Source organism: Cnephaeus nilssonii (assembly GCF_951640355.1).
Source record: "Cnephaeus nilssonii genome assembly, chromosome: 14".
NCBI classification, from domain to species: Eukaryota; Metazoa; Chordata; class Mammalia; order Chiroptera; family Vespertilionidae; genus Cnephaeus; species Cnephaeus nilssonii.
The window spans coordinates 50,832,486-50,904,574 of record NC_137085.1 but is presented as its reverse complement, the minus strand read 5'-3'; the positions used below and the strand labels follow the sequence as shown (position 1 = coordinate 50,904,574).

At 39.2% G+C, this 72,089-nt stretch overlaps 1 protein-coding gene across 1 annotated transcript; it reads left to right on the top strand.

Annotated features, from left to right (window-relative positions):
* The first annotated feature begins 37,324 nt into the window (after window positions 1–37,324).
* DMAC1 (distal membrane arm assembly component 1) lies at window positions 37,325–38,914 on the top strand. Its single transcript, XM_079790985.1, has 2 exons — window positions 37,325–37,636; window positions 38,464–38,914. Exons 1-2 carry the CDS (start codon window positions 37,363–37,365, stop codon window positions 38,520–38,522), a joined length of 333 nt encoding a protein of 110 aa, XP_079647111.1. The 5' UTR covers window positions 37,325–37,362; the 3' UTR covers window positions 38,523–38,914.
* The last annotated feature ends 33,175 nt before the right edge of the window (window positions 38,915–72,089 follow it).

Below are 72,089 nucleotides of genomic sequence, written 5' to 3'. Positions count from 1 at the left end.
ACCAGGCCAGCGGGGGGGGGGGGGCAGTTAGGGGCGATCAGGCAGGCAGGCAGGTGAGCAGTTAGTAGCAAGTGGTCCCAGATTGTGAGAGGGATGTCCGAGTGCCGGTTTAGGCCCTATCCTGGGGATTGGGCCTAAACCGGCAGTCAGATATCCCCCGAGTGGTCCCGGATTGGAGAGGGTGCAGGCTGGGCTGAGGGGAACCCCCCCCTCTGTGCACAAATTTCGTGTACCGGGCCTCTAGTATGAATAATAATTAAATCGCAACATATCAAGTGAGTTTCCGATATCCCAATAAAATTGGCCAAAATGTCAAACTAATTTCCTCTTAAACACTTTCCTTGTTCCCTCTTCTGTTACATACATGTACAATTTCAAGTACTATATTTCTCCAGTTTTCTTCTTTATGCTCTTATGACTCTTTATGTGCTTACAGTCTACATGTACACACATTGTTTTGTAAATATTTATTTCTCTGTTTGCCTCTCCCACAGGAGTGTGTGCATTTTGATGAAAGTCACTATGTCGTGTTTATCTTTATATCTCTACCACCTAGCAAAAAATATGACACTAGAAATGGCTAACTAAATGTTAATTGAATGAGGGATAGATGGATGAATGAACATGACCAACAGTGACCCCTTAGAGCTCCATTTTGAGTCCTCCACTAACATTCTTCATTTCTCTTGCCCAGCTCACTAAGGCCATGAACACACATCTGTTTGTCTTTCTGTTTCAGAAATATTATACCTTTTCTTCATGCTATTATGTTGACATTGCTTCCCAGATGATGGACAGGTTTTTTTTTCCTACTGGTTTACCAGATGGAATTCTCTGTGGTCTTTTAAATAAGCAACTGACCTTCTTTTCTTTCCTTTTATTTGCTTTCTGATTTGCATTTAGCAAGTGAATGAAGGCAAGGAATTGGTTCAAAGGAGTTCAGACTCTAACACATTACTCACAGGACTGCCAGAAATTACAGGCTGTGACACAATGCAGTTCTCTGCAAATAAGCATCTAAATACAACAAAAGTCCATGCTTATGTAAGTTTAAGCCTTTAAGTCAGAACAACATGAAACCAACATTTTTTTCTTTTTTAATCTATTCAGCTCCCAACAAAAAAGTTCCAGGTTGGATTGCAGTTGGTTGATCATTTTGGCTCAATATCCAAGTCCTGACTTTGGGGCCTGGGTGGATAGATAGAGGGCATCCAGAAAGCAATCCTACCTGCTGTACCTTCAACCTAACAATATATTTTTGTGATTAAGTGCTTTTTTGGTTTGCTTTGAAAGCAGCCTGTGTGTGTGTGTGTGTGTGTGTGTGTGTGTGTGTGTGTGTGTGTGTGTATTTGCATGCTTAGTTAAAATACGGATTTTTCTTTCATTCAGCTTGAATGTAAAAGCAGCTCTCTGAATCGCCTCAGGGTAGTTTTAAAATTCCCTGTGATATCACCCAGTTGGAATTATGTGCACTCATTTTCTAAATTCTGCAAAGAAAATTGTTAAATTCTCTGTGACAGTTACCATAACTCTGAAAATTTATGCTGTTTTTTACCCCTTCTCCCACCCCATCCCATTTTCAGAAGCATATATTCTCCTGACTCCATCTCTTTGAGTTTTAAATGCTTTTAGAAATCATTCATTTTTATTATCAGCCATCTTGCTCTGTTTTATTTGCCACAGAATTATTCCATAGTCTAGTCTGATTTGGGCTATAAAAAGAGAATACTATTATTTGAGCTGGGATTCTGTCCCATACGTGTTAAGTTTAGCTCAACAATATCAAAATCCTACCCAGAAAAATACAATATACTCCAAAGTCCTAAAATAAAATGTTTTAAAAAGCAGTGCATGGAGTCCTCATCTCTTCTTTCCTCATGATTACGCCATGGAAACACTTTACCACATAAGGGATGTTCACACTTTAAGGAGCCTTAAAATGCCCCAGGCAGATGATAAAAACTGTGGATTGCCCGCACTCTACTCTCAGAGAATCTGACTGGGGAAGTTGAAATCAGGGCCTTGGAAGCTGAATTTCTAGGAAGTAATCCCAGTGGGTTTGATGGAAGAAACACAGGGATCACATTTTAAAAAGCACTTTCTCCTGGGTAAAATCTAACATTGCACTACACCTTTTATCAACTATTACCTACCATTCTCTTCTCTTTGCCTGACACTGCCCTAAATGTCCACAGTCCATCTCTGCTAACCTTCTTGCCACCTATCCTGACATCCCCATGACCTTATCACTTCTTCACCTTTGCTGTGATCAGAATGCCCTTTCCCTCTGCCTGAGGGATACCTACTTATTTCTTCAAGATCTATTTCCAATATTCCCTTCTGTGTCCAGCCAGAAATCAGTCACTTTCTTTGCTCGGAATGAATAAATGAATGAAGAAATCGACCACCACTTATCAAATATCTGCTAAGTGCCTAAAAATGTGCAATTTCATTTACTTCTTCTAATTCTACAAGAACTGCTTATTCTTGTCATTTTACAGATGAAGACACTGAGTGTTAGAAACGATAAGTGACTCCCCCCCGCCACCACCAAGTTATAGAGCTGCTAGGCACTAGAAGAGAGAATCAAATCCATCTCCAATTAAATCCATCTATATCCAGTCAATACACTTTTCCCTCCTTTTTACTTTTTTCATAATTCCTGTTCCCTGAATTTCCTTATCACTTTACTCATGATTCAATGTGACCCTAATCAGACTGCATTGTACTTAATCCTTTATAAGCTTCCTTTACCCACTGGATGGTATTCTCTTCAAAGTCAGAGGCCAACCTCTCTGCACAGTAGCTAAACACAGTAGACATGCATTATGTTAATCAACTGGCTGAATGAACGATGTCTGAATAAATGCAAACCTGAATTTTTCAGCACTTATTGTGGTTGGATGTTTGTCACTTTGGGGCCAGGCAGTATGCATTCCCCTTTATAACAGCTTCCTGATTTCCTATGGGGATATTACTATTTTCCGAGTGTATGAAATTTTCTAGATAGCACAACTCTAGGCAACTCTCACACAAAGAAAACTGGAAAAGAAGAACTCTTGAGGGGGTGACTCAAGGATTGGGGAGTTCCTGTAAGTTCATTCATTTTAGCAAGGGTGACAGTAGTATCCTGTCCAGACAAGTTGGGTTTTAAGAATACCTACTATCTGGAGCTTCTCTGGTTCCCACCTTTCCTCAAGTCCCATGCCCCAGCATCCTAGAGTTCTTGTGAATCCTTCATTCCTAGGCAATACATTCTCTTTTATTGGACACTAGAGGTCCGGTGCACAAAATTCGTGCACTTAGGAGAGGGGAGATCCTTCAGCCTGGCCTGCACCTCTCGCAGTTCAGGAGCCCTTGGGGGATGTCTGACTGCCGGCTTAGGCCTGCTCCTTGCACATCCTTAGTGCTGCCGTATAGGCGGGAGAGGGTCCTGCCACCGCTGCTGCACTTGTCAGAGGTGAGCCCAGCTCAGGGCTTATGGCTGAGCACAGCGCTCCCCCTGTGGGAGTGCACTGACCATAGCTCCTGCATTGAGCGTCTGCCCCCTGGTGGTCAGTGCATGTCATAGCAACCAGTCGTTCCGCCTTTCAGTTGATTTGCATATTGGCCTTTTATTATATAGGATAGTCTCTGTTGCTTGCAGTCAAGAATCGCAACTAATATGTCTGTTCTTCAGAGAAGCCACTTTAGCTTTCCTTACTACATAGCATGATTTTTACAAGCAATCAAAACCTATGGATTAGAACTAAGTAAGTAAAAATTACATGTTACTCTTAGGACTTAGATGTGATAAGCAACCTTTAACATCAAAATGCTCTTAAAGGCTTGTTTTGAGTTGATTATTTATGCTGACCCTTCTTACAGAAGTGGAAGCAGGGATATTGCTCACATTTTATGAGGCAGGCCATTTATTATATCCAGAGGCAATGTAAATTTGTGATTCATACTTATAAGTGGCAACAGTGGCCACCTAGTTTGACATCATTTACCCAAAGGGAATAATAAGATTTTATGAGTTTTTGCCAATATTTACTTACTTGCAGATGTGATTAGACAAGGGCAAGTGACTTCTTTGTGGAGAGACTCTATTGGGGGGAAACAAAACATTGGAATTCATGGCATATTAATAATAATAAAAGCTTATGGAGATTAATGTACTTTGAAAGGGCGTATTTACATGCCCAGATAAAAAGCTCACATTTGAAAGGTATTTTCTTGGTGAGATGAAACGATTTTCAATAAACCTAGTGACTAAAAAAAAGCTCTCAAAGAGGATATTCATTCATTCATTCTTTCAACCAACCTTATTAAACGCTGGCTATGTGCTAGGTGCTGAGAATGGAAAAAGGAACAAAGCAGAGTCCTACAGAGGCAGTAGTATCTGATCTGAGTGTAGATGAAAGAGCAGAATTGTTTCGGCCCACGTAGCTTGGTCAGGAGACCATTAATTCTATTTTTTCTCAGTCAATAATCTATCAAAAATATGCCGTTAACTTCTTCTTGTGAGCACATCACTATGTTAGATTCTTTGACATAGATGAAAGGCACATCAAAGAAACCTAAATCATGGTCCCAGCCCTAGAGAAGCTTATGGTCCATATAGAGAGCTAATAATGAAACTTTATAAAGCAAAAGAGAAATGATATAAGAGAATCTGTATGTCAGTAACTGATTGTTTGGTATAGGCTGCAGGAGCTGTTAGACTTCAGAGAAGTGAAGTTAGTGTGTGCTAGTGTGACTGGGGAGGAATCATAAAGGATCTGATATTCAACACAGAATTGAAAGTGGCGGGGGGACTCAGAACTGGAAGTGAATTTAGTGATATCTCATGATCCTCCCCACCCTTGCCCTGGATCCTCCCTCCCAATTTTATAGATTAAGAATCTGAGATTCAGGGAGATTAAGTGATTTGTACAAATATTCTAGATAGCTAGTGAGTTACAGAGCCAAGATTAGACTCCTAATCTTAAAAGATTCTGATAGGAAGAGAGGAAAGGGAGAGTTGTTATTGAGACTGTGTTGGGGAGTAGTGAGAAATATAAATGGGTAGGTAGGATGCGGTAACCATATTAAGGGATTTGAAAGCAGGAAAAATAGCTAAGATTTTAGGTTTCAGGGGAAAAAAATTTAGAAAATTCTGAGCATACAGTGGTCCTACCAACTTGGGAAGTTGATTTGGAAAGATGAAAAGCATGAAGAGGTTAATTACAGACAAATTAAATTTCAGATTATGGCAATGGATCAGCAAGCAAATATCCAGCTTTATTTCCCATAGATCATATTTTAACATCAACAGTTGACAACATCCAAGCATCCTGACAATATTTACATTTGACGTTTTATTTCAATCTAACATGTTAATGTCCAAAGCCTTCTCTTTCAGAAATCCAACCACAATAAGGTATAGTACCATCCTATAAAAAAAGTATCTGGTAGGATAGATGGGGAGGTAGGGAAGATAAGATGTCATCTGTATATATAAAAAGCCAGTATCTGTGACAACTGGAATGACCAAATGACCAGTCACCATGAGGGTGAGTGGGCAGGATGGCAAACACGGAGCAGCAGCAAGTGGGTGGGTGGGCAGGGCAGCGAGCGCAGCAGAGCGAAGGGCGGGTAGGCGGGGCTGCAAGCAGTGGCGGGCTACCACGCGCGATTTCGTGTGCTGGGCCTCTGTCTATAATAATAAAAGTGTAATATGCTAATTAGACTGGATGTCTTTCCAGACATCCTTCCTGACAAAGCTGGGGCTGCGAGGGCTGAGGCAGCCACCGTGGCTGGCGGGGGCCGAAGCAGTTGGGGGCCGAGCCTCTTGCATGAATTTTGTGCATCAGGCCTCTAGTTTATTATAAGAGGCACTATCATTTAATGTATCATTAAGGAAAAAATGACTACTAGTTAAAATAAGTGCTAAGATGCTATTGCTTAAATGATGCATTTAAATAACTAAGATTTGGAAACAGCCTTAGTGCCCATCAGCAGATGAGTGAATAAAAAAAGACTGTGGTACATTTATTTACACAATGAAATACTACATGGCAATAAAAAAAAAAAAGAAGAACTCTTACCATTTGCAACAGCATGGATGGACCTGGGGAGTACTATACTAAGCGAAAAAAGCCAGTCAGAAAAAGATAAGTACCACGTGATCTCACTCATATGTGAAATCTAATTAACCAAATAAACTGATGAACAAAAACAGACCCAGAGATACAGAAGCATGAACAGACTGTTGAACCTTAGAGGGAAGGCAGGGGAGGGTGGGTGGGAAGAGATCAAACAATGCACAATGCACATATATGCGTAATCCGTGGACACAGACAATGGGGTGGTGAGGGTCTGGGGGAGGAGGAGTGATGAGAGTGGGCTGGAAGAGGTTAATGGGAGAAAAAGGAGGACCTATGTAATACTTTCAACAATAAAGATTAAAAAAATAAAAGATGCACTTCAATTTTAGAAATATGAAAATGTGAACATTTTAGAATGAATAAGATACAATGAGTACCTAGTATTAATTAATCCACAATAAATTAATCTATACTTTTCTCTTAGTAGCCCCTATAAACTATATTATAGAAATGACCTGGTGTAGGGGAACAGTTCTGGTTCAGCTGAAACACACATAATAATTAATCACAGATATATCCCTTAATAAACCAGTGACTTTGGGACAAGTTAGTTTCTCTGAGTTTCAGTGTCTACATATGGAAAACAGCAATTGATAACTGCTAGTTCACAATCTATTATAAGGACAGGAAAAAAACATATGTAAAAGGCTTAGCATAATGCTAACGCATCAAAAATAGTGCTCAAAAATTATCAACTTAATGTGCTAATTCTTCTCACAATTTATAATGCCCACTAATTATAAGAAAACATCACATAACTTTTAAATTAGGTATTTTGTTATGATAGGCACTTTGCCTCAGTTTTCTGAGTTCCATCAACATACCTATCTAGCCTCCAGCATCAACAGAGTTGGGTTTCTAGGAAAGAAGCCAAAAAATCAATTTAATTATATTCACAATATCATGCCAAATTGGTCATGATAGCTTGTTGAATTAATAGCCATTTGGATGAATAGGTGAATGGATGAATGGATAGATGGATGAATAGAGGAGAATGATGAATTAAAAGTCACAATGGCAAAGTCAAAGTTTATTAAAGAAATTTCTGAAACATCATCTTACTATAAGTGGCCAATTATGCGTTTTCTCTCAAAAGTTAGAAACCTTCTACAAAAAAATGCATTTACTCTTTTAAAATGGATACCCAAAGGAACAGGAAGAGTAAGTTTTATTTGGATTTAGTTGTTGTTTGGATGATGACACTCTTTTAGTAAGAGTCAAGAGAAAAAAGAAATGTAACTTAGTTGACTGTGTAGTTCATACACATAAACTTTGAAATAAGACCTAAGTGTTTCAAAGGAACATTTTAGCCAAAGTAAGTGGAAGATTCTTGCTGGTTAACAATTTACTATTGATTGCATTTGAGAATATTGACAGGCACAGTGCAACAGGCACATAAGAATACCTGGAGATTTTTCTTATAAGTACTTCAATATCCCACAAAAAAAATTAAGCATAAACTTAATAGTTTAAAAAAACAGAAAAAATTAAGCATTTAGTAGCTGCTTGGCAACATAGATATATAACAATAGGTACTGAGAAATCAATGTTGATGTTTTTCCATAATATTTGACTTGTTCACCATAAATATTTAGCTTGTTAAGTCATATTTAATAACCATAAAATGTAATTACACAGTAATTACCAATGTCATTTTAAGTTTATTTCAAATCAGCCAGATTTACTTTACACTACATGGATCTTAAATTACAATGGAGCTCTCAGAATAATCAATATTTAATTAACTTATAATTACTCATACTAACTGCCTTTTAAATTTAAACTAAATGCTACCATGTGACACTTAAAGAGATTATCATTTTTCCTATTAGGTCACTGTATAATACGTTTATTGCCTTAATTTATCCTTATTGCTAGTGAGAGTATTTGTAGTCTCAGAAGATGTGTAAATTTACAGAACATTAAGAAAACAAGGCACTAACAACTGTTCTGTATTATCTTCTAAAGGCATAATTTAGAAGGAGAATAAATATAAATGTGTGTGTGTGTGTGTGTGTGTGTGTGTGTAATTTAGCAATTTTTCATATTGCTTGCAGGGACATACTGACTGCTTGCAACTCAAATTTTCCAGGGGCTCAAAAGAATCCCATTTACAATATATGCCCTGGTACCCGTAGCAGAGTCAGGATCCAGGTGTGACTAGATTGCACTGATCCAGTTCAGATTCTGCTCTCTGCTTGCAGCTTCTGCTCCATTGAAAGCTGTAAAAATTCTTTCAGGCCTCAGGGTGCCACTGAGAAGGGAGTTACTTCAGTGCACTAAATGGTGCTCTACTGGTTAGAATACATGTATCAAGTGTTCATGTATTTATCAATACATTATTCAAGTTATCCATGCATTCCTGGACTTATAAATGAAAGGTAGACTCAGCTAATAGATTGGTAATGACTTCTAATTAGATTGTTAATTTCTGAGAGTTCTGGTAATCAGACATATCTTTGGTATTTTTCATGGTGCCTAGATCTGTGACTGGCCTATCCAAGAACTCTTCTATTACTTAATTTGCTACACAATGGCAAACCCCAATAATTTATTTTTAAGGAGGGTCCCCTACATCCAACTTCAAACTACTTTAGCCTGAGAGTCAAGCCATGGTTAAGAAAATTGAATTCAAAGATGCCTGGTTTTCAACAGAAGATGGACCCATGACCCCAATCCACTAGAACGTGAATTCCAGTGAAAATAGCAACTGGCTATAGGTTCAGGAGGCACTCCATTTGTGGAGATGCCCTCAGGTGACATAAATGCCATTGGTATATGGCTATGGATACTATGCTCCAGAGTTACAGACATAGGGGAAGAACTGAAGACTGCGATGGCCAGGAATGCATGCTTCATCTGTAGGGAACAACTCTTACCACCCCCAGAAAACTGTTTGCATACTAGACTTCTAATTCTTCAAAAAATTATGGAAATCTATATTTTATATGAAACCTGATCATATGGCAGCTAATTTAAAATTTTAAAAAATATTATATGAGCTTCCATTGTACAAGCAACATAAAATACAACTTTGGATTCTATGTGGCCCATGGGTGGTCAATTAGCAACCTCTGCTCTGTTGTATCTAACACATACCCTTCACTCCAACCTAACAGCTTCCCTGCAGATCTTCAAGCACCTCACTACTCCACACCTGCACACCTGTCATTTTTCTCCACTACTTCCAGATCTAATCACATCATTCACTGGCTGAAATTCTATAAGAAATGTCCTGTCTAAAATACAGTCAAATTCTTTGGTGAGTTCCATTAGTCCCACCTATAGTCTTAACTCTTACTTCCCCAAGGTTCAAGGAAACTATATTCAAAAAGCTACAAATAATTCATGGCTTCCCAAGTATGCCATGTCATTTGCACACATATGTGATTGCACATGCTCTTTTAAGTGAAAAATCTCCCTGCTCTGTTTCCTCCACTTAAACAATCCTTTAGACTCCAGATCCCACAGTCAGTGACTTTTCTTACACAAACACTTCCTTACTTGAACCGTCAATTTCTCTTCCCTCTGTGTTCCCATAGCTCCTTTAGCATTTATTACATCCAATAGTTAATATATATGAATGGGTCTCTCCCTATCAGACTGTGACTTCTTTGAAAGCAAAGAGTAATCTTTTATATCTTTGCACTAGAGGCCCGGTGCACGAGATTCATGTACTGGAGGGGCGGGGGGTGGGGGTGGGGGGGCGGCTCGGCCTGGCCTGAGTCCCCTCACAGTCCGGGAGCCCTCAGGATATGTCCGCCCACCTGGGGATCGGGCCTAAGCTGGCAGTCAGACATCCCTCTCGCAGTCCGGGGCTCTCACAATCTGGGACCCCTGCTCCTTACTGCCGCCTGCAGTGGAGGTGGGAGAGGCTCCTATCACTGCCATTGTGCTCACCAGTCCTGAGGCGGGCTTCTGGCTGAGGGGCACTCCCCCTGTGGGAGTGCACTGACCACCAGGGAACAGCTCCTGCGTTGAGCATCTGCCACCTGGAGATCAGTGCGCAACATAGCGACCATTTGTTCCGCCATTCAGTCAATTTGCATATTAGGCTTTTATTATATAGGATTCCCAATGTTCAACAGAGTACCTGCTTTTTATTAATATTTTATAAATATATGGATAGATCCAATATTGATATTTCATTGGCAAAGCACAGATTTTTATAAAATATGAACTATATTTGAGGAGTATGCATTAGATAGATATGTGTTCATGGAATAAATGAGTTAACAAGTAAATGTATCAGCCAAAATATACAGATGGGTGATAAGAAGTACTTGCCAGGTATGAGACACTCCAGAGACAGTCTGACATGGCATTGAAGCAGGCTGTGAAATAAGCATGGCTTATTTTGTGAATGGCCATAAGATAAGTGCTGAAATAATAATTTGAAAGAGTGATAAACAGCCTGTGGGAGAGTGAAATGCTGGGTAGCACTCAAGTTTTGATTAATCTAAACATCCCACATCCTGTCATCAGGTAGAAGTGTCTCTTGAATTTTGAATCTGACCCTGAGATTCACCCATGAGAAAAGAAAATATGGATGGGTTGGCAGGTCTGCTGGGGGAGTTGGGGATGACACTGGATAAAGGGTGTTGGCTGAGTTTTGGTCCATATACTTGACAGGTGATCTGGGATTTGGTTTACATCAACTGGTGGGAACTTCAGGAAAAGCATTCTCTTGGCTTTTATTTCTCCATTTGTAGAAGAAAGGATTTTTTCATTGATCTGCTGACTCCTTCACACTCCCTATTGAGGATCCAGCAGGCAACCCATGCATGTGCCCTGACCTGGAATCAAACCTGTGACTTTTTGTTTCAGTGCCTGGTACTATACTCAACCAACTGATCCACACAAGCGAAGGAAAAATAAAGGATTTTTATTAAATATTTCTATAGATTCACTCCAACCCTGTTCTAAGCATAGACATGATGTCCATATATCAGTCTTATCAATAAGCTTCTGTGTATGTGTGTGTGTGTGTGTGTGTGTGTGTGTGTGTGTGTGTGTGTGTGTTTGCATCTGCATTCACCTGAAAATGTAGGTCATTCTTCCATTTACCAACTTTTGGCAAAAGTACCTATGTTTTGTAACAATTCTATGCAGTGGGTGGTTATTTGTACTAAACAACTATAATATGAATGAGGGCATAGCCTTGTGTCGAGTGAGTCCCATTTTGTCCTCAGCTCACCCCAAAATGTCCATCAAGACTATCCCAGGCATTGCACATTCCATTCCAGAAACCAATAAGAACCAAAAGAGACTATAGAACTTTCTTTCCTAAAAATAGGGTCTGACTAGTTCTAACTCAGTCACTTTCAAATTTTCCTCTCCATGGCCCTTTGATTGCATGAGGGCATATGGAGGTCTAGGTGGGCAGGGCTCTGAGTTTCCCATCTCCTGCAGTAACTGGAATCTCATATTTACCTCCATATGAGTGTCCCATAAAATTTTTAATGTGAAGAATGTTCACTTAAAAAATGTTTGAAAACTACAGATCTAGCTCTTGAGTGTTCTACTCAAAATGTCCAAGTGTCTACAAGTGATTAAGAAATATCTAACACTAAAGAGCACTTACTGTGTGCTAGGCTTTGATCTAAGAACATTACATGTATTTATTCATTTAATGCTCATAACATCCTTATGACATAGGTATTACTATTATTATCAGTTTTCAGATGCAGAAACTAGGACAGAAAGAGGTTAGAAAACTTGCTCAAAGTCATACATAGCTAGTAACTGGCAAGACTGAGATTTAAAGTGAGGCATATGAACTCCAGAAGTCATGCTGTTAACCACACCGTTATACCACCTAGAAAGAGTCAAAAGTAAGCACTTGCTGCTGGATTCAGAGCAGGTTTGCTTCTGAAAATCTTCTCTCATAACTTTTGCAGGATCCTCTTTGATAGAAAACAAGATTCTGAACTAAAGCAAAAACTGTATCTACCTAGGAATTTAAAAACTGCATCTTGCTTCATTTCCCCCAGATTTAATTGCTTGGAATTAACAAGTTCCTAAAGAATTTGAATTTGTCCCCACACCATTTGGGCTAAAAGGTTTAATCTAATATGGAAACAGCACCTCTGTCAAACTACCTAATTGGTTATGGCCTTTTAAGGCAACTCAAATACTCTGGTGTCACACATTTATCAATGAACAGTGATGAGCTAGAGACACCCTAAGTCAATCATGGCAGTCCTCCTAGATCCTGCCTGTTTGTACCTCACCAGCTGCCTCTCTAACCCCTATCTCCATCCTGCTGTGAACTCTTGGCTCTGAAACCCTTATTCCACACTGACCCAGGACCTGTGGCCTTGGTGCTGCTTCTTGGCTCAGAGTTGGCTTGCCTCTCTGGCTCTTTCAGCCAGGCACTGTCTCATATTGAAATCCAGCTTTATTCCCTCCTTCAGATTGTGATTACCAACACTAGCTAGTGTCCTGGTCCAGGATGCCCACTCCTTTCTCCTCTAGGGCAGTGATTCTCAACTTTATAATGCCGCGACCCTTTAATACAGTTCCTCATGTTGTGGTGACCCCCAACCATAAAATTATTTTCGTTGCTACTTCATAACTGTAATTTTGCTACTGTTATGAATCGTAATGTAAATACCTGTGTTTTTCGATGGTCTTAGGTGACCCTGCTAGCGGTTCTCAACCTGTGGGTCGTGACCCACAGGTTGAGAACCGCTGCTGCTGAACCAAGGTTCAGTCTGACTCCACAGGTCTAACACCTGGTGCCATTTCCCTACCAACAAAATCACATTTGAGCAAATGCTTGGGATGATAAATCAGATCACAACAGGTGTTCATTGTGTTTCACTAGAGACACTTTGCTCTGAGTTTTCAAATTTCCAGGCTAACTACTCAGAAAATATTCATTGTAAAACATACTGCTCTGCCCTGGTTGGTGGCTCACTGGTTGGAGTGTCCTCCTATACACCAAAAGGTTGTGGGTTTGATTCCCAGTCAGGGCACATATCTAGTTTATGGGTTCAATCCCCAGTTGGGGCACGTATGGAAGGCAACCAATTAATGTTTCTCTCTCTCTCTCAAAATCAATACAACAACAACAAAACAAACAAACAAACAAAAACCCTACTGCTCTTCTGTCTCCAGTAACAAGGAATCTAGGACATTTTTTTTATTGTTTATGTAAACAACATTCATTGAAAGATAGGGTTTTCTTTTTTTAGATTCTCCTGACCTAGAAGTGACTTCAGAAAGAGATAAGAAATGACTTACTCCCAAGAAGCATACATTGGTAATTAATATCCTACCGATTAGTTAATTTTCAATAGGGGCACTGCCCATCGCATTGTATATTATGAAATACAGACACCACTTCAGACATTGTAGGAAGGAAGAAATTATAATCAGGTATTGACCCCTTTCAAGATAAGGCAAAAATTGCAAAATAGAGCTTGGGAGAGAAAGAAAAGAGTGAAGTTGAAACATAGATAGAGAAATAGAGAAAGGAAGGGATACAGAGACTGAGTCTGAGAAAAAGATAAAGACAGTAAATGAAAAGAATCAAAGACACACAGACACAGAAAAAAACTTTCTAGATACTTGGGAAGCTAATCTGGAGAAGAGGGCATTGAGTGAGCTTTTTCTGACTTTGGAAAAGCAAGAATTATCTCCACAATCATGAATATTCAGTTGGATATGATGAAGGTAACCAACATACAAATGATAATTTTATTATTTTTTACATACTATGACTTCATTTATAAGAAGTTCTGAAAAAAGCATCTTAGTCAATGATGCTAAAAGTCAAGGTAGTAGTTATCTCAAGGGGTGAGGCACTGAATGAAACAAGAAGAGAAAATCATTGTGTTCTGTTTATTGATTTCTGTGGTACTTACTGGAGAGTGAACATCAAGCTTTCACCTTAATTATCAAAATAGTAAAAGGTAACCTATAGCCATGTGATTCAGTGAGCTAGAAATATAGCTTCCGATGTGAGCTGGTTTAGGGGCATTGGAGTACTGGTCAAGTTCCCTTTCAAAAAAAAAAAATGGGCCCCTAAGAAACTTTTGTGTCTTCAAGCAACCCCCTGGTCCTCTTGAGACTCAGTTTTCTCATCTGTGGATCAGATCCAGGGATTCCCAAGATCTCTTTCTGCAATTCTGTCTCTTTTGAGAAGAGGTGGCATAGGAAAAAAGAAAAGAAAAAGAAAATGGCCTGAATGGATCTTGCTGCATGTGAATTTCTAAGAATTTGAAATTACATTTTCTCGCTCTAAAAGTCATTCAACTTAATGCACAACTATTAATCCAAAGTCACAGGAAGGTAAATTGGGGCAATGGTATATGGAAATTGCACTCCATTAGAATAAGAGAGAGTTGAAGTGGCCTATGCTTTCAGCTAACCTATGATAACTTTAGTCCAAGTATAATATTGACAAAATCAGTATGTATGCCTGGCAGTTAAGCATTAAAGATAGCACCTGAGTGGCATTTGCAATAAATGATTAGCTGAATAGCTTGCTCCCTGCTGGGACAGTAGAGTTTGTTTTGCTTTATTAATCTGCAATATTTTGAACATGTGACTACTGAAAGAAACCCAGGATGCACTCATAATTAGAACAAAGAATAGTTGTACATGGCTTTTGAGGATGTTTGGTTTTCTTTTATTGAAAGCCTGTTAATTCTAGACACTGCCCTAGGCATTTATCATGGTCATGAAAATAAGTCTCAGAGCTCTGTGTATGTGGAGCATGATTGATCTAGGCCTCAATTGCTGTACTCTAAAATCTATCACTACCTTCTCAGGGAGGCCATGCTATCCCGTGGGCTGCTCCTATCCAGTAATTGAGCATAGCTGAATATTGAGGTGGGTCCATTCTTAGGAGATGGGGAACTCCTCTGGTAGGTGATTGGCTCAAGGACTTTCTTAGAACTGTGGGTCAGTCTAAGACTCTTCTATGCAACCTTCCTTCCTTCCCTCTCACCTTTACAAGGGTCAGACCTGTACTAAATTCTGATGGTTCTCCCAGCTTCCCTTCACTGCTTACCCTTTTTTTTTCCCTCACAGACATTCCTCTAAGTCTCTTGTATCTACAATCCCATTTTAATGCCTGCTTCTCAGATGACCCAGACAGATACAATTGTATAACTTATACTTATAATTAATTTTATATACATTGATTTATTTTACTTCTTACAAAAATCTCATGAAATAGTTTATTAATCAAAGCTCATTTTAGATAATTTAAAATTTATTATTTTAATAGGAAAACAGGTTCAAGTAGTGGGGACATGTGGGAAGGTGGGAAGAGGTGTAATTTTTTTTGGTCTGAATAGTCTAGGGCAGTGGTCGGCAAACTCATTAGTCAACAGAGCCAAATATCAACAGTACAACGATTGAAATTTCTTTTGAGAGCCAAATTTTTTAAACTTAAACTTCTTCTAATGCCACTTCTTCAAAATAGACTAGCCCAGGCCGTGGTATTTTGTGGAAGAGCCACACTCAAGGGGCCAAAGAGCCGCATGTGGCTCAAGAGCCACAGTTTGCCGACCACTGGTCTAGGGGAAGCCCCTCAGGCATGGTTGTATCAAAGGATTTAATCAATATCATCAAGAGTTGGTTTCTATCTTTTGCCTCTAAAGTTCTCTCTTTTGGCACCATCCAATAAAAGCTTATATTTTTGTATTAACTGCAGGTTTATATTCTCTTCTTAGCAATTTCAATGGTGGAGAGTGTCTATCTCTCAACAACTCCAGTGGAAATCCTAAACATGAAGTTCACTGACCTAAATTAGATCCCACATCCACACTTAAAGTAATCATTGCAGCTTGCAGCTGGGATACACTGATTAGCTTAGTGTCAGAACACAATTCCACCCTAAAGTTAGGGGTGAAAGCAACCCCATTCTACCAAATGAACCGAGAATGGAGAAGAGTGGTTTCCATGGTGGAAAATTAGGATGCTCTTTTCAAAAGAAGAGGAACAGTTTTTGAGCATCATTGTTGATTATAGAAATGTATTACAGATTGGAAAATGGAAATCCAGAAATGTTAAGACAATTTGGGCAAGGAAGTAGTTCTTAAACTTCAGATACATCATAAAGGCTTATTAAAATACTAGCATTCCCGTTGCAGGAAAAATCCTGCAATAGGGTTTCCTGCTGCACTCTACCCCACCCTGCCTGCTCTCCTCCCTTGTCCCCTGCCCCGTGTTCTCCACCAGCCCCCCTGCTTTTCTAACTTCTCCGCCAGCCTGCTCTCCTTCCTTCTTCCCTGGCCCCGCCTCCGCTCCTCCCTTCTACCCCGGCCCCGCCTTCTCTGCCAGCCCGCCTGCTTTTCCCTTCTCCCCCGGCCCTGCCTCCGCTCTTCCCTTCTCCCCCAGCCCCGCCTTCTCCGCCAGCCCGCTCTCCTTCCTTCTTCCCCGGCCCCGCCTCCGCTCCTCCCTTCTCCCCTGGCCCCGCCTCCGCTCCTCCCTTCTCCCCTGGCCCTGCCTCCGCTCCTCCCTTCTCCCCCGGCCCCGCCTCCGCTCCTCCCTTCTCCTCCCCCCCGGTTTGCTTGCTTCTCTGCAGCTTTGCTCCCTTCTGCAGCTCTTGGCTTCTTTCTACGCTGTCTTGATATGCAAATTAGCCGCCATCTTTGTTGGGGTGATTTGCATATTCAGCCTGATTGGTTGGCGGGCGTGGCTTGGCTGGTGGGCGTGGCTTGGGCGTAGCGAAGGTGCGGTCAATTTGCATATTTGTCTATTATTAGATAGGATAGTTTACTGGGCTTCACCCTTAGAGTTTCTGATTTAGTAGGTCTAGAGAAAGTCATAAGAATTTGCCTTTCTAACAAGTTTCCAGATTATGTTGATGCTGGCCTATGGACTATACTTTAAGAACCTCTGCTCTGAATAGCTACAAAGTGTTAACTCTTTTGTGTACTTAATAAATTCTAGACACTGTTATAAGGTTTACATACATTATCTCATTTAATCTTCACAATAATGCTAGGAGGTATGCAGTTGCTGTTATTTTCGCCATTTTAAAGTTTTAGAAAGCTACGTTTCAAAAAGACTAAGTAAGGACACATATAAGCAAGTGTCAAAGTTGGAACTGGATCTCAAATGGCTCCTAAAGTAAACTTTTCTAAGGCAAGCAGTCAGGAGGATGACATCTGCCTAGGGAAAACAGAAACCAACTGGTTCCCTACTATTGGATTAGCCATGGTCTATGTGATTTAAAGTTTAAAAACCAATTAACTACCATTTACCCAAGATGATCCATGTTAATTATATCCTAAGCACATATAGGTACATATGTGGTTATTAAAATGGTAATGGTTTCATGCCGATTTATAACCCAGACCATAGAAACACCTAAAAAGGACATGTTTCTTCCAGCTATTCCCTTTTGAACTCCTGCTGCAGTTTGAAAATTTAATATCTCATCAACTATATTGTAGTCATAAACCACCATCTAGTTTTATCTAGTTTCTAATGCAAGAAGCAACACATTCTTAAAAATGACCTAAACTGATCTCATGAAATGATGCTCCAGGATGAACTTTAAATTATGAGCGATTATTTTTAAATTCATGGCAACTTTCCTGAGCATTTTTACTACTTGTTTAATTTCTCCAGAAAACCACAGTTATTATTACCCATAATATAAGCAGTTCATCTAGAAGATGGAATTCCTAGCTTCCTCAAAGGTTTATTGATTTTAAAGAAAATTTTATCATGTTGGATCCTGGCACAGTCTGCTTACAGAAACAGAATAATAAAAAAATTACATTAATTCTAGCCTCTAAATAGCCTGTTGTTGAGGAAGGGAAACCACAAAGGTCAGATATGAAGAGAGAAAAAAAGAATGCATGAAAACTAGGATTTTAAACTCTGAATATTATAAACTATAGTTTCAGGACCTGCATTTATTCAGGAAAGAATTGTAACAATTTATTATGCACAAGACCCTGTATGCAAAGAAAATTAAAACATGAACACTTCCCTTAAAGAAGCAATAGTCTGATAAGGGAATTGACTCAATACCTATAGTTTTGAATACCTTTAACTAGCTGGATCTCATTCTACACACCCAGTTAGGGTCAAGGCTATAGTGCTTTAACAAGGATATTAAAAAACACAATAGCTCAAACAAGATGTTCAGGGTGAGTAGATGGCCTCTGCTCCATGAAACAACAAGGAACCCAGGGCTAAAGAGTCACATTTGCCACCATGCCAGAATCTAGACTCTAGGACAGTGATGGGCAACCTTTTGAGCTTGGTGTGTCAAACTTCGCCAAAAAACTGAGCATAACTCAGGTGTGTGTCACTTTAAGGAAAAAGCATTATTTCGCAAATGTTTCATCCTTAGGAGCAGCAAATGTTTCATCCTCGGCATGCGGCCACCTCAGCGGCCGCGTGTCATCAGAAATGGCCACGCGTGACACGCGTGTCATAGGTTCGCCATCACTGCTCTAGGACATAGTATCTGCATGGACAAAACACAAAGGTACCACTATGTCCTGGTTCTACATGGAAGAATGGAGAAAGAGAACATAGAGACAATAGGCATGATGCCTTATGGCCTAGGCCCAAAAGTGGCACATATTACTTTTGTTCATATTCCAGTGGAAAGAAATCAGTTATACAGCTATACCTTCTTACAAGGGAAGACAGAAAATGAGGTCTAGTATTGGGCTCAAGAGGACAGGGAGAATGGATTTTGGTGGAAAACAAGCAGTCTCTTCTCCAGTACAACACATGATTTACTGCACTTAATCATCACAACTATACCATGACATCATTATTTTTATTTCCACATTATGTATTATGTGACTGAATCTTAGAGGAGTTAAGCAACTAGTCCAAGGTCACATTAAGCCACTGACTAGAAGAAATGGAATTTAAACCATAACACACATGACTTCCAGCCTGTGATGTAGCCACTGTGACAGGGAACTACAATGACATACTAGTACTGCTCGTCCATCATTCTAAACACATGACTGGCTATAATACTGGGTAGAGTGTGGAAGATAGTTCTTTATATTAATGTGAGAGTTGATAGTAATGATGTATACAGAAGTTCATAAAGTTGTGACTCTTGACAAGAGGCCAAAAAAGTATAATCTGTTGCCCAACTGCCAGGGACAGAGAGCCATTCATTTCTCTACAGCTGTCTCCTCCGCAAATCTTTTTACCCATTTTATTGGGGGTAATGTTATTATAATTAAGTAGTTTCTAAATAAAAGGTGTTATTTGGCCAGAGCCAACAGAAACTGCAGTAAAGGTAGAGCTTGCGGTAAAAGCGAAGTTGAAAACTATTGCTGAGCTGTGTGACATCAAAAAGCTTGGGAGTTGCTGTTATTGTCACCTTGTCTCACAAGTGCATTTTGATTTCTATAGCCTTTTCTATTCACCATATTTCAAATGTCTGCCACCATGTACCAAAGCGAACAGATATGTGGAGCCTGCACAGGGAATCTTGGGCTGCCTGCCAGTCATAATATGAAGACAGGCACAGTGGCTTTTTATTTCAGAAGTGTATTGGCTACTGTCTGCAGGGAACTCATGCAAATCTGCATGATTGTGAATATAAAGAAAAAAAGAAAAGGAATGTTGAGGGAGGGCATACTGAAGTGAAGAAAGCAGGAAAGCTTCATAAATAACTATGAAGCTTTAAAAACGCCAAAGTAAATACTAAAGAGCTAAAGGACCATTTCAGATATCTGGGATTTTGTTGTTGTTGTTGTCCTTTAAAATGAGAGTTCAGAACCTGGTGATTTTACTAGACAGCCCATCGTTTCTGCTTGGGAATGACATCTGCTAGGCAGCTCGCATCCAGCACTGGAAGGAGCGATTAGCTTGGGCTCACTGCACTGTCACATAACCTTACCCCTGGCTGCAAAACACCCATCAGGGAAACAGCAGCAGCAGCCCTGCCATCTCACTGAGGAAGGAGCGGTGGTATTGGCTGATAAGTGACAGAAAGCTTGACATCTGGCCATTTATCATTTGAAAAACTCCAACAAACAAAAGGAGATGCAGCAGATGTGCAATCCTAGGAAAATTCAGGTGAAATAAACCATCAAACTCACCCTCCATATTCAACAGACATCCAGAGCAACAAGACAGACACTACACTACACTGCGGTCTTCCCCTCCATGCCGGAGTCCCCGACATGTCCTCACAGCCATGATTCACGTCCACTGTGTCCTGGCAGGTAGATGCTTAGCCTTGCCTTTTCTTTTCCCAATATTCCCTTTAAGGCTATGGTTCTACTTTAGGGAGCAGGAAAAACATTAGTCAAGAAGTAGCTTTTCTCAGATTGATCAGATTAATCAAAGTGTCTGTACACATTGAAAAATTGACCAGAAGCCAAGATGGTATAAAAACAAGGGGCATTTGCAGCTTTTGTTCCAGACTATCTTTTTAATAGAATCTATGTAGCAAGAGCCTTGGAAAATAAAGATAGTTTCTCCTTCTGGGGCAGAAGGCAGGTTTGTTTATTGTCCAATATAATTCCAGGGAGGTGTGTTCCAGCATACCCCCCTGGAACAGAGATTGGGTAAGTCTATTTGCATCCTGTTATAAAAGTTGTAGATTTCCAATCTTGGGGTTCCTCGGCTGTGAACCAAAGCCTCTGTATGTATGACATTCCTTTGGCCATTCTGTGTGGCCCCTGTGAGCCTGGGGTGAAAAGGGGAACCAAAGCCAATAAAGGTCATGTTGTTTGCAGTGCCACAGTAATAAAGTTCTTTATCTCAAGTCTTGTTTTCTGCTTGCATCCATGAAACTGAAGCAGGCTAATTTATTTGGTTGCCAGTAGGGTAAAACTACAAATACTTTAGTTTTGACACCATCTCTATATTTTTGTCTACCTCTTGATCTCAATCCCCAAATTTAATTGTTCCCTCATCTATATAGCCCTAATATTTATACAAATCCTATTATAACATTTATTGAAAGTTATTATCCAAACAAATGTCTTTCTCTTATTTGGCTGTGTACTCCTAAAACAAAGGACCATGTCTTATTTATCTTTAAAACTTTAATTACTAGTATAAAATAGATGCTTAATAAACAAATTAAATTATAGTATTTGAAAGAGCCAAGTTGAGTCCTTCAGATATTAGTTGTTTTCTTGGCATGGTAAACTCTCCATATGGTTCCTATTTATGGATGAAGTTGAAACATGCTTTGTCCAACCATCCCTTCAGCTGTCATGGCAAACTTGAGCACAACCACTCCGGCACTCAGTTTCACTTGGTGGTGGCAGCGCTACAAGGATGATCTACAGTTGAGAGGCACGCAGAGGCTGAGTGTTGGAAAACCCCAGCATAAAAGTGCTGCTGCATTGATATTTCTCCAAATGTCTTTGCCTATATTCTAGGAAAAACACAGAATGGGAATGAACTGCTCTTACTAGGAATATAACATCTTGTCCAAAACTCAAATATCCCTACAATAGAGAAGAAGAGTGCCATGGTTTCCAAGACTAATTGTGATTCTTTCATAACTTTTCCAAGAAAGACAAACTCATTTCTTCATCCTCCCATAGCTCTTGATTCTCTTCAGTACCCTCTCCTTCCCCCTGCTAATGAGTAGATTTCAATGACAAATGTTTAAGGTGGCAGCATTGATTCCCACTGTTTCCACCAATACTATGTGGTTTTTGTCTTAACTGATCAAGTTATTTCATCTTTGACCAGTGAGAGCTTATTCAGATTGCCTCCTCAGTCTATTGACATTATCCAACAGTCTTTGATTTTCCAAACTAGAGGTTGTTTTAGGCTCACTTTGTACATTTTATTTTTATTCTACATGTAGAAGTAGTCATTTCTCAAAAAAAAAAAAAGGGTTCCTCTTTTTTTTTTCGTTAATCCTCACCTGAGAATATTTTTTCCATTGATTTTTAAATGGTTTTTATTTTTAAAATATGTTTATTGATCTGAGAGAGAGAGTGGAAGGGAGAGATATAGAGGGATAGAAACATCAATGATGAGAGAGAATCATTGATCAGTTGCCTCTTGCATGCCTCTACTGGGGATCGAGCCTGAAACCCTGGGCACCCCAGGGCAGGGGATTGAACCTGCAACCCTATGATGCACGTGCAGGTGCTCTAACCATTTAGCCATGCAGGCCAGAGCACAAAAGTTCCTTTCAATGTCAGTGATAGAGATCACAATCTAGGTCCTAAAGGTAGTCTTTGCTATTGGGCTGGCCATTGTTTTTAGACATTTTCAGTGTACAGAGGTGGAAAAAGATTTTAAAGAAAAAATACATCACTAATGCATATTGGTAATTAAAACTCATGTTTATAGAGTTCAGGGTTAATAGCATTATTAAGATCTCACTCACATACCATAAAATCCACTCTTTTAAAGTGTACAATTCAATGTTTCTTGGTATATTCACAGAGTTGTGCAACCACCACCACCATTTCCATCACCACCATCATGACCCAAATAAATCCTGCACCTCCAAAAGTCTGCACACTTTTCCTCCCACCACTAGCCCTAAGCAACTACTAATCTACTTTCTGTCTCTACAGACTTGACTATTGTGAGTATTTCATATAAATGGGGTCATATAATAGGTAGCCTTTTGAAGCTGGGTTTTGTTACTTATATCATGTTTTCAAGATCCATCCATGTTGCAGTATGTATCAGTATTCAGTCCATTTTATGGCAAATAATATTCATGTATGAAATATACCACATTTTGTTTATTTATTCACCAATTGATTAATATTTGGGTTTCCATTGTTTGCCTATCATAAATAATGCTGCTATGAATACTCATATACAAGTTTTTATGTGAACATAAGTTTTAATTTTTGTGGCTACATACCTAGGAATGAAATTGCTAGGTCAAATGGTATTACTATGTTTAACTTTTGAAATATTACCAGGTCATTTTCTAAGTGACTACATCAATTTACATTCCTACCAAAAGTGTAGGAGGTTCTGATTTCTTCACATCCTTCACATTTGCTATTATCTGACTTTTGTGTTTTAGCCATTCTGATGGGTATAAAATGGTATTTCATTGTCATTTGTATTTACATTTCCCTACCGACTAATGATGTTAAGCATCATTTCATGTGCCTAATGGAGATTTGTATATCTTCACTGGATAAAAGTCTATTCTATTCAGATCCTGTGACCATTTTTTAAAACTAGATTATTTGTCTTTTTATAACTGAGTGGTAAGAGTTCTTTGTATATTTTAGATGTAAGTTCCTTATCAGATATAGGTTTGCACGTTTTTCTCTCCCATTTTTGTGTGTTGTCCATAATCTGATCCCACCCTATAGTTCATATCTGACCTTATACCATCAGAAACTCTATGTAGTCTAGCCATGGCTTACTTCCTGGCCCTCTATTTAGAATTTCTAAATTCTAATGGAAATTTCTTCTCTCCCTCATAAACTGTAACTCAACTTTCAGAACAATGAAGACTTTTCCAGATGACCTCAAGAAGCTGATAAACCCAATTACCTTTTCCTATATGTATCTCCTGTAATATCTAACCTGGCCATTGCACATATTTGATACAAGTACAAATTAATTATGGAATAGCATGCTCTTGACTCTAACAGCAACGGAAGTTAGAGAAAGATCGAATAAATATGCCCTATGGAAGTCAGAGAAATTATCTTCCTGGAAGATGTGAAACTTGGGCTAGAATTTTATATAAATGTTATCTCTTTTAAAATCTATTTACATATTTACATATTCCAACAGTTGGCAATACTCATTCTCCTGCCAAGCTCATTCAGAATCATACTTATTTCCTAAGGTATATCCTTAGAAAGAATATGTATAACTCATCCATAACCCCCTCTCTCTCCTTCTCACATATATGAAAATTTACTAAATTACTTACAGCCAATGTTTTGACTCCAGGCTCCAGTGCACGTTTCCAATTTTTAATTACATTCTTAAAACAGCCTACTAGGACCTTTCTTAGCCTGATCAATCCTACAACATTTACTTATCCCCAAAATGTTGGATTATGATTATATTTATCTGAGAATTGAAAAGATTCATCTAACTAAACCCTGTTCGTTTATAGATGGGAGATACCAACATGACAGTTTTTAGAGTATGTTACCAGATTTCTCAAATGTCCAGAATCTTATTTATTTTTTAATCTTTATTGTTGAAAGTATTACATATGTCCCCTCCTTTCCCCATTAGCTCACCCCCATCCCCCACCCCAGGTCTTCACCCTATTGTCTGTGTCTTTTGGTTGATCTCTGTACCCATCCACCCTTCCCCACCTTCAGTCTGAGATTCAACAGTCTGTTTCCAATTTCTTTTAAAAAAGAATTGTTGTTCATTAAGACTTGTCCAAGACTGTGATTCCACATTTACATCTGCAATATCTTTCAGGATCCTAATATGTAATTTTTATGACTCTGAATTAATATACTAATTTACTGATTTATAGTACATAAGTGCTCTCCTGCAATTGATCTTACTGAACTTCAAATACCCGTTAACCATGCTTGTTCAATTATTTTCCAGTTTGCAGTTCATTTATTTAGAGTAAAAAAAGGAATCTGCAGTTGGTAGAAAGAGCGTTGAAAGAGCAGATACTTGAGAACTGAAAAAGTTAGTTATTTTCCCCTTAGTTCAGAAAGTCACACCGTGTGTGTGACCTCAGGCAAAGCTCACAATAAATACTGGCTCCACTTCCTCATATGTATAAAAAAAGCAAGAATAGGCAACTCTTGGATTATTCCTCCTTATCTGTTCTCAGTAAATGTACTTGCCACTATCCAGCTGGGTCATATCTCTTTTAATATTCAAGTGCTCCAAGCCACTTTTGATAAAGTCAATTTTCTCCTATCCTGGGGTTTTTCAGCCCAAGTTATTACTAAACAACCTAAAAATGGTCATAAAGCTTATGAACAGTCATTTTCCTCATTCATATCTGATCATCTTCCTAGAAATCTCTGAGACTCTTTTGCAAGAAGTTCTCTAGGATTGCTGAGCTTGATCTCCACCATTATTGCACAACATTGCCATTAAAACCCAAAGAATTTGGGCAGTCTGGAAGAAGCTGTAACTTCTGTGTGGTGCCACAGTCACCAAAGGGGCCTAGAAGTCAAAGGCAAGACTCTGTACTCCTCACAACTGCAAACCCACAGTGAATGGCACCTCCAGGGGCAGGAAAGGCTAACTCTTCTATCTGGGTCCTGCAGGTACACATAAGTAAATAATGCCTGAGGCCTCGGGCTACTGTTCCCTGTTAACAAACTGCTTCACAACACACACACAACACATTTTTAAAAGACAGGATTCAGTAATTTAGAACGTTATTTTGTGAAAAAATGTTCATCATGGTTTTGGAAGTCAAAATTTCCAATTATTTGAACTTTATTGAACATATGCATGCATCCAGTTCAAAAGGGGCTTCTCGATGAAATACATACTATTATGGAGCATCAAATGTGATCATCAAAAACATTAAATAATTTACATTAGTATATTAACATTGTTGACTTTTTTTTTACTATTCTCCAAAATGTTTCTAAAGGGAATCAGATAAAAGTACATCTGAGTGCATTTATTACTTGTTGTTGTAATAAAAGCAAACTGAAGTTCCACCTCCATAATTCATGCTTTATGCTCTTATTTATTATTTTGATGATTACTACCCTGGGTAAAATTTAGAAACACAAAAAAACTTAAACTTCATGTGGGAGCATTATTATTCTACTCTTGAGTAAAGGAAAGCACTGTGAGTCATTGCCATCAAATGGGAAAATGCCTCATGGTAAATAATGCTTCTGTTTATTGTTGGTATAGAATTCCCAGCTCTGAGAGTAACCTAGGAGGCACTGCAAGTGGTTTTCTATGAAAAGAAATAAAAGCAAGTGATCAATATGAATACCAGAGTATCACTGAAGGTCAGAATCAAGCAGGCACTCTCATATCCTAGCTTTATGGCCAGGATGCCAAAAGATGTTAAAATTAAATGGGATACGTCAGGAATGAGGACATAACTGAAGACTTTTGGCTTGGTGTTTCTCCCTCTCAAGGAAATGATGCAAACTCTCAAAGATGTTCTTTGTACTCTTTGATTATACATCCAAATTGCTTCTCTGAATGTATAGGCTTATTAAATATCTATAACAGAGTAAAGCACTCTCTAAGATATTTCTGTGATTTTAAGAAGGACTGAACTGAGGATGGCAAGATCTTTGACCACAGTGTTTTGACAGTTCCTTCTAACTTATTCTGAGAAACACCAAGATATAGCAACAGAATTTCACTTTTAAAAGCTAATATATTAAAAATTTTGTTCATTCGTTCAACAAAAGTGTTTTGAATGCCTGCTATGCCCACCTACAGGGTGCTGGAAGATTTAAATTTCCCACTTCTTATTTTCGCTACTTTATCCATATGTTGCTCAAAGGATAAGTGAAATCTTTATTGCTTATCCATCCTTCAATAAGTGTGTCTTCCTCGAAGCTTTCCCTGATCATCTCACCTACCAATTATATCTCTCTTCTCTATTCCAGATAGGCATCTATCAGGCTGGTATTTTATTTCATATCTTTCATTTTAGTCCATAAGCGCCCAAGAGACAGGGCCCTAACTCTATGCTTCTATTCATTCATTCATTCAACTGGAAAGATACTGAACCAAGCATTATGTGCAATGTAAAGATAAATAAGACACAGCTACCATCTTTGTACCTATGTCAAATTTATCTTTGATTTTAGTTTAACTGTAAATTAATACATGAAAATTGTTATCTTGACATGATTTCTATATATTTTTTTTACATCTAAAAATGGGTTAACTTGCCAAGCCGATGTGGCTCAGTGGATTAGCACTAACCTATGAACCAGGAGGTCATGGTTCTATGGATCAGGGCATATGCTCTGCGTTGCGGGCTCTCTCCCCAGTGGAGGACACACAGGAGGCAACTGATCAATGATTCCCTCTCATAATTGATATTTGTATATCCTCTCTAATAAAATGGTAATATGCAAATTAACCATCACACCGCTACATAAGCCACGCCCACCAGCCAATCAGGGCGAGTATGCAAATTAACCCCAATCCAAGATGGCTACAGCCACAGAGAGCAAGGTTTCCCAGGTAACAGAGCAAGCCAAGCTTTCCATAGCCGTTGCAGGCCTAAGCCTCCACTCAAGCTACAAAGTTTCAATTATAGAAGGTAAACAAATTCAAACAAATGGCGGCAGAATGGAGCTTGAGAGAGCAGGCCAGGGTTGCCGGCGGCAACAGGGGAAGCAAAGCTTTCCACACACCCTGGCCGGGCTCACCCGCTTAAGGCTACAAAGTTTCAATTGTAGAAGGTGAATTAACTGCCACAGAAATGGCTGCCGCCCCAGAAATGGCTGCCGCCCCAGGCTACAAAGTTTCAATTGTAGAAGGAAAATAAATTCCAGATACCAGGGCCTCCCCTTGGGTTGCCAGGGGGCGTGGCCGGCCTGCAAACCACCACAGGCCCCTCTCTCAGGCCACCCCACACCCCAAGGGAACCCCCACCCTTATCTGTGACACCCTTCAGGGCAAACCAGCTGGCCCCCACCTGTGCACCAGGCCTCTATCCTATCTAATAAAAGAGTAATATACAGATTGATCATCACTGCAACACACAATATAGCTTCCCCCATGTGGTCAAAGATCCTGCCCCCATGTGGACACAAGATGGCCACTACAAGATGGCCAGCAGGAGAGGGCAGTTGGGAGGCACCCGGCCTGCAAGGGAGGGCAGTTGAGAGGGACCAGGCCTGCAAGGGAGGGCAGTTGAAAGGGACCAGGCTTGCAAGGGAGGGCAGTTGGAGGTGATCAACCCTGAAGGAGAGGGCAGTTAGGGGTGACCAGGCTGGCAGAGGAGGGAAGTTGGGGGCAAACAGGCTGGCAGGGGAGCAGTTAAGCATCAACCAGGCTGGCAGCGGAGTGGTTAGGGGTTGATCAGGCTGGCAGGCAGAAGCGGTTAGGGGCAATCAGGAAGGCAGGCAGGCAAGCAGTTGGGAGCCAGCAGTCTTGGATTGTGAGAGGGATGTCTGACTGCCCGTTTAGGCCCAATCCCACCAGGATCGGGCCTAAACGGGCAGTCGGACATCCCTCCAGGAGTCCCAGATTGGAGAGGGTACAGGCTGGGCTGAGGGACAACCCCCCGCCGTGCACGAATTTCGTGCACTGGGCTTCTAGTTTATACATAAATATGTAACACATATATTTATGTGTTAACTTGAGCTGAAAACTTCTCCTATCATTCCCATCCCTGCTTTTTTATGTACCTCACATAATTTAACACAATGCCAATGACAAAGTAGGGACTAAATAAATGTGTTGGATGAATATTTGTTGAAATGACTTTTAAAAAAAAAGATTTCAGTGGCAGGACCATCAAATTTCCCTTTTTGTTCATGTGATACTTTACTACATTTGCATTTTCAAATTATGATAGCTCATAACTAATATAAGGGAAAGGTAAGAAATCGTAGTAAAGCTAGGAGGCAGCAATGTGCAGTGAGAAAAGCCTTGTGCTTCAGGTCAGGGAATCTTCTCTGGGCTTTGGTTCCTCCATTTCCTAGCTGTGTGAACTGAGTCTTAACCTCTCACACTGGGTCTCAGTTTCCTTATTTGTCAAACACGGATAATAATAGCCACCTGATAATGTTGTTGTGAGGTACAAATGAAAGAATGCATTTGAAAGCACTTGGAAAACTGCAAAGCATTTAAAAAATGATATTGTGAGTACACAGGCTGCTTATGACCAGTAAAGGGTAGTAACTATCACTGTGCCTTGCTGGCCTGAGTTACTGCTGACACCTTAACAATTGAGAAAAGTCGCATTTTGTCTGAATTTCAGTCTTACCAACCACAACCTGGAAAAAAAGCCTTACACAAGAAAAGGCTCCGTGAAATTCAGTATTCGCTAATCCTAACAATAGTTGTAAAATCTCCAGAAATCTTTATAATAAAGGTAATGGGCAAAAATGCCCTTGTTAATCACACGTTAATTAATATCTCTTGATTTCAGAAATTTTATGTGCAAAGCACTTTATAGACATATATTAGCAAAGTACGTGGATAGAAATCTCAAACTGCAGTCAAAAGATGCCGTGTGACTATAGCTGCACGCAGTGTAGACTGGGTGCAGGAGTCTGGTTTCAAGGCTAGTACTTTATCCCTGAAACTAAGTGGTCTCTGCTACCTAGTTTCTCATGGATTAAAAACAAGCGGGGCTAGTGCTAGCCTCTGCCACATAGGCTGTTGTGAGGACTGAATTTGCTAATTCATGCAGAGCATAGGCAGAGTGTCTGGCTCAATATTAGGGATTAGTGGGTTTTTTTCCATCTCTTCCACCTATGAGCAAATTACCTTGGCCAAACTACCTAATACCTCCAGACTTCAATTTCCTTACCTATAAAATAAGGATAATAATAATACTTTTTTAAAATACATATATATTTTATTGATTTTCCACAGAGAGGAAGGGAGAGGGATAGAGAGCTAGAAACATCGATGAGAGAGAAACATCGACCAGCTGCCTCCTGCACACCCCCCACTGGGGATGTGCCTGCAACCAAGATACGTGCCCTTGACCGGAATGGAACCTGGGACCTTTCAGTCCGCAAGCCGACGCTCTATCCACTGAGCCAAACTGGTTTTGGCAATAATAATACTTTTACCACTGCACAATTGTATCCACATTAAATTAGATAATATATAATCTGGAAAACACTATAGACATTTTAATTCATATTATCACCTCATATTCTTTCTCTCCTGCCACTTAACTCTTCATACTAACCACAGCAAACTACCAGGATATGCTTTCTGGAAGGAAATTCTGGAATAAATGAAAATTCCAAGAAAACTGTACATTTTATCACCAAGAGCAGCTATCTCCCTTGGGCCATGTATGCTTCACATCAGTGGCAGCCCAGAGCCATCTAACTGGGCAGCACGATGCTGTGTGGACTAGCATCAGCAATCTTTAAGAGGCAGTGGACTGTAGGACATCTAGGGCCCAGCTCCTCCTCTGCTGATCCACTGGACAGCAAAGAACAGCATTCCCACATGCCCACCCATGCTATACAAATGATTACAAGAGCGATCAATATGAGTTACTTCCTCATGATAGTAATAAGGAGCAAAGGAGTCGAGAGGCATCCTGTTAAAGTGGATAAGTATTATGGGAAGAACTGAAATAATTAAATCATTTTTTGCTCCCAGCTCTAAAGGTCTGGGCTCACTGACACATACTTAAGCAGCTTTCCTTTCTCAGTGGTGTATATACATTAGATATGTCTAAGTTAAGAAGATTCTAGACATTATGAAGTGCTACTTCTTGAAGAGAAGTCAAGCTATTTATTTCTCAACTAATCAATACCAGTATTCACACCAAAGGAAAAAATATATTGCTTAATAGTCCATACAGAACTCATTGAATTCAATGAACATTAACATTAGTACTGGTTGATCCTATGAGAATAGAATTTATTTAAATATTATTTTAAATGACATTTTTATTTTGGGTTCTGGTTGAATAGGATACTGCAAGGAGTCAAGGTCAGTACACTGAAGCAATGTGGACATATAGAGTTTACTAGCTGCCATTTTACATGACATGAACATCCCCAAAATATGTATACACACAATCATATTGAGGAATCTGTGGGAAATTATTTTAATAATTTTAGCATACCCTAATTTTTAAATTCATTAGCACTACTTTTCAGATTCTAATTATATAAACCCCCTATTAATATTAAGACAGCCATATGAATAACATATATAACAGCACTCTTTAACTGCCAAACATTGCACTCTTAACCCTGCCCTAGCATGATGGAGTCAGTGATATTTATATATTATTCAGCAGTCCACATAATTAGGCTTTAAGGTTCAACTTAAAGTATTCTTCCTCTTGAATTTAACTCATTTGCCTGCATCCAATTAGAAACAACCTTATTTTCCTACATTCACCCTAGATTTCCTTACTACCTCAGTTATAACATTTGTCACAATCTATAGCTACTAGATTTATGTATGTATATGCTTAGCTTCCATATAAGATTCCAAAGCCTGAAAAGCAGGTTCCATCCTGCTCATCTTTGTGTAAGCCACTGTCCCTCCCCACTCCTCTCTACTAGGAATTTGCACCTAGTTGGTAATTAATAATCTTTTTAAATGATTTTTTAAAATGTTGCTGTTCAACTCCGTTAGTATTTTAACTATCGTACTGCTTATTTCCTGACCCTTTAGGTAAGGTAATGACATAGCCCACCCTCACCTCTTAGGAAAACATGTGGTTATCTACAAGGGACACATGCAGCCAGATTTATTTTGTGCCTTTCAGCTATATGGGACACTCCTTCCTGCAGTTCTGAGGGTGATACTTTCTCTCCAAGCTGTCTGTGGTAAGTGGCAAGCCGTGCTTTTCCCTAGTGAGAAGGAAGTCAATAGGCTGTATTTTACTGTGACAGCTGGGCCATTTGACTTGAGTCTTATTACACTTGATGGCTACCTTTAGGGAATGTCTTTTTCAATTGTTTATTTTCCAAGTCTTTTGTCAGTTCAAACTACAGAAAACAAAAAGGGAACCCACATTCTACTGAATGTGCACCCACAATATGGAAAGTACTTTATCAAACACAAGCCCAAGAAGATATTTCAATCTAATAAAAAAAAAAAAAACCACAGATATTTACTGAGCACCAAATACAGTATGAAAATGATGTAAAAATGCAGTAACTCTGACAGTTGACTCATGGATAGGAAATAATAATACATATATAAGAATTACAATTATGTGAATTACTTTTTAAAAAGTCAAAAAATGCCCAAAATATTTAATTTGGGAAAGGTTTTATTAATGAACACTTATTCCAGGAAGGCAATTTGGTTGTACTTTCAAGCCATTTACTGAGGTTTTCAATGAGGGAACTGTTGGCATTACAGCAAAGCCATCTGTAGGAAGCGGTTATAGGGTTAAGCCTCGGACTGACCTGCTGGCAAAGTTGAAAACAAGTCCCAGCCTGGAAGGCACAGCCCTCCAAGCATAATTCAGCTTGATCTTGTGACTTCTCCCTAGATCTTTCCTGGGTAGCTAATGGGCTGTGGGAGGGGCAGCAAGTGCTGCCAAAACAAGTGAAACTTACAAGAACATTGTAAATTACCTTGTTTGCCCCTGACTATAAATAAAGCATCAGCTTTGCAGCCTGGATCTGTTCTGTGGCCTCAGCCAGGCACAGAAGATCCACCTAGACTCAGCTTATTCTCTTGTCTATCTTTTCTTCATCCTTCACCAGCCCTCCCTCAGGCTCGCCAAACCCTTGGCTGTGCTGGCGCGGCTCAGTCATCTTTATTGCATAGGACTGCTGTAAGCATTATCAGAGATTGAGGATCCCAGATCCCTGGTCCCTGGACACTCTCACTGTGGCAAACAAAATATATCCTGTATTTCTAAATGCCCTCTAGAGTAGCACTCTCAGTAGTGAACCAACTGTATCAGTCAAAATATGCTAGATTATGCTACAATAAATAACTACTTCAAATCCTTTACTTCTCCCTCACCCTTCCTACCCAAAACAGGTAAAGAAAAGTATTCTGTTTATTATAATGACCAGGAAGGAACAAGGCTGATGAAGCTCCATCTCGTATGTACATCCATAATCACTATGACAGTGGTGATCATACAAATGTTTATTAGAGAGAGGAGACAGCAGAGCAAGGGCACTGTAGTTGCTGATATCCAAATGAGTCAGCAATGTAAAATTCTTGAAGTTGAAGGCCACACCTTGAATTACAAAACCTAAATCTCTAGGTTCCATTGACTTAGTTTTGTTCCGTGAACAAAAGAAGGTAGATTTAAATAAGAAAACGCACCAAGAAGCCATGTATACAGGAAGCACACTATCATTGTAGCAGCATAGAAAGAGAAAACTTCGAGTTGTAGAAGTTTTAAAGAGTAGATAATTCCAATTGTATTTGTAGAGTGCAGGGAGAAAAAGTAATGCTTCTAAGTTCTTTTTATGAAATAGGCCTAAAAGTTATCCTCTAAAGCAATTAGGATTGCCAAAAAGAAAACTATCAACCATATATCAAAGGTTCACCATCAGGCACTGATAATTCAATATTAGGATATGTGGAAATAGACCTTTAGCATTCAAACACAAGCAGTTAGAAGACACAAAAAAGGAAAAATTCCTTATTTTCAATAACAACACAAAAGATAAAATGCCTGAGAGAAAATATATGAGGTCATTATTTAAAAAACTTTAAAATGATACAAACTAAGATATGAACAAAAGACAAAGCATCCCATGCCCTCAGATGGGATGACTCAACATCATAAAGATGTCAATTCTCCCTAAATAAAACTACAATATTCACCCAGGACTAATAAAAATGTCAGCATCATTTTGTCAGAATAATCAAGCTGAGTCAAAAGTTCATGTGGAAAAATAAACAAGTAAAAATAGCCAAGAAAGGTCTGTAACAGAATAGTAGTAAGGGGGAAGGCAGTGTTCAAGTATTAATACATTACAGAACTTCAGTAATTAAAATAGTGTAATAATGTCACACGAATAAACAGATAACTCATAGAACAGAATATGAAGCCCAGTAATAGACATACATCTATATATAGCATTTTAGAAAAAGTGGCAATGCAGATATGTGGGGGAATGGTGGATTATTTAATAAATAGTGTTGAGAAAAACGAAAATGAGTCAGAGAGAAGAAAAGAAAAAGAAGATCTGGCTCATTTCATGACACCTAATAATAAGATAAATTCCTAATGTATTAAACTTTGAAGTATGGGGACAAAAAGATTCAAATACCAGAGGAAACCATAGGAAGTAGAAGACCTTAAGCTATAAAAGAAAAGATTGGCAAATACAATTACATGTTTTTTAAAATGTGCATGGTAAAAAGTACAAGCAAAACCAACAGGCAAATATCAAATTGGGAGGATGAAAACATGAACTTATATCACAGGCATAAGTTTAATCTCACTAATGTATAGTTTTTAGAAGTCAATGAGGAAAAGACAATCTAACAAAAATGAGCAAAAAATTATAAAAGTTCACAGAAGAGGAAATATGAATTGCTCTTAGACATACATTAAGAAGCTCACTCACAATAAGAAAAAAATTTAACAATTTTCACCTTCCTTAAGATTGGCAGAGATCAAAATTCAATAATTGACTCTGTAGAAATACGGTGAGGACACAGGTCTCATAATTGTTGGTGAGAGTATAAATTGGTATGACATCTGTGAAAAGCAATTGGTAATGTACATCAAGGCAATAAATACCCTACCCTTTTAGAAATATATTCTAAGATATAATCATATGCTTATTATATGATGTTATGCACAGGTTATTTACTGTGGCACTATTTGTAATAGTAAAAGAGTGGAAGCAGCCTAAATGTCCATTAATATCTACCAATATGAGGCTAGTTAATATGACTCATATGGAATGATCTCCAAAATTATTGGAATACACATATTTACACAGACATCTCTAAAAATACATATAAGACACTGATAAGACTGACTGTGTTAGGGAAGGGGAGGGATCTGGGTGGCTGGGAGAGAGTGTGAGGGAAAATTTTTAGTATATACTTATTTATGCCTTTTGCATTTTTAAAATTTAAAAATTAATTGGAGAGGTCATAAGGCCTTGTGAGTCATAACTGCCAAAATGAACTATAGAGATAATAAATAGTCAAATAAATAAATACAATAGAGATAATGACGCAAAGTTAGGTTTCAACCTTGTCCTCCTTTTTACTTCCAGCATCATGCACACTTCTTCCTCCAATTACAGTTTTGCTTGTTTTCACTGGTCTCAAACCCTATGATTTTATTTATCTCAAGAGATATCATAAGTTTTCTAATAATTTTCTAAACAACACACCTCAATTTCAATATGTACTATGTGTAGTTCTAAAATATGAGTTCCATAGAAACCACTGTTGAGTTTTGGAGGGCTATCACAATTAACAAAAAAAAAAAATCTTAAAATCATTCATTGGAGGCAATCATAAGAGAACAAGCACATCCTTTGGAATTACTTAAAAAAAAAGGTGGTTAAAATAAAATCTTGCCTGTTACTTAGAAAATATATTATGGGCTATTTTAATTTTATTTGTTTGGAAGAACTTATATGGATATATGCATAACCCATGGACACAGACAATAGGGTGGTCAAGGCCTGGGTTGGGGGGAGGGGGCTAGAAGGGGCCAATGGGGGAAAAAGAGGACATATGTAATACTTTCAACAATAAAGATTTTAACATTAAAATAATATTTGTTTGGAGAATTAAATATGTTCTTTCCAGGCATTCTTAATTGTGATAAGCACACTAAAAAAGATAATCTTTTACATGAAATATAAATTAGTAAAGTCACATGTCAAATAACTTTGGCATCCATGGAAATGTACAATTCCAGATAGTGGGATATAAGAAAATGTTGGAATTTCAATTTCTATTATTTTATCTTAGTCTATAAAATAAAGTAGTGTATAATATATAATTTATAATAAATAGGCATACAGAAATGCTCAATCTTTGTGCTCAATCTTTTTTATTCATAGAGGTGTATAATCAAAATGTTTGGTAACACTGCCAAATGATGATTTCACATAAATAAGAAGAAATCACATTGACTATAGAATGTTTTAACAGGCATAGCAGGAAGCAGCCATAAATTATGAATCTCTAAGTGAAACACTATTGAATTTTTTTGGTATGGCACTTATCACAAAACTATCTGAAGTGAGATTCTTAATGAATAATAGAATTTCCAAGTTAGGAAAGAATGTTAGATATCATTTATTCCAATCTCCTTATTTCAAACATGAGGTAACTACAGCCAGAAAGAATAAAATATGTTCTGTATGTCATATGGCTGGCTCATAATGACAGAGCCAGGTATAGAACCCAAATTTACCAAACCTTTGTCTTTCTACTATACAACACATTGTTACGTGTGTGTGTAATGAAATGGGAAGATTCTTTAAAATTAAGCATCAGGCCAACCCAGAATTCTCACTAAGTTATTTTCTTCTAACACTTTATTCTTTCCTATTATCCCTATCTTCATTTTTGTCTTTTTTTTTTTTTTAGCCTTCTTAAAACCAAATGTTTTAGAAAGTGGAATAGTGAATTTATTTTTTATCATGTTAATTTTTTAAGCCATTCTAAAGGAGAAAGGTTCAAATTTTAAATTAATCCTATTTTCATCTATCTCCTCTAACAGAAACAACCTCTGAACTCTAAATGCCTTTCTTTCTTACCAGCCCTCTCTGAACAACCCAGTCCAAGAAATATATACCTGATTCTACCAAAATGAAATGAAAGGTGAATAAGTTGGGAGTGGATGACATAGAAGTTGAATTGCAAAGAAGCAATCAGAATTAAAAGTCCATGCTTATGGGATGATAACAAGGTAAGCCTGTGAGAACAATTCCTTTATTAACTTCTCAAAAAGGTTAGCCCGATTTTGAATTGAATTTTCTCCAGTGATCTCAAACCAAAAACTGAAAAAACTTAGATCATGACTTAAGAAAAAAAGGCTAAAGGGAAATTGAAAGTACTTATCCAGGTAATTTAACCCCATTTTTAATACCTTGATTATATTTGTGTAGTCCCTTCACAATATGTACAGGTAGCATTTAAGAAATTTTACTGTTTTCATGGACATTGGTTTGAAAAGTAATTACTGTAACTAGTTTTGGTTTCACCTAACCAATTTTGTCACATATTGGGAAACTGATTATCACTTTGCGTAGCAAAGATTAAATGTCATAATATAGATAATCGCTTAGCAAAGTGTCTAGCATATAGGTAAGTACATAAAAAACTCAACTGTCACACACCTCCACACAGGTGAAGTGTCCAAGGTCTCACTCCCCTTTCGTGCTAGGCAGAAAAATGAGAAACCCAGACTTCTCCTCTAAGGAGACTGAGAACTGAGACATTTAGGGAGTGCGCTATATCAGTATTCTTAAAAGGGTTTTTTTTTTTGGAGGGGGTGGGAGAGGAGGGTGGGGGAGGATGTCTTCTGGCAAGTCCCAATAGCTGACCATCAGCCCCGCCTCCCTCCATCTTGTTCCAGTCCCACGCAAGCCGGAACTACATTTCCCAGCAGCCCTCAGGTTGCAGCCGGAGCCTGGCGCCTTGCTTTCCGGCTACACATTTTACTTCAGTTTATTTCCGGAAGGCTGCTACGCCTGCGCTCGAGTTCCAGAACATGGGTACTTTCCTGTCCCAGCCTTTTGAGATTGATAAGTTCGCCTCGGCTCCTGAGGCCGCCTCTCCCACTAACCGTGCGCCCCTTGATGCACCCGGAGCCCCGACCTCTCCAGAGCAACCCCCCATATTTAAGAACTGCTGGAGCTGTCGCGTGCTCTCCGGGTCGGGGTTGATAGGGGCGGGCAGTTACGTGTACTGGGTTGCGCGGAAGCCAATGAAGCTGGGATACCCCCCGAGTCCAGGGACTGTTACACAGATGGTCATCGGCATCAGTGAGAATCGGGGCTGGGCCCTTGGGGCGGGATTGGGAGGGGGAGGGGAGGGGGAGAGGAGTGGGCGCAGCCATGTGGGTGGGGGCGGGGCGCTCTGGCTGGAAATCCTGGGAGCCATTCCAAACAAGATGCAGGGATGGTGAGAGGAAGTTGTTGGGACTGTGCTTTTTAACAAACTAGTATTTCTTGAGAACTCTTATGAGTTCTTAGTTCTATCAACAATAGCTGTTAGAGATAGTTTGTTCGCTAAGACACACAGAAGTAAGAATCCAGTTAAAGTCAGATACCCATGATGTGCTGCAGCTAACCTTTCATCCTAGGTATATCTGGCACCAAAGCCCATGTTTTTTTTTATTTTTATTTTCGTGTTGTTTTTTTTCTCCAGGTCCTGGAGAAAGCCTGAGAAAAGGCACTTAACTTAGAACTTGGGCTTGGAAGTCAGATTGTAGACATGGGTTCAACGCCCACATCCTAGGTGTGCCACCAGTTCCTGTGGCCCACAGTCCCTATCTGTAGCTATACTAAGTGATGGTCAAGATGTCCAGTTAAATGTAGTGAGTCTCTTAGCTCCACAAACCAATTATGTGAATAGAATTTTAGGTTTTCGTATCTCTTTGTAAATAGATTGTGCACACCAATTCCCTTTAAGTTCATATCTAGCTTGTGGAGACAAGAGGATTTTTTTCCCCTTAACTTTTTTTTCCCTTTTCTGAACTTCACTCTTCTATATCGTCTAGGAATGTTGTGTTAAATAAGATGGCATACATGAAAGCATCTGGTAAACTAAAATGCAACATCTACATAAGGTACTGTTGTTTTTTTCCTAGGCATTGCTTGTTGGGGGGTAGTCATCCTGACCGACCCCAAGGGGAAGTCCCACCAGTGAATTTGTCATCTGTCCCTGTCTCCATGACACACACAGCAGCCATGGAGCTTATGGATGTCTGGACAGACACATGGACATTGACATACTTCAGTTCTGCAGATACTACAAGACGGAAAAGACAAACATTAGTTGGCAGTCTTTGGCTATGAGTGGCCTTCTAGGGCTCCACAAGGACCAATAAATTCCTCAGAGAACAGAACCGGTTCTTTGTCTTACCTGGGGAAGGAGAGTATAAAAAAAAAAAAAAAAAAAAAAAAAAGCCCCGGGCAGGTAACTCAGTTTGTTAAAGCGTCGTCCCAATAGGTGAAGGTTACGGGTTCAATTCTCGGTCAGGGCATATATAAGAATCAACCAATGAATGCATAATCAAGTGGAACAACAAATTGATATTTCTTTCTCCCTTCCTCTCTCTCTGAAATCAATAAAAAAAGAGGAAATGATAAACCAAATGGGAAAATGAACTAAAATAAGTTCTTTTTACTTCAACCATAATGGGTCAATATCTATTTATTAGCCCAACCTTGGGTAGGCATGCAATATGCAGAATTATATAAAATTATATATGTATACTCATATTTACCAAGACATTATCAAATCTGTCACCTTTTAAGAGTTTCAAAGCTACTCTGAGAAGGTTATTTCATTGGTGGTAAGTGAACTTTAAAAAAGAGTCCTAGTGATTGGCCCAGAGTCATTCAGCAAGTCAGTGATGGGCTTAAAATTTGTTCTTGTCTAGGTATTCTTATTTTAGTCTTTTAGAACTTGGATGGTTCCAAAGAGGCAAGCAAGAATTGCCAATGGAACAATTAGATGATCATAAAAATAAACAGAATAATAGATTCAAATGCCAAAATATTTTAGAGGAATTCAATACCTTTTTAATTTAAAAAAGGTTTGTGTCTCTCCTCCCCTCTCCCCTCCCAAGTACTGGAAATGTTTCTGTGATGAAATTGAGATGCTTATGAAATAAGGACTTAAAATTAGGCAGTTCATATCTAAGAGAAATCTGCTTTTTTTGTTTTTGTTTTCTGTTATACCATGGCTTCTCTATAAAGTTATATGCAGCTATTTTTCAGAGCAGAAAGATACTCTTCAGCTGCCAAATACAGTGTAAGTTTTGAATGACACATTGAGGGCTATTACTTTTTCTAGTATTATGTAGATGTGCCTAAGTCTGTTAAGCTTCACAAGTGACAGTAATATTCTTGCATTGTCTATATCAGAGCTCATGGTATGGGTGGAGCCACATTTTACCTATGCAATTGAAAAAAATACCTCAACATAGATAGCAAGGTATTTGTGTGGAATGCACAATTCAGTTATGTGACATTAATGAGTGTAAACGTATTAAGTTGGAAGGGACCACACAGAACCCAAGGCTGGATACCTTCTTGAGGGCCCATGATACATGATGATTCATCCCCTAAAATATCACTGAAAATAAGTTATTCCTGCTCTAAAAGGCAAGCCATTCTAATAGATAGCTAGAGTCTGAACACTTTCTTAGGTTAAACAAAAAATACAGATCCAACTTATTTACTTGACCTACCAGTTAAATAGAATAATTCTAACTTACATGTACAGGGTGGTGCCAAAGTAGGTTTACAGTTGTATGTGAAACACAGTTTTTTCTTGTACTAGTATTTTTAATGTATTATTTATTTGTATTACAATTGTAAGCCTACTTTTGCCGACTCCTGTAACTTTAACATCTTTTTCAGAATTTGTACTGCAAGGAAATGAGAGGTTTTTACAAATAAACTTGCCTGCTCACCCTATATATTGCCAAACTGTATTTGGTTCTTCTCAGCTTGGGGCCATTTAATTATGTGAGAACAAAATATTGTTCTATCATGTCTATAGACAGTTATGTGGAAATAACCCCTCTCACCTCCCCAAAATAAGTTACAGTTTGTAGTTAAAAACTGTTTTTCTTTTGAAGTGTATTGCAAAATTTGCTTTCTGCCAGTGCCAAGTCAATGATCCTATTTGTTTTAGGGAGGACTTGTCTTTAGAGAAGAAAAGATATTGCCTTAGTCCTGCGATGCAGAAAGTGCCCTTACTGCCCCTATTATCTTCCACTTCGTTGGGGATGAAGTGGGGTGAGCAGGATAAACAGGCTCAAGAATCAATGGATTATTCACTCGGTAATATAAGAATACCAACTTAATTATGATTTATGGGCTTTAGAACATAAAAAACAGCATGGAAATGAGAGTTTATAAAGACTCATAATTACCTTTAGTAAAGAGGGAGAGAAAAGAAAAAGTACAAAAATGGGTAATTTAAAATGTACTTACAGTTTTCCTTGTAACACAGACCAAAATGTGCACATACATGTGAACATTGTCATTTTTCATGTCTAAGATACCTATTAGCTCAACCTTTACATAGTATAAATATAGGCATCTCAAGATGATCAAGAAAATCATTATGCAATTTCTTGTTTCTTTTGTGTATTGCATTGACTAGTCTGGAATCCTGTGATCAACTAACAATATAATATGTCTGAACATATTAAAGGAACCAGGTATAGATTGACCATTAGATCTTGCTGTGTGTTGGGAGAGAAGTGATGGGTCTCACTTTCCCTAGACCAATTGCTGAGATAGCTGTGTTGTCAGCACTGGAGTGGTCCAAATACAGACCAATTTAAAAAGTTCGGGAATTTCACTTGGCTGAGACCAATTGCAGAGACAGCTGTTTCTGGTGGCCTAGAGGTTAAGCATTTCAGCCATAATTTATATGTCAATTCTTCCCTCACTGCATATATATATATATATATATATATATATATATATATATATATCCTCTATACGTCAATTCTTCCCTCACTGCATATATATATATATATATATATATATATATATATATCCTCTCTAATAAAATGGTAATATGCAAATTAACCATCACTCCACTACACAAGCCACGCCCACCAGCCAAGCCACACCCACCAGCCAATCAGGGCGAGTATGCAAATTAACCCCAATCCAAGATGGCTACAGCCACAGAGAGCAAGGTTTCCCAGGTAACAGAGCAAGCCAAGCTTTCCATAGCCGTTGCAGGCCTAAGCCTCAACTCAAGCTACAAAGTTTCAATTATAGAAGGTAAACAAATTCAAACAAATGGCGGCAGAATGGAGCTTGAGAGAGCAGGCCAGGGTTGCCGGTGGCAACAGGGGAAGCAAAGCTTTCCGCACACCCTGGCCGGGCCCACCCGCTTAAGGCTACAAAGTTTCAATTGTAAAAGGTGAATTAACTGCCCCAGAAATGGCTGCCGCCCCAGGCTACAAAGTTTCAATTGTAGAAGGAAAATAAATTCCAGATACCAGGGCCTCCACTTGGGTTGCCAGGGGGCGTGGCCAGCCTGCAAACCACCACAGGCCCCTCGCTCAGGCTGCCCCACACCCCAAGGGAACCCCCACCCTTATCTGTGACACCCTTCAGGACAAACCAGCTGGCCCCCACCCGTGCACCAGGCCTCTATCCTATCTAATAAAAGAGTAAGATACAGATTGATCATCACTGCAACACACAATATAGCTGCCTCCATGTGGTCAAAGATCCTGCCCCCATGTGCACACAAGATGGCCACCACAAGATGGCCAGCAGGAGAGGGCAGTTGGGAGGCACCCGGCCTGCAAGGGAGGGCAGTTGTGAGGGACCAGGCCTGCAAGGGAGGGCAGTTGTGAGGGACCAGGCTTGCAAGGGAGGGCAGTTGGAGGTGATTAACCCTGCAGGAGAGGGCAGTTAGGGGTGACCAGGCTGGCAGAGGAGGGAAGTTGGGGGCAAACAGGCTGGCAGGGGAGCAGTTAAGCATCAACCAGGCTGGCAGCGGAGTGGTTAGGGGGTGATTTGGCTGGCAGGCAGAAGCAGTTAGGGGCAATCAGGAAGGCAGGCAGGCAAGCAGTTGGGAGCCAGCAGGACTGGATTGTGAGAGGGATGTCCGACTGCCCGTTTAGGGGCAGTCGGACATCCCTCCAGGAGTCCCAGATTGGAGAGGGTACAGGCTGGGCTGAGGGACAACCCCCCGCCGTGCACGAATTTCGTGCACCGGGCTTCTAGTATATATATGCTGAGTAGCCAGATTATTATGATCTCTGAACACAATAATATGGCCACTCAGTGTGTGTGTGTGTGTGTGTGTGTGTGTGTGTGTGTGTGTGTGTATACATATATATATATATATATATGTGTGTGTATATATATATATATATATACACACACGTGTATGTATGTGTGTATATATATATGTGTGTGTGTGTGTGTATATATATGTGTATATATATATATATATATACACACACATATATATATACACACATACATATATATATATATGCATATGTGTATGTGTGTGTGTATGTGTATATATATATATATATATATATATATATATATATATATGTATATATATATTAAAGGTCCAGTGCATGAATTCGTGCATGGGTGGGGTCCGGCAAGCCTGGCCAGGGAGAGTGGACATGGGCGGTTGGCCGGCCTGCCAACAGCCCATGTCCTGCTGGTCAAACTCCTGGTTGAGGGGACAATTTTATTGTATACTGAGTGGCCAGACTATCTGGCCACTCAGTGTATATCCTACATAATAAAAGGCTAATATGCAAATTGTCCCCTCGACCAGCAGGCAGGTTGGCCAACTGCCCATGTCCCCTCCCCCCGGCCAGGCTGGCCAGACCCCACCCATGCACAAATTCATACACTGAGTGGCCAGATTATTATGTGTTCAGAGATCATAATAATCTGGCCACTCAGTGTTTATATATATATATTGATTTCAGAGCGGAAGGGAGAAGAGAGAGAGAAACATCAATGATGAGAGAGAATCATTGATCAGCTGCCTCCTGCATGCCCCTCACTGGGGATCGAGCCCACAACCCGGGCATGTGCCCTTTACCGGAATCGAACCCAGGACCCTTCAGTCTGCAGGCCAACGCTCTATCCACTGAGCCAAACCAGCTAGGGCCTCACTGCTTTTTATTACTAGTTTCTCAGCCTGATTGTATGAATTAGGAGCCTCTTGAATGAAGCCAGTTGCTTTGACAACATAAAACATATTGCTCCTAAATTAAATATATGTTCAGGGCAAGCATATGTTTAAGCACCCCCGCAAACCAGCCTTGTCCTCAACTGATTTACTACTAGGACTACATTGATCAACCAGACACTTCAGAAATTTTTAAGTCAGGAACAGTAAGCAATTTTGAGTTGAAAAAAAATTTTTAATGACTGTTAAATCCTTGCCTTTACCCAATGATTATATAGGTGTTAGGGGCACAGAGTCAAAGGTGAAAGACCTATAATGTCACATTATTCAGAGGTATCCTAAGAGCACCCAAGAAAATATGTCAGGCTTTCAAATGCATGTTTCTGCCTTAGAAATATTCAGCAACTTGTTATTCAAATGTTAATAGAGTGTAGAGAAATAGCACAAAGGGAAAATGTTAAATGCAGTAATGCCACTAACATGTGACTGAACTTGCATGTGCTTCAGGAATGTGGTAGACAGGATTTTTAAAATGGCCCCCAAGGTTCCCAGACCCCTACTATACACACACTTTCAGTTATTCATTCAAACACCATTTTAGGTGCCTCAGTGAAGGAATTTGAAGATGTAATTAATGTCCCAGGTCAGTTGATCTTAAAATAGGGAGATTATCCAGATTGGCTAATCACCTGAGCCTATTAAATCTTAGCTTAGAGGTCAGAGACCTACTTGAGAAGTCAGAGATTAGAAGTAGGAGGGGAAATCAATGCCTGAGTAGTCCTTCCCAGGCCTAGGAGAAAACCAACATCTATGTTGTGAACTGCCTGTTGGGGCCACTGATTAGGAACTGTAAGCAGCCTGGAGTTGCTGAGTCATCACCAGCCAATTGCTAAAAGGGAAAGTGACAACTTCAGTTCTACAACTGCAAGGACATGAACTCTGCCAACAATCCCTGAGTTTGGAAGAGGGCCCTATGAGAACCAAGAACTACAGGCCCAGCCAAGAACTACTTGGTTTCAGCCCAGTGAGACCTTAAGTAGAGTATCTTGCCATGCTGTGAAACTCTGAGATAATGCATTTATATTAAGTTGCCAAGTTGGTAGTAATTTGTTACACAGCAATAGAAAAATAATACAAGAAATATTTTACAGAATCATAGTAATAATAAGTGGCATGCCAGACCAAATACACACGCCCATTGTGGGTATCCTGGGAATAGCAGTAAGGGTTCATCTGAATAGCGTTTGTCTTTACAGCTATTTTTACTTATCCTTTCAATGGTGGTTTTCTTTGGTAGTTTTTATTATCTGTTTTCTAGAAGAATTGTTCCCTGCATTATGCTGAGTGCTTTGCAGGATTGTTTAATCCTCTCAGCAACCTTGCTTTACAGATGAGATAACTGAGGCCTGGAGGAGGTAAAAATTTCCCAAGGCCTCAAGTGATAAACCAGTAGTGGCTTGGAGAAAAGTATTCATTGGGAACTGGGAATTTGTTCTGTTATAGTCACTTTTTTTAGCATCCCTTCTCTAAGAGTTCAGGTATCAAAATTAGAAATCTTGAATTATTTACCATTTTTCCTCAGTTAGCCCTTAATTTAACAGGTATCATTAATCTCTTGGCTTCCCTTTTTTTTTTTTTAATAATTGAGGTTATAACATTTATCACTCTGACAGCAAATTTCACATTAATCCAGAACAAGAACTTCTCCCTGAGCAGGCTCAGACCCTTTCATGACTTTCCCCTAATCTTTCTCCTGTAACTCAGACCCCATTTCCCAGCCACAGCAGGGGCTCCCACTTGTCTTCACAAAGCAGAGCCCCAACTTATCCCAGATGAACTTATCTTTCGTCAACCTACCTCACCTCTATTTCCTATCTCTTCATAGCATTTTTATCTCATCAGCTAGCCAAGCTGGGAACTAAGATATTATCTATGACTTCCTTTACTCTCATTCTTTACTTGTGATCTGTTAACAAGTCCTCGTTATTTTAAATCTTTAGATAACCAATAAAGTGTTAATATCCAAAATATGTAACAAACTCATACAACTTAACACCAAAAAAATAAACATTCCAATTTAAAAATTGGGCAGAGGACCTGAATAGACACTGCTCCAAAGAGAGCATTAAAGACGGTGACCAGTGGACATGAAAAGATGCTCAATATCACTAATCAGAGAAATGCAAATTAAAACTACAAGGAGATTTCATCTCACACCTGCCAGATGGCTATCAACAAACAACAAGAGTTAGTAGGATGTAAAGAAAAGAGAACCCTCATGAACTGTTTGTGGGAATGCAGACTGGTGCATCCACTATGGAAAACAGTATGGAGGTTTTTAAAAATAAAATAAAAACAGAACTACCTTATGACCAAGCAATTCCACTTCTAGGTATTTATCTGAAGAAATCAAAAACAGTAATTTAAAAAGATATATGCACCCCTATGTTTATTGCAGCATTATTTACAATAGCCAAGATATGGAAGCAACCTAGGTGCCTATCAATAAAGATTGGATAAAGAAGATGTGGTACATATATACAATAGAATATGACTCAGTCATAGGAAAAAAAAATTTCTTACCATTTGCAACAACATGGATGGACCTAGAGGGTATTATGCTAAGTGAAATGTCAGACAAAGATAAATATCACATAATTTCACTTATATGCAGGATCTAAAGAACAAAATTAATAAAACAGAAACAGACTCATAGATACGGAGAACAAACTGATGGCTGCCAGATGGAAGGGGTGTTGGGGAGATGGGTGAAAAAGTGAAGGGATTAAGAAGCACAAATTGATAGTTATAATAATAACCATGGGCACAGACAACAGGGGGGTGAGGGCATGAGTGGGAAGGTGGGGGGGGGGCAATGGGAGGATAAGAACACATATGTAATATCTTAATCAATAAAGGAATTTTTTAAAAAAGTCATGGGGATATAAAGCACAGCATAGGAAATATGATCAATAATATTGAAATAACTATGTATGGTACCAGGTGTGTCCTAGACTGGGCACAATCACTTTGTATGTTATGTAAATGTCTAATCACTATGCTGTACACCTGAAACTATATATATATATATAAAAGGCTAATATACTAAGTGTCCGACCAGTTGCTATGACACACACTGACCACCAAGGGGCGGATGCTCAATGCAGGAGCTGCCATGATGCTCACTGCCATGATGCTCACATTTACAGAGAACACTGCAGACCTGGCGCCCACAAAACAACACTTGGCTTCCCCCAAGTGGGACACAGGCCCCGCCACCACCCTAAGCGACAGCCCACCAAATCGCAGCCAATGCTGCCAAGACCCCATGGGGCAAATTGCGGCCCACAGCCCAGCCCAGCCCAGCCAGGAAACAGTGGCTGTGGGCACTGGGTAATGATGTCACATAGCAGTGTCCAGATTCCTCTCCCTAGAGACGACTAGCCTCCTTGCAGTTTCTTCAGCCCAGGAACATGACTTGCTTTATAGCCAGGTGCAAACATTTCACACTTTAACCAAATGTCTGTGAAGCATTTTTCTGTGCCTCATCTCATTTGATCCTCATAGAAGTCCTGTAGTAGGTACATAAGAGACCCGATGAAATCATCTTTTCTTTTCGTTAGCTGGAAAATGGAATGTGGGGGTTGAGGGTATAAGAGATCAACCAAAGGACTTGTATGCATGCATACGAGCATAACCAATGGACACAAATTGGGGGTTGGGGGGTGGTGAGGGCAGCTGGGGAGAGGTCAAGGGGGGAAAAAGGATACTTATGTAATACTTTAAGCAATAAAGAATTTAAGTAAAAAAATTTTAAAAACACTTAAATTTTAGAACCACTGATGTAGTTGAACCTTAATTGATGTGTGTACATTAAAGCAAATCTCAGCTTTAATGTACTAGAAAGAACATCTGACTGAAGCCATAAGACCCAGGTTCTAATCTCAGTTCTGCTACCAGTTCCTAATAGGCTCTTGAGCAAGTCAACTTCAAAACATTACCTTCTGTAAAGTCAGAAGACCAGACTAGGTAATTTCTAAATGCCTTTTCAGCACTAAGACTCTCTCTTTGTAAAAAGGATACATACCCTGATGCCAAAGGACAGAGATAGTAGTGGGGAACTGAGAAACAACTGAAAATGCCCCCTCTGCAGTGACCATGTGAAGTTACCACAGATCAGACCATTGCTCTTGCAGGTTCACTCCCTGGCATCTTGAAGCTGCAAATGCTGGATGCTTCACAGGAATTTACCAACCCCTCACCCCAATTAATACACCTGTCCAACCAAATAATTCTACAGGAGGGAAGGGGTCCTTCCTGACCCTCTCATGATCCAATTACTTCCTGGAACATGAAATGTGGCTATCCTCTCCTAGCTTTCATAATTGCCTAGGCATTCAAAAGAAATAGGCAAAGTTCAGGAAAGATTGGGATTGGTAGTAATGGTGGTCATGGTGGTACTGTGTGTGTGTGAGTGTGTGTGTGTGTGTGTGTGTGTGTATTGTCCTTTTCTGTTCCCTAAGAACCCAAATAGGAAAATCCCTTCTTCAGTTTTTATCCTGCATAATACTGGTTTAGTGATATGAATTAAACATGTTAAGTTATGTGGGCTGTGTCTAAAATAACAACAAACCTCAGCAAAGGAAAAAATGCCATCAGTGAATGGATAAAGCAGACTAATTAAAAATGCACATTCTGTCCTTCATCTGGAGGTATTAGGATACGCGAGCACACGCGCACACACACACACACACAAACACACCGGGGCAAAAGGAGGTGTATAGTTGTTCATATGGAAAATAATAAAATAATCCTATCTAATAAAATTAATATGCAAATTGACCATCACTCCAACACACAAGATGGCTGCCCCCATGTGGACACAAGATGGCCACCACAAGATGGCCAGCAGGGGAGGGCAGTTGTGGGCGATCAGGCTAGCAGGGGAGGGCAATTAGGGGCAAACAGGCTGGCAGGGGATCAGTTAGGCATCAATCAGGCTGGCAGGGGAGTGGTTAGGGGGTGATCAGGCTGGCGGGCAGAAGCGGTTAGGGGCAATCAGGAAGGCAGGCAGGCGAGCAGTTGGGAGCCAGCAGTCCTGGATTGTGAGAAGGATCCCAGATTGGAGAGGATGCAGGCTGGGCTGAGGGACACACACCCTCGTGCATGAATTTTGTGCACCAGGTCTCTAGTAAATAATAATACAAGAACAAACTCTGTTTCACATACTCACAACTGTAAACCTACTTTTGCCCCCCCCCCCGGGTGTGTGTATGTGTCTGTATAACATGATATTCATCTATATATGAAGTTGAGTGGACACAATAAAGCCCCGAAAGTGACTCCATCACTGTAATTGCCAAATACAGAAATACCCATGAAGCCTGGGACCAGAAGCCAGGACGGGTAAAAGCCCTAGATTCTGGTCTTGTAATCACCAAAAAGGTTTCAATAACTGGAAGAAATCAGGCCTCATTTCCTTCAGGGGAATTGCCATTTCCAGGTACCTCTGATGCATTGCAGTAAGATTCAGTTTCATATGCATTTATCAGCTTTTGTTCTATGCCAGGCACTCTGCTAGGTGTGCTAGGAATATTTCAGGGCCCCTGTTCCAAGAAGTTGAGAGTCTAGTGGGAGAGACAGATACTTTAACAAATGATTGTGACATAAGGAAGAATTACCTACCAAAAACTTCGGAGCAAGGAAAAGAGATATTTTAGATCATATTAAATAGGCACACAAATCAAGCCTGATATCTTAGAGCAAAATCCAATCACCAGTGGGGCAGACTAAGGACCTGTGTGCCTCCCACTAGGAGGATGAATAAAACAAACACATGTCAATCGGAAGGGCTACCAACACTTATATACAGGCTTGTCATCAAACAGAAACTCTAAGGGGGAATTCTCCAAGTTTCTAGACTTGGGGTTGCTTTAAGCAACATGCTGTGCAGCCAAGCTAGTGTGACAGAGACCTGCAAAATGCCTGTCAGAAGCCTTGACAAGTGAGAAACAGGAAACGAGGGAGGGGGAATGCTTGTTCTCCATCCTCACCAGCCCGCGAACACCTGTTACTAACATAGCAAGCTGAGAGGCACACTGGGCACATGTTGGCTGCACCAGCGAATCAGCCCCTCCTCATGACTCAGTGAAAACATGGTCCTTTCTCTGTGCCTTCCGCTGCACAAACCCATTTCCTTTGCTGTATAGTTATTAGACTTGACAGGGAAAAGGAAACTCGAGTAGAATTTACCATTTTGGCAAATGGCAATTTTTTTTTAGAAGAGAAAATTCACACTAGCCCCATCTGTAGGGAGTTTTTCAATTGACAAGAAATACTTTCATTCATTTATATATTTGACTCTAGAGCAACCCAGGAGAATAGGCAGGGCATCCCCCACAGTTGCCAGTTTCCAGAGGAAGAAACGGAAGTGGTTTCAGGTGGTTGAGGGACAGTGCTGTCACCAGTAAGAAGCAGATTTGATCCTGTGAGGTCAGGTCTTTGGCACATTTGCAGAATGCTCCTTTCACACTGCTTCTCAACGAATTCAAGATTTTTCCATTCTAATCCAGCCTCTGGGTAGGAAGCAGTTTAGGTCGAGCCTTTCCTAAAGCAACAGAACTTTAATTTGCCTCCCTCTGAGGGAAGTGCATGGACTGTTTTTGGGAGCCTGAGGTTCAGAGGGGCTAGGACAATGCAGGCAAAAGGTGTGCTCTTAGCATCAGCCAGTAGGAAGCTGCCTGTCTCTAGACAAGCTACCTTCTCTGAGCCTCAGCTTCCCAGTCTAAAATGTGAATAGTCATAGCCATCAGGTTTTGTGGGGACAGAGTGTGTATTTAATGACTGTGATGTACTAAGCAGCCATGAATGATCATCAGTATGACAGCACTGAATCCCAGAATTAATGTGTCACTACTCCTGCAAGCTGATGGAGGACTCGGGGTCCGCATGTGTGGAAGGGGCTGCTGTACCAGCGTCTGTGGAACTGTGTTTTGGGGCACATCGTGCTTCACAGGCAGCTGCCAGGAAGGCAAAATAGTTACAAAATTAAAAATCTGCACATTGCTCAAGGTATGTTTTTGTCTGTGATTTGGCATAGTTTACCCCAATTTTTTTAAAACTTTAAAATATTTCACTTAGAAATATAACTTTAAAATAAACAGCAAATGAAAAAATTTAAAAGAGTAACAATAAACTCCATCTAGAAAGAAGTTTTCTTCTGAGAGGGCTCCAGAGTTGGCTTTCCAAAAGTGCCAGCTGCTGGTTTCTTTTATTATGACTTGGTTTAAATATATCCATGGCTGAGGGGGAGGAGCAACTGACAGCAGCTTTGGCTTCCTGCGATGCCTGATGCTGATTTCACCAAGTCAGTGGTGGCACTGATACGTTTTTCCTTGACAAGAGCTCTAACTGAACCCCCCACCCCCAGCATTGATCCATTCTCCACCAGTTACTGATGGTCTCGCTTCCTCATCTGGAAAGTCCATAACCTGTCTTGTCCATCTCACAGCTTCTTCATGTAGATCAAATAAGTGGATATGTAAGTCTTTGAAACTGTAAATATCCAGTGTTACCCACGTCTCCCATCCAGTACTTTCCTAAAAATATTCAGTGCAACTCAGGAAATGGAATCACCCATCTTAGAGGTGCTGCTAGGCACTCTGAATCTAAGCTCTTCTGATATCGCATTTCTGTGCAACATTAGACATTCTTCTTTGCAACCAGTGTAGCTCTTCAAAACAAACACTATGATACCGATCCTTGAACAAATACTGTGATTTCCTGGACCTTGTTTTCTAATAAATAATCTTGTTAAATGACACTTTCAGCTTGAATCCTCTGAATTAGAGAATAAACCATCAGGCCTGCTCCTTTCTGCCCATAGTTCACAGACTGTTCTGATCCCTTTTCCCTTTGCTCTGACCTTTGACTTGAAATATGGCAGCTTTTCCCACAAGGATTCCATTCAGAGCCCCGGCTGTGCAGGAGCATGGCCACCACTTCTCAACTAATGGAGTCAAATGGAACATCTCACCTGGGCTCTGAAGGCCACTGTGTAGCCCAAGTGCACTTTGCTGACCTTTTACTTACTCGATAAGCCTTATGTGATCTTAAAATCAGTCAACGTTGTTATCATTTCTCAAACTCATATCTTATATATAAACTATTACATATATTTTAGGATATCTATTTTTAAAATTAAAATAATGACAAGTCTGTTTGTTTTAATAAATCATCTAGATACAGCCATTGAACAAAGGAGGAGGTAGAAGTTTAGGCTTTAAGTCCGAGGTCTGCCACGATGATAAGTCAATAATAATGATTCACAAATTTACATCTCTAAACATCAAATCTTCCTGACCTCGTATATTCAATTGCCTTTGGACACCTCTGGAAATCACCAATAAGTATCTTGAATTTAACCTGTCCAAAATCAAATCAAGAAACTTGATTTCTCCTTTCATTCCCCAAATCTGCTTCATCTCTTTGTCCCCATTTTAAGAAGTAGCATCTCCATTTCCCCCAGGTCAAATCAAAAGCGTTAGAATCATCTTTGACTTTTTTCTTATACTCCACACATGTAAATCAAACAAGAAATCTATGAGGTTATGTTATCACACAGCCTCCTCCTCAGTTCTTGTCAAACTCCTAATATTTCAAACGAGTGACAGACAGATAGCAGCATTGTAGTAAAGCAAGCAAGTTTATTAAGGAAACAAAGCAAGCAAATTTATTAAAAATACACTTGGCATAAAGCCTAAGCCAACACTCAGTTGGTCTGAGCATGTGCCTAGTGGGGCTCAAAGGGTTTTATGCCCTTCTATCTACAGGTTTCAAGGTTCCTCTGCTGGATATTTTGGGTAGCAGATTAGGTTTCAAAGTCCCCCTTTTACTTTATTGTGGCTTTTCTTGGGATATTTGTACACATACCTTTGTCTTGTTTGGCAAGTCCTAAAACAGCTGACCTCTTTGTCTAGTGGTTGAGATAAAAACCCTCCCTTTTTTCCTTCCCCTTCCCTCATCCTGCCTTAACAGTTACAGGGTGATTTGAGCTATGTAGTTCTCTGGTTAGAGAGGACAGGCATTAACCATTTTCTCTCAAGTGTCCTAGGTTGGGGAAAATAAGTTCTTAAGGTTCACAAGTTGGCTGCAAGCTGCCCAAACTGTTTGGCCTTGTTGAATTTTTGTGCATCGGGCATCTAGTAGATAAATAATATATTACCTGAGCTTCATCTTTTGAATTCATAGATTGAGATAATGAAATAGCTTTGTGCAGACATTGATCTGTGTGTTTAAAGTAGAGAGACAGACAAACCTCTCTCATAATGTTTATGGTGGCAAGCCCTTTTTGGCTTCCATTCAACATGAAGAAGATTGATGTCAATTCAGAATAACCCCAGAGCTATTCTTTACTAATAGATAAGGGTGGTACCGCTCATTTTTCTAAACACCCTAACTTTTAGTCAAGTACTCACAGATAATACAGAGAACATATAAATTGTTCTTTACTTTGAGACACAACTTCTAGCCCATAATCATCCATACGGGTTAGAGTTTCAGAGTAGCTTCTCACCTCTCAAAATTGCCTCCCACTTCTGCCCTTGTAGTCACTAGGAAATTACACTGCTCTTCCTAAGGCCAAGGTCGATTTGACCCCTCTGCATTTCCCTCCCTGGGGCCTTCCTCTTCTTCTTAAGTCTCTGGCACAAGTTAACAATTATTTGTCATTTATGGAGGTGGAGGAGTACTTAGGATGCTGCAATTGGAGGATTGGTAAAACCATGGAATAGTTTTACACTGCCCAAATAAATCTTTTTTGCATAGGTAGAATTTCTGCTTCTTTACTCATTTGATTTGCACTACCAACTTTCCCTTATTCTGATTTTTATGTCTAATCTCCATGAAGGAAAAAATAATGGGAAAGATAAGTAAGTTTATGTCATCACAATTAGCAAAATACGATGGAAGAGGGTTTAGAGGAGACTTGCTCATGAGATGGATTTTAGGGGAAACCAAAAATAATAATAACAATAATAATGGTATTAAGCAACAGTGACAGAAAGAAAGAAAGAAAGAAAGAAAGAAAGAAAGAAAGAAAGAAAGAAAGAAAGAAAGAAAGAAAAAGTTGGAGAAGCTAAAGAGAAAAAGCTTTAGATTCCAGCCTTCCCTTCTTTATACTAGTAACTATAGTAGTACATGGAGAGATTCGATACATTAGCTCAGAATCCCACCTAAGAATGTCCCAGAGGTTTGATTCTAGTTTGGCAAGTTATAGTGAGAGAGATAAAGAGCAAATGAAAGAGTTAGATGTGCTTTTTGCTGGCAGCTCTGTTGCCAAGATTACAAAATTACAACTAAGTTTAAACCTCAGGTTCATGCTGCAAAATAAAAGGAAAAATCCATCAATGCATCTGAGCACCTGAGACTAGGATGTGGAAACCATTGTGCTCAGCATTCCAAGTGTAGTCCTGAAATATAATGTCAGGCAGAGTGGGAAGCCATAAAATGTGAATTCAAAAGGCTGACTGGATTTTTCAATGGAACGTTCATTACAAACTCTGTTGTGAGATGTGCTCCTTGACATTTACCCAGACAAGCTGAGGCTATGACATTAACATGTGGTTCTTTATGTGACTTCGAATCCGAATCTTACTGCTTCCCCAGAAAGAAATTTGAGGTGCAGCGGGAGGGGGTTGGGGAAGAGAGAAACTAAAATATTTAAATTTCTTCTGCAGTTTCAATAAAGGCCCCAAAATAGTTTTAGATTTATATGAAGGATATCAAAAATAAAAGTGTGAAGCTTTTAAAAATTTCATTCATATATTTGTATTGATTAATAATGCCATCATTTCAGATACTTTTAAATAAATCTGCATGTGCATCTTTAAAAAAACACACTTAAATGACTGGAAAAAAGGTGAACCATTCCCTAATATCATTGATGGGTATTAAATTTGAAGAAGAGAAAGGGAAAATGGCCTTTCTGATTTTTACAACTAAGCAATTCAAATGTCTGACCCAATTGAGAAAAGCAACTTCGAAACGTGTATCTGTGTCCACGGTTTGGACTGCTTTTTGACAACACATGACATAAATCCTGGTTAGGACATAATTGTCTGGGACGGTACTGAGTTACTAGGTCATTTAAATCGATGCTGTGTGCTATTGCACACTTAAAATTATATACACTGCTCTTATCCTAGCTACAATCTGTTTCCTTTCGCTAATGCAGTAAAGAACAATTTACTCCAGAATACCAACGTCCTTCTGATTTCATTTTTGCTCCACATCTGCTGCTGTGGGTGCCAGTCCTAGAAAATAAAACCAAATAAAGAAACACATGGAAGCTTTGGGGAAAACAGGTTTTAGCGTAAACATCAACAACATTTTTAAAGTTCTGTTTCTGACACTTTGTTCTAATTCACTTGAATGGTCGGTTGCAGTTGTTCTTTTGAGAGGTTTGGAGGAGTTCTTTCTTCCTTCTTCCTGCCCCCCTTCCTTTTTGAGGACATATCTTCCCTTCGGGATTGAGGCAGAGGGTGCACCTTGTACAGTTTTCACACAGAGGTTATGGTCTATGGCCCATGTTACTTGCACCACTGAAGTCAGTGGCTGTTTGTGAAAAGTAAAGGAGTTCTGATGTTGAGAACGGAAATGGTTGTCAAACCCTGTAAGATATTAATAACCAATGTTTTGTTTAAATCACAGTTGTTTTTTTCACACAAAAGTTCGTAGCTTATTAATCGTCCTGTGAAAAACCTGCACAATCCCCGCAGATAAAGTGACTGCAGAGTCTCGCCTTTCTGTTGGCAGCACAACACCGACTTTGGCGGTCCCCTGCGCTCTTCATCCCATTCTCATGTTCATTCTGCTGTTTGGTTGCGGTCTTTTTCTTCTCAAATACGCCATGTCTCGCAAGTCTATGTTTGGGTTCATTTTTCTTTGTGGGACCCAAGGAATCATAAATCATGCCAAAGCCACTTGTCTTGCCACCGCCAGAATGGGTTCTGAATCCAAACACAAGATGATATCTGGTGTAGTCTTCTTACATTCTGACTAGGTTTTCCTGAATTTCTGGCTTGGGTGCTGTTGCCTTCCCAGGGTGAAGGACATCAATGAGATTTGTTCCCACTGAAGTAGTCTGTTTGTTGGTCATGAAATTCCTAGTCTGGGTAGTTACTGTTTGTTCATGATGGTGACCAATCTTCAAGCAGCCAGGGAGGAAAAACTGCAGTTGTTTTTTTAAAACCGTTATGTTACTTATACCCACCTGAACAGCTGTTAAAAGTTTTTAGTTGTATGTATTTAATTTTGTACAAAAAAAGCAGAAGGTAGTTAGAAATGAATTGAGCCCAGGCTCTGTGGTTAGAACATCGGCCCATGCACCAAAAGGTTGCAGGTTCAATCCCCAGTCAAGGACATGTACCTGGTTTGCAGGTTTGATCCCCGGCCCTGGTTGCTGGTTGGGGCACATGCAGTAGGGAACCAATTGATGTGTTTCTTTCATAGCGGCCTCTCTCTCTCCTCTCTCTCCTCTCTCTCTCTCTCTCTCTCTCTCTCTCTCTCTCTCTCTCCCTCCCTCCCTCCCTCCCCCCCCCCCCACTCTCTGTAAAATGCAATGGAAAAAATATCCTCATGTGAGGATTAACAAAAATAAAAAATAAAAAATAAATGAATTGAGAAAGCAGACCCTGTGGACTGCGGGTAACTAATAAAAAATCAAATAATTCCATATTATTGTAAGCCAAGATCTGAGATGTACTTCTGGCTACTATGGGGTTTCAGAGTCAGAATCTAGGGGTTGCAAGAATATCAGGATATGAACCACTCCATCGGTTTTCCAGAGCTTTTTATCATGAAGGACTAGAGACTCTTCTGGTCTATCCCGAACCCACCTCTTCTCTTCTAACATCTCAACTTTATTCATGTGTCTAGCACTCAGGAAGGAAATACTGAATATTCTAAGAAAAACAAAGAAAAACCTTAAACAAAATTAACTCTTTTTTTGTTAATCCTCACCCGAGGATATTTTTTCCATTGATTTTTAGGGAGAGTGGAAGAGAGAGGGAAGGACAGAGAGAAACATCAATGTGAGAGAAACACATTGATTGGTTGTCTCCTGCATGAGCTTAGGCCAGGGAGGAGCCTGCAACTAAGGGATGTGCCCTTGACCGGAATCAAACCTGGGACCCTTTGATCCACAGGCCAACGCTCTATCCACTGAACCAAACCAGCTAGGGCTAACTCATTCTTCTTGATGGTGATTGGTTTGAGAGTAGACATGTGACCCAGTAGGTCCCGTACATGAGATTAGTGGTCAACTTGCTAAGAATTTTCTGAGAGAGATTTTCTCAGTATTAAAACAGAAATAAAGGAAGGAATCACCCCAGTTCTTCTTTTGTGTGTTGGGTCTGTAGTTGACTTCTGTAGCCATCCTGTCCTACAACCAGAGAGTGAACCAGTGTGAGGACAAGCCACCAAGCTGTAGATGGCAGAGCAAGAAGACTGAAAGCCTTGTGCTCTTGATGACATTGTTAACCCAATGAAGAATCTTTATTAGAAAAAAAATATTAATATGAGTGTCATCAGCTCCTTAACCCTATCCACTAAACCCAAGCATGAAAGATTTCTGACCAATTTCCGAGCGAGGAAGATGTGTCCAAAGGAGAATCACATCACTTCATTCTCTGTCAAGACACTGAAGGTAAAAGGTAGATCTATTTATAGTCTCAGATGCAGAATACAAACAGGGATAGCTGAAGAACGCATTCCTCCCTGGCAGGCTAGTCTGTTGGAACTGGAAGCAAGAAAGCAGGACCAAATCGAGCTCCTGGGTTCAGGAAGTTGGGAGCAGAAAACCACAGCATCTGGATAGCAGCTTTCATCAGTAGTGCAATAAGAAGAAGCTGGGACTAGTGATAGGGTCAGAGCCATATTACTGCAAACTTGAGAAGCGAGAAAGAAGATAAGGCCATCTAGGGTCACATATGAGGTACCTTCTTGGGACTCCCTGGATGCCTCAGGAGGAATTTGAGGATGGGGTTGCTGGGTGTCCAGCCAGAAGGCAATTCTTTTGTTAATAGATGATTATGACAAGGAAAACCAAGGGTTCTCCGTTACCAAGCTAACAGTCACTTTGATTTGGGTAAGAATAGAAAACTGATGCATGGAGAAAAATTCCTTAATAGCCACCATGCCAAAATGGCTTTGCTTAATGGTATATTGGCAAGTTGTTGTTGCTGGTTTGAGTCATTAATGTTGCCTACTCACGACACAATGAATGAGTATATTCTACAGTAAGACTGGTTACCCATGTGAGATCTTATACAACTTAAGTTTTTGAAGTATTGTTTCTAAAACATCTGTGTGCCTAAGACTCACTTAAGGTCCTTGTTTAAATTGCTGAATTCTAGAATCCACAGATTCTCATTATGAAGGCCTGGGTTGGCACCCAGAAATCTGCATTTAATAATTTCTCCACGTGACTCTAATATAGGTGATCCTTGAAACACATTCTAAGAAGCTCTGCTGTAAGAATTCTGCACTAAAGAACAAATGTTATATGTTAAAAAAAAAAGACATGTAGCTTTCCCCTCCAAGAAGACTTTTCATTTGAAATATTGTTTCAGTGTTAGGAATGAAGTTGATACTAAATAGTCCTATTGGAATCTACAAATAGTCCATGAGTTGTGATTCAGCCACCCAAGATCTATTGTATTGCTATAATTTTTCCTCATAGAGGTTCCTTAAATTTACAAAAGTATTTGTTGTTGTTGGGGGTGCGAAGATGAGAAATATGGAAGACAACACTCACTTCATATTTCCTCCCTCACTGCAAGTGGAAGCATAAGAGGAGGTTAAAAGTCCACCATCCTTGAGACCAAGAAGTATTGATTTGTGATTTTACTAAGAGCAGAAATTGCTATTTATCTTTCATTCCCAGCACCCACCAGTGACATTGCTCTACCCAATACCTTGCATGTAATAGGAGCTGGCTAAATATCTGTCAAATGTTAGTGGATTGGGATAGTTTCTGAGCTCATACTAATGCTAAAACAACAACAAATATATCCTAAATTCTTAGCTCCAAGAAGGAAGAGAAATATTTTGTGTTTGTTTGCCCACCATTGTGTATAGTTGGGTACTAAACAAATGTATGAGAATAACCCAATTAATGCATGAATATATACACATACTTTATAATCAGTGTTTGCATGCATCAGTTCTTAAAACTAGTTTTTTTAGTAACAGAATATTCCATTCAAAGAAAAAATTATGCAAGAGCCCTTCAGCTAAGACAGACAAAATCAAACTTGAAAGACTAGAAGTTGAAGATTCCTCCTCTTTGCATCTCCACCACCTTCAGCAATAAATAGTTCCTGAACTAATTTCTCTTAACCTAGTTCAAAAATATTGGTGTATACAATCTTCACAATGTTTTTGTGCAGCTTTCTATACTTCAAGATTTTATACTTTATGGGTTATTTAAAAACTAAGTTTTGTGTAATCCATCTTTTAACAATAAGCAGAAAATATTTTTTTTCCTTACAGGTGAGATATTGTTTAATCTTCAAGCCTTAGGATGTACAAACCCTACACTTTCTTCCCTTATAAAATCTAAAATAAATTATTCTACATATAATTAGGAAATATAGTTATTCTAAATAGTTCTTTTTAATTCATTTTATAGATTGCTTCTAACATAAATTCTCCTTATTTATAGTAGACTGTGGTAGCTATGATTTTTCCCATTTCTACACACTTTCCCACCAGGTTTCTTCTGGTTCCCTTGCTGAGTTAGTGGAAATAAAAATCACAGTGCTTCCTGACTCTGACCTCACCCACTACCTCACCACCATTATCGTCATCATTTTCATCTCAGGGAAATCACAACAACCAGGTGGGCCGATCAGAGTACTTATCTCCTTAACTGCAATGATTGACTCAGGAATGAGCATATGATTTGAAGTTGACAGATGGGTACTGGAAAAAAAAGGTCTTATTTCCATTCTACTGCTATGCTATAAATGTGGAAGTTTGGGGATGTTGGTGATCCTGTTACTCACCAAATGGGAGAAAGGAAAGCAAGATAGGGAATGACATGAACCCCTAGGTCTGGCTCTGTCACACAGTTTCACCTCTCACTTAATAATTGTGGGAGCTTCAACATTCCCTTTTCTCTTAAAATATACTTAGTTAATTTCTGTCACTTAATTAAAAAAAAAGCATCAATTGTATTCAGAAGAATAGGAGAAATTTATGAACTTATAGAGCCCTGAAGAACATTTACCATATTGAATCAAATTCGCTCTTAATTTTTCATTTTTTATAGTTTCAAAAGAACCATTAGATGTGAGATTATACTGTAGAATATTGACACTTGCAGTTAATAAGACTTTTCTAAAATAGCCATATCGTTACCTATGAAGCTATAAGAATTCTAATATTTTATTTATTTTGACAAACCTCACTGAATATTTTATGTTATATGTAATGTTCTAGGTAAGAAAGTTGAAAGAAGTGGGTGTTTCTATTTATTTAACGTTTTTCTATGCTTTTTTGCATTTTCAAAAATTTTTACATAAATTTTACATTAACTTTTAAATTACTTTCAACAAAGTAATGATAATAATAGTTAACATTTAATCAGGACTTAAAATGTGCTCTCAACACATGCCAGGCTATGTACTTCTTCACATCAGCTTGGTTAATCCTTACAATAACCAAATAGGGTTGGTGTGGTAGCCAGCCAGCAAGATAGCCTCTAATGAAACTTGCCTGCTGGTGTTCACACTCTTATGTATTCCCCACCCACCCTGAATAAGGCTGGCCTATGTAACCAATAGGGATACTGTGAAAAAGATGATGTGTGACTTCTGAGGCTAAGTCATAAAATATGTTGCAGATTCTCCCTTGCTCTCTCTTGGATGGCGCACTCTGGTGAATGCTAGTTGCCAGTTTGTGCAGGACACTTACACAGCCTTACAGAGAAGTCTACATGGAGGAGAGCTGAGAGCTCCTGCTAACCACCAGCATCAACTCATCATCCACACAAATGAGCAAATTGGGAGTCTCAGTCTAGCCTTTAGAAGACAAGCTGCTCCCAACATCTGGAGGATAACTTCATGAGGGAACCTAAGCCAGAACCATCTAGCTCAGCTGCTCCGGACCCACAGAAACTATGAGATAATACATGTTTGTGGGGTTTTTAACCCACTAAGTTCTTGGGGGGGGATATTATGCAGCAAGAGAGAACAAATACAGTTGGTTCTATTCCTATTCCCATTTTATAAGTGAAAAGAGTAAGACTTAGGAGGCTCTGAGCTCAAGATCACAAAGAAAATAAGTAAAAGCACTTGGATTAAAATGAAAGCCTATTAGATTTCAGTCTTATGCTTCCTATTATACACACATATTCTTGAAAGGGAAAATAAAAGTCATTCTCAAATGGCTCCTCACACAGCAACCACTTCATGTGCTGTCTCTTTCCCACTAAACCTGGGCAAGTAAAAGAAAAATAATAGAATACTATCAATTTTATAGTATAAAAAGTTGAATATTGGGAATTTCATATGTTGCAATCTTACAAAAAATATGCCCACAGAAATGCCTCCTTTTTCTGTGATATCATTTGGATGCTATGATATCTTTTACAAGGTTTTGAAGTAGAAGCAACGTGTCTCACATATACACTGAGTGGCCAAATTATTATGATCTCTGAATGCATAATAATCTGGCCATTCAGTGTACTTCTCTTGAGTACCTCATTTATTTGATATCAAAGATACTGTAAATTGTGCACCTGAACAGTTTTCTCCTTTGCACTGGCTGATAGAAAGCTCAGGGCAAATAGGTGGTTGATCTCCAGCAAAAGTCTAGCATACTCTTGGTACCCATTTGAGATACAAATACACTGAGTGGCCAGATTATTATGCGTTCAGAGATCATAATAATGTGGCCACTCAGTGTATAAACATCCAGTAAACTTTAATTAATTAACAAACATTTCATATATTAAGTTTACAAATTATGAAATTTTCAAAAATAGGGTAGAAAGAAGAATGACTTATAATAGATGAGTGAGAAAAAACATGTAGTATACTTCTAACAAAGGCAGCTATGTTCAAGCATATCTGTTGCCTGTCTACTCTCCCTTGTCCTCTGCTCCCCTCTCTGTCATTGCACTTCCCAAACCTTTGCCTTTACAAGACTGAACTGGGCATCAAGCTGTCATTCTCATAGTCTCCATCTTTCCCTATTCCAGCCACATCATACATCCCCATCTCAGCTGTCCTTTGCACGCACAATGCTTGCCACAGAAAAACCACCACTCTGCACCAAAATGTACATGTGTGCATGTGTGTGCCATTGTGCATGTTCTATGACCTGACACTTTCCATCCAGCTGCATTTTCAGTAGCTGTGGTCAATTCTGCCATAACAATTCATCCTTTTCTTTACTAACCCCAGCACAAACCCCATAAGATTATTCCTGCATTTTTCTTATCTCCAGAATGTTGAAAGCAGAACCCTACTGGCTAAAGCAGAACCATGTGAGTTACTTGAAACATGAAGCTGAAATCAAAATGAACCAGCAGGACATAAACAAACAGAAAAAGGCATGGGACACCACTGTTCATGGAGGAAAACTCCAGGGAGACTCAAAGCACCCAATAGTTCTGCCTAGATAGAAAGGTTAGATGGTGCCTTCAGAAAGTCAGTATTTCATAGAAAAGAATGGTTGAAAGAATGTTTCATGAGTTCCTCTAACTACCACGGTTCTAAAAATAAAAGTAGATAAGAAAAGGGCAAATAAACTGAACTGAGTACTCAAGAAGTGTGGATTTTGGTATAAGCTTTGCCAATAGCTACCTGATAAGCCTGACAATTTTTTCTATTTACCTGAGTCTTATTTTTTCTTCTATAAAAGATGGTGGTATCACTATAAGAATCCTCAAGTCATGTAGATTTTAATATTTTTTGGTATTAATTGAGAAGGGAACCACAATTTAATGAAAATTGAATAAAATGGTCTCAGCAGGGAAAAGTTAAAATAATTAGATCATAGAAATTATTAAAAGTGAGCAAATAATGGCCTTTTATTATAATAGATGGATTTTTAAAAATATGAATATCAGTTGGACTTAATTGTCACTTAAGCAACATGGGAGCAAATGTGCTTTATTTATTGAAGTTAGTTTTATCAAAGACTCCCTTGATTGCACTGGATGCAAAGTTGCAATAGGCAACAGGAAAAAATGCACATCTCCTCTTAGAACAATTTTCAAAGAGTAGATGTGATTATCTCTTCAAATGGTCTATTCCAAGTAGAAAAAAAAATGTGCAGGTGGCTTTTCATTGATCCTTTGATTTCACAGAGAATTAGAGGTAAGAGATTAAAATTCCTGGCTTGTTCCTTATTTCCTTTGTTCTCTATTTCCTTCTTTTTCCAGTATCCATCTGCTCTCTGTCTCCCTCACTGAAGCTCACAGTGCTTAAAGGCAGAAGACAGATGATAAAAAATAAAAAAGCAAAACAATATGGTAAGTGCCAGAGGCAGTGGTTTAACAACTGGCTCTGGGGAAAGGCAGGTGCCCTGATTTGTAGTGCTTGCCAATTTTCATGGTGTAAATACCCCCACTTTGACTGATTTCAAGCCACCAATATAACATCAACTGGCTGCAACATTTCTGAACACATAGAAATGAGCTCTCACTAGGTAGTACAAAAGCCAGCTCTAGCATACTACCGATCATACAGACTGTCCTAATAATATATACATACACATTTTACAGCTGATAGCTCAATTGATGTTTCTTTCTTTTCAGGTTTAACCCATTGGAATTGATAATTATTCAAAGTGTGTGTTCGTTTTGGGAGACCCTGTATATAAGTGAAGTGATTTAGAAGCTCACTACTAACTCTGCAAGGAGGAGGTAAGTTGTGGGGGCTGGGATAACAAGCAGCAGAGGAAGTTGTAAGAGTAGGGTTAATTAGGGATGCAGGTAGCTTGCTAGAGAGTACTGGCTTTGTGGTGAGAAATAAGAATAGAAAACCAGAATGGGACTGTGAAGGACCAGGTAGGTCATAATAAGGAGTTAGGGTTTCATCTGGAGAACAGAAGGGAATCAGGGACACATCAAGGTGGTGATTCAATGCAGAATAATGAAAGAAAGTGATTTATTTTAGGAAAATAACTAAGGTGCAATGTGAATTATGGTCATATTCTGAGTCCAACTTGTGCTATTTTAAGCAAAAATTGAAAAATTATTATAACAATTACAACTTCATAGCAATGCATATGGGTAATGAAACTCAAAAGCCACTTGGGTTTTCAAGGACTATACCAAGCACTGAAAAGCTGTAAGGAATCCAACACATGCTCTCTTTCTGTCTCAAGTTTGCTTTGCTTTGTACCTCTTTGCACTCCCTTCTCTTTTTCAGCAGAGTTGTTTTCTCTACAACTTCATTTTATATCATAAGAAAACAACTGTCCCAAAATGACCTAATTAAATTTTTTTTGTTTGTTTACCTACCTCTGATAAGGTAACTACTTCTTATCCAATCACCATGACACAGAGGGGGCATGGAAAAAGAAGGCTGAATATGAGCCTACAGCTTTATGAAGTCAAAAGGGTGGATGTATAGGAGGCAGTTCTCACAAAAAGAGGTTGCTCCAAGTTTGGTTGAAGTTATCAAAATATTTACTAAAGATTGGAAATAAGAGAGAATAATAAGGAAGATCCATGTTTGATTCCAAGTCTTTAACACATTTTTATGTGACCATTAGCTAGTTAGGTTGCTTCTTGAAGACATAATTTTCTCATGAGTAACAGAAAGATAACAGTAGTACTAATCTTACTGGATTACTATGAGGAGTAACTGAGCTAACCTATATGAAAGAACTTAGCACAGTACCTCATATGTACTAAGTCCTATAAATATTCATTATTAATTTTCAAGTTAATAATGATTATAAAAAATAACTAATTCAGAAAATACAAAAAATAAAGAACAAAATAAATCTTTATTGTTCAAATTATTATAGTTGTTCCTCTTTTTTCCCCCCATAGCTCCCCTCCACCTGGTTCCCACCCCACCCCATGCCCTTACCGCCCCCCCCTCCCACTGTCCTCATCCATAAGTGTATGATTTTTGTCCAGTCTCTTCCTGCAGCCCCCACACCTCTTCCCCCCATAGGATTGTCAGTCCACTCCCTTTCTATGCCCCTGATTCTATTATATTCACCAGTTTATTCTGTTCATCAGATTTTTTATTCACTTGATTTTTAGATTCACTTGTTGATAGATATGTATTTGTTGTTCATAATTTTTATCTTTACCTTTTCTTCTTCTTCCTCTTCTTAAAGAATACCTTTCAGCATTTCATATAATACTGGTTTGGCGGTGTTGAACTCCTTTAGCTTGTTCTTATCTGTAAAGCTCTTTATCTGACATTCAATTCTGAATGATAGCTTTGCTGGGTAGAGTAATCTTGGTTGTAGGTTCTTGCTATTCATCACTTTGAATATTTCTTGCCACTCCCTTCTGGCCTGCATAGTATCTGTTGAGAAATCAGCTGACAATCCTATGGGTGCTCCATTGTAGGTAAGTAACTGTTTTTCTCTTGCTGCTTTTAATATTCTCTCTTTGTCTTTTGCTCTTGGCATTTTAATTATGATATGTCTTGGTGTGGTCCTCTTTGGATTCCTTTTGTTTGGGGTTCTCTGCACTTCCTGGACTTGTAAGTCTATTTCTTTCACCAGGTGGGGAAAGTTTTCTGTCATTATTTCTTCAAATAGGTTTTCAATATCTTGCTCTCTCTCTTCTTCTGGCACCCCCATAATTTGGATGTTGGTACACTTGAAGTTGTCCCAGAGGCTCCTTACACTATCTTCATATTTTTGGATTATTTTTTCTTTTTGCTTTTTTGGTTGGGTGTTTTTTTGCTTCTTTGTATTTCAAATCTTTGACTTGATTCTTGCGATCCTCTAGTCTGCTGTTGGATCTCTGTATATTATTCTTTATTTCAGTCAGTGTATGCTTAATTTCTAGTTGATCCTTTTTCATATCCCCAAGGGTCTCACTAAATTTATTGGCTTTTACTAGAAAATTCTTGAAAAACCTTATAACGGTGGTTTTGAACTCTATATCCAGTAGTTTGCTTTCCTCCATTATAGTCATTTGTGACCTGTTTCTTGGTCTCCGCATTTTGGCTGCTTTCCTGAGTTGATAGAGTGGCTTTGTGTGCTAGGTGTCCTATAGGTCCCAGTGGCTCAGCCTCCCCAGTTACCTAAGGTAGACACTCTTGGTGCACCCCTTTGTGGGCTGTGTGCACAGTCTTCTTGTAGTTAAGCCTTGATTGTTGTTGATATCACTGGGAGGAATTGACCTCCATGCCAATTGGCTGTGAGGATCAGCTGTGTCTACGATGGGAGAACTTCTGTGCTGGAGACACCCTTATGAGGCAAGACTTGCTTCAGTGGGCTTTGGTGCTCACTGAGTCTGCCCCCTAAGTGTATCCCTTTTGGATCTGAGGAGTTATAATCTGATGGTCCCACTCTGACCACTGGGTACACTGGCTCTTGGATCTCCAAGGATGTGCTAATTTAGCCTCTGCCTGAGGCCACCCAGCAGGAGCTATGGAGAGATCTGCAGATTCCTCTTCTTTGTTTGGGGTTTGGAGGTGCCCAGATGAGGCCCAGCGATGAAGCAATGCAAGCTGCTGTGGGGCCTTGGGCCTTCTTTTGGATGTTCTGGGTCTCTGTGACTCAGTTGCAGTTTGTTAGGTAAGTCTAGAATTCAAAGCACCAGGTCATTCATATTCAAAAGCCTCTGCACTCAGCTTGGATGGGGCGGAGTCTCAGGGTGGAGCAAACAGCAATGGCTTCCCGTCAGCCCTGCCCTAAGAGGCCCCTGAGTCTCAGTGTCCCGCAGTAATTGCTTCAAGCACCTCTGAGGGAAAGCTGCCCTCAAGTTCCGCCCGATGCCAGACTGTCCAATTTTTTCTCAGTATGAATCTGGGTCCCCAGATTCTCACCCGGAACTGGAGTTCTGAGCAGTCGGGAGCTTGTGTCTCCCTCCTGATTGAAAAAGACAGCTGCGTCCTCAGTTGCCAGCCCTCTCTGAGTACGCGCCTCCATACCTCTGCCTTTACTTCCGCAGCTCCTGTGAGTCTCAGTGTGCTTTTCTCTTTTCTTCTAGTTGTAGAATTTCCACTCAGCCAGCTTTCCTGTGGTTCTGGATGATGCCCATTTTGTCTTTTAATTGTAGTTTTGAAGTGGTTGTACGAGGCAGCAAGTTCAGGTGTTTACCTATGCTGCCATCTTGGTTTCTCAAGAGCAACTTTTAAATAAACGAAAACAACTACATCATCAGTTTCCAGAATGTTAACACTGTTAACATTTTAGTAGTCTTCAAATGAAAGAGGCATTTTTTTTTACATTTCTGAATAGTATGGAAAAGCCTTTGCAACCATTAGAATGTAGATGGTAAAGAGGTGGAAAATCTCAACATAAATGTTACAATCTTAATAATCTCACCTATCCCAACAGATAAGCTATATTTGACATATTTTCTCCTTGATACAATTCTGACAAGATCTAATTTTTCAGATCAACGTAGATAAGCAGCAGCAAATTGGCAAAGGAAACTCTGAGGAGACATTCTTTCAACTATTCAGTCAATAATTATATAGTCATACCTTAATGATAAAGAAGTGATAACCAACAACCTTAGTGGGAGGGAAGACCTCCAAAATATTAGAAAAAATAAAGTAAAAACTCAAAATGTGAGATTTTAGAGTCATTTAGTGTAGGAGTGAGGGTCTAATAGACATCATCATAGGGTACAGTTGACTGATATCATCTTTGCAGTGATTGCTGCAAATGATCCAAAATCATCAAGGACATTTTTATAATGCTCTTTGGTTGACAGCAATAGATCTCTCCTAGAATTTCAATAGTCAATATAATTAAATCATGACACATTAGGAGAAGAATTTCTTCACATGTGATGGGAAATAATTTTACTGCACTGCCAACTCTAATAGATTGGCAGAAGCTGTGGAGAGTACTGTGTTAAGAAGGACTCTGAGGCTTCCTCTTTACCCTTAGAAAAGAGCCTGATGCATTCTCAATAACGTATACCTTGGCATTCAAAGCTGGAAAGGGCTGCCTCTGTGTATTTATCTATCCTGGCCATAGCTCAGGTAGAGATATTAACACACATACAGGAAAAAAAAAAAAAAAAAAAAAACCTGTCAAGAGAAGTAGGAATTAGTAGCATAGAACCTAGTTTGGGATAGGTTAAGTTTATCAGTGTTGGATAACATTTTTAAAAAAATAGCCTAAATCTGAGAGACAAGACTAATTTCTTCAGAGAGATCCTCTGTCATTTGGGTGATTTGGGTGGTTTATAGTTTAAGCTAAAATAGTCCCCACCACCTGGTCACAGTTATTCTTGAATACAACAAGAAATTTCTCAATGTTGAGACATCTCAGGTACCTTAATAATGGAAGAGGAACAACACAAATATTCTGAATATTACATGTAATATCTTATATGAATAATTAAGAACTACAGATTTGCAATTCTGCCTCTTGTGAGCTTGATTAATGTAAATGAGTCATGCAACTCCCCACTGACCCAAATCTTTAGCCTATGTCCACTCCAAAGAAAGACTCATCATAATATACAAGGCTTTCGATTAACAATGGCTCAACTTAGACCTGATTTTATATATGTAAAATTTTATGTCTTCTCCTATCATAAGTAAGACCACCTCCACACACATACATACACAACAGAGTAAGGACCAACATCTATATTTATTCTAACTATGGCTGTAGAAAGTAAAATAATTGTCATTATAGTTAACATAGCTTACTATGTGAAGACTCTATATTAAAAGTTAAATAAAGGATCTCATATATCCCTCAGAGTAACCCTTGGAAATGAAAATTATTGTTATCTCCACTTTCCATGTGAGGCATCCAAGGTTTCAAAAGGTTGTCTTGCCCAAGGTCACACAACTAAGTAAAGGAGCCAGGATTTGAATCACAACAGTCCAATTCTAACGCCCTCTTGTGGCTGGCCCAACAGAGAAATAGCAGGTCTGATTCATGCAATCCTCATATTGAACCTGGCCTTAGACTTTTATTCAGGAAGCAGTCAGGATTAAGTTGGGCATCAATGTGCAAAGAAAATTTCATTTCTTACTTGCAAGAATAAAGAGCAGGCTCTATTGTGGTGACCACACTCATATGCTCCCCCAGTACAGCTTGGTCTCTATACTGATGACTTTCAAATATCTTTGACCATGACTTATAGTGAGAAATATATTTTACATTGCATCTAAAGGCACCCACACATAAGGATGTATACACACAAACAAAACTTCACAGAAGAGTACTTATTCATATTACATGTGATATACTCCAATTTTTCTATTCTACTCCATCCCATTCTCTTTCATTACTGTTCGAGACTCACCAGATTGACTTCTTTACTGCAATTCCGAATAATGCTGCTCTATACAATTCCTTCAATGGTATATCTCCCACCCCACTTCCCCCTGTTTTCATTTCAACTTACTGCAATATGATCTTGTATTCTGTGAGAGACACATGTATTTTAGAAATAGTTTTATTGAAAGTATTTTAATAACATTTTGTCACTTCTTATGAAAAAGGGGTATTAATTATTTGGTCACATCTGTTGGTTATTCACACACACACACACACACACACACACACACACACACACACATACACATATAAGTATATGTGTAATTAAGTTTCCAATTGTGTCTATAGCCTCTGGAAATACTTGGGTAAACTTTCTCCAAGTTGGAAAAGTAAACTTGGGATTGTCTAGCCTAAAATACAGGCTATATGATGCATATAAAATTCAATGTTAAGGGCCCGGGGCGGGGGGGGGGGGGGGGCGCTTGTTAAATAGTTATCCTCCAAACTAAAAATGCTCCTTGGTACAGACAGAGCTTCCATATTGACATGTCATTGACCATGGGTTTGGATATGAATCCCAAGATGAAACTGAAAATCTAAGGGACAAATAACGCAATAACAGGAGTTGGTTTCTATTTGAAGCTGTTTCTCACATTGGTCCTTTAAGTAGGGCAAATGACAACAGGGACGTATTGACTGTACTGAACAATAAGGACACTGCCTAATATTGACTAGGTTATTTGGAGGCATTGGGATTTTTTTCTCTTTTGTTCCTGAAGGAGAAGTTAATAGAGAAAATAAGAGAGTAACACCTGAGCTATCAGTTTATCCATATGGAGGGACCCTGCAGTCCTGATTCACAAATATGGCTACCAGACTTTAAGAAAGGAATGGCTGCCTGGCCATTGTGGCTCAGTGTTTGAACATCGACCCATGAAGCAAGAGGTCACCAGTGAGATTCCTGGTCAGGGTATATACCCGGGCTGTGGATTTGATCCCCAGTAGGGGGCGTACAGGAAGCAGCCAATAAATATTTTCTCTCATCATTGATGTTTCTATCTCTCTATCCCTCTCCCTTCCTCTCTCTCTAAAATCAATATTTTTTTAAAAGGAATGCCTACTGGCTAATTTTTATGTTTCTGAAATATAAATCCCCTTCTTTTCCCTAAATATTCTTTTATATCTATAAAATCATAATGAATTTTTGTATGTGTTTTTTTTTTTAATTTGTTGTTTGTGTTTTGAACATCAAGTAAAGGGACTGAGTTTTACATCTGGGTTGATAAAGTGAGTCCTAAAGTCAGAAAACGTGGGATGAGATGAAGATGTGTAACTGATTATGTCAGCAGATGCAGGCCTTGGTGCTGTAGCTGGCCATGAAAGGTAAAGCCTGTGGGGAGTTCACACAAACATTTACTGATGGCACTGGATCTTCCATAGGATGCAGAGTGTGGTGTTGAATGGATCTTATGTAGATCTTAAAGAGCAATGGCCCAAACTGAATCAAGTATTCATTTTAAAAAATAAACCAACATATGGTTTTTATACTTATTAAATCCAAATTATACATATATTACTTTCCCTAAAAAAATGGGGTTTGTATCAAACAAAAAGACACAGACTGGAAAGTGTTGAGAATCTAGGCTATTATTCATGACACTAATAGATGGATCTTCTATAAACTGCCTAAATGCAAGTGAATGAATCTTAATCCAGGACGCTATAGAATTCATATCTTTATATTTAGTTTAAGAATTTCTAATTGTATGGTTCTCTTCAGTTAAAGAAGAAAAAGCAGAAAATTGAATAAATTCCTACTTTAAAAAATTTCTATAGACCACAATCCTTTTTTTTTCTTTTCATTGTGCTAAAATCCTGACTGAAGCAGCATGTACAAGAGCAGTTCACATTGTTTAGTCCACTCTCATTTTCTGCTTCACACACACTCCTTCATGCCTTAGCCATACTGGAAATGTGTGCCATAATATAAAGGAAAAGGTCTTCTCATTTTCCAATAGTTATGTTTTAGCAATACTCCTCTTCCTATAGGCACATACTTTCTATGAGAGCTTGCCCAATAACTAAGATGAACAGGAGGGCAGAAAAGAATTATTGTCAGTTGCCTCCTCATTATAGAGGTTTTGCCTTCATATATTATTTCATTAAATTAATTTAATCTTCATATATTATTATCTCCATTTTATTTTTAAAAAATCTTTAAGAATTTAAGTCACTTGACCAAGGTCACATAAGTGATAAGTGAGATCCACTTCTAACCACAGCAGAGGTTTCTAAAATGTGCCCAGCTGTGTTAAGTATGACCCAAAGAAACTAAAAATTGCTTAATCACATAAGCTTGATAAATACTGGATTGAACAACATGAAGAAGGTTTCTTTACTACAGGACTTCTCTGAGTTATTAATATGTTGAGGATGCTTGCTGTTTACCAAGAAAGTAATATAGCAAAAAAAACTTGTATTACTTTTTTTTAAAGTGTAACTCCTGGAATTGGCGTTTGGTGAATTACTGCCTTTGGGAAATAAATACTACACCAAACTATGTTATCTTCAAAAAGAAAGGATTTGATCAATCTAGAACCAGTGCAAAGACATATTACAATTTGCCAGAATATGGTTCAGGCCAGGTGTTTGGTAACATATCAAAAATGCCCTGGGATTCTGAGTACAAGTCAGGAGTCTATTGATTTTGTCTGGTTGCTTGACAGCCTGAGCCCATGGGTGATGTAGGGCTACAAATCCCATCAAATTTACAGGAACTTTTTGACAGACTGTCTGCCTCCTATGCTGCAGTGATATGGTTGAACCCTTCTAGGGTTTATACAATGATTATATCCTTGGATTACATGCCACTGAAAGTTCCAACTTTCTGACTGAAGAAAGGGACATATTGAGAAAAATAAAAAGCAAAAGACCTCTGTTCTGATATATGTTTATATTTTTAATTTGATATTTATTTTTGCTAAAAATGTAGTGTTATTATATTATAACTAGAGGCCCGGTGCATGCAATTCGTGTGGGGGGGAAGAGGGGGGGTCCCCTCAGCCCTGCCTGCACCCTCTCCAATCTGGGACCCCC

What these genes read in the sequence shown, in the direction of transcription:
- DMAC1 (XM_079790985.1), top strand. Translation starts at nt 37,363, where the DNA reads ATGGGTACTTTCCTGTCCCAGCCTTTTGAGATTGATAAGTTCGCCTCG. An exon ending in ACAGATGGTCATCGGCATCA is followed by an intron (nt 37,637 to 38,463) that starts GTGAGAATCGGG and finishes TTTTTTTCCTAG; the next exon opens with GCATTGCTTGTTGGGGGGTA.